The following is a 72,089-nucleotide window of genomic DNA, read 5'->3' as shown; positions in this document are numbered from 1 at the left end:
TGCCATGGCAAATCTTCACCAGTCTTTTATATAAGATTGAAAACTCAACTAGCATATTTGTTGATTGCAGGTGTGATTCGGAAGTGAAATATGCTGGTCTTTTCCACCTAACCTAAAAGGGTGAATTAATGCAAACAAATAGCTTTTACTAATAGTGGAAAAGCTAGGAAAGAATAGACCACAGGTCCTCAGCATAAGCAAAGGCTGGGAGTTTCTTTTTAAGTAAACTTTTTTTTTTTTTTTGCTGGGCTGGCTGCCAATACCAGGTCATTGCAGCACTTTTAAACTGGACCACTTTTGTTATGTAACACCAAAAAAAAATGGGAAAGAGTATGTTAATCTTCTTTAGCTCATACAAACAAATTCATTAAAAATCTGAGAAAAGTGTAGTTCTTGTATACAGCAGAAAAACAGCCAGTAAAGAGCTGCTGTAGTATCGTGGTAAAGTGGTTGCTCTGCAAATCACCATTCTTCTGGTTTGAATCCCACTACTGCCATGAGCTCTGCAGGTGGTCTTGGGTAAGCCACTCCTCTCAGCCCCAGCTCCCCAGCTGTATTCTAGGGATAGCAATAACACTCTTTCTAAAAGAGGGGTATATAACTGCAGTTATTATTATTACTATTTTAATAGATTAACATGAAATGTATTATATCACAGTAAAACTTTTTCAGACTGCGTGAGAAGTTTAATTATGATCTTAATAAAATTATAGAAGTGGACAAAAGTAACCCATTTAACATAGATGTTTTGGCATAGCCAAAAAAAGATCAGGAATCCCACTATATACAAAAAAGATAATTAAGGTTATTTATAGAATAATGAATGAGCAAAGAAAAGAAGATAGCTAGTTTACATTTAAAAACAGGTAACTTATTAAAGTCAACTGGTAGCAGATATATAAGATATTTTATATAATTGTTTCTTGGAATTCATTGCCTAATAGAATGAGTGTCATCAAAACTTACTGAATAAAAAGTCTGTCCACAGTGATGTTCCCCTTTTATTTAGCTTTCTTTTCAAGATAAATCCACACCATCTGATTTAAAATGAGCCCCATTTTAAAATACTATTATTTTTTTTTTTAAAAAAAGGTTCAAAATAGCTATTGCATTTTTATCCTACCCTCCTTCCAAGGAGTTCAGGGTGGTTTACAGTGGTTGTCGCCTCAATATTAAAATATAATAAAACAGAAATCTGGCTTTGTATAGCTATAGCTGCCTTTTCAAGGAAGTTTAACCAGGAGAAGAAAGAACTCACCACCACATAATGACTTTTCCTGTCAAATTACTGCATAAAACTTTTGCTGACTTTTCAAAAAATGGAAAGTCTATAAGCGAAACTTGTACCTAATGTTAAAATATGTAATGGTACGAGTGCAACCTACAAGGAGTAGACATTGCAAGAGAGAGAGAGAGAGAGCTGAGCCTTATATAATAAATTCTAAAAACATATATGAGGAGAGCCATTTCTAGCCTTATGAGATACTTTTCTATCTTTTCAGCTCCATTCTGGAGGGCAGAATAATAGTTCCAGAGCACTATGTTTTCAGCAGAGAGTTACCGGGAGATGCCTGCTTGTATAATTCTATTAGTCTTGGCATGATTAGCTGCTGCCCAAATATGTCTGGAGATAGCACTAAGGATCTGAGAGAAGCTGATATTGCCAGTGGGCAACTGGGGGGGGTGCATATCCTTTGCTGCACATGCTTCTGATGAGGCACTTGAACAGCAGTGTGGAGAAAGGACAAAGGGATGATAGATTAGGAAGGCAATGAAATGCTTGAAGGCAAGCAAAGGGAAGTTATTCAAAGCAACTGCGAGGTAAGGATGGGTGAAAAGCAACGGACAAGGAAGAGTACCGCTCAAGCAAGAGAACACCGTTTCTTTCAGTTGCTGAAGTCAATGATGGCGAGGAGAGCAGAGAATAAAGAAAACTATGTTAGGGCTTGTGAAGCCACAGGATTAGAATAAGTAGGCAAGCAGTCACTTGGAAGGCCTCAGCCACAAGCTTAAATGCATTTTTTATTATTTCTAGTATTAGTATTATATAGCCACAATCAATATGCAAGAACTTCACAGAATATAAGACGGCAGGAGGGAAGAGGACAAGGGTCATGTAAAAAGGTACCAAAAAAGGTGTGAAATCTGGGCAAGTTGTTTAAAAGTTTGCTTTTTAAAGCTCTTTCATCTTGAACCTTGGTTCTTTAAATAGCATCTGTCCTATTTAAAATAGAAGAGACATGGATTAATATCTATTTCTCAGAACAATATACAGTGCAATTGAAGGACCTGCAAGAACTGGGGGGCACACTGCTGGGGGGCACCCTCCCCCACCACATCCTCTTTTCCTTCCTTGCTTCCCCCATGGCTTCTCCCCCTTTTCTTGCTTCCTTCTCTCCTTCCCACCCACCTTTGACTGCCCTTCCATCTTCACCTTTCCCTCTCCTCCGAGGCAGCCTTTCCCCATATGGCCCACTTGTGTGGTGCTGGCTGAGCTGGGCCCAGTTGCATGGCAGGGAACCTGCAAGGACTTGTGGGCGATATTTTACTTTTTCCTGTATCCCCTCCCCCACATTATTTCCTCTTTTCCTCCTCCTGGCAGCCTCCATATATTTACCTTTCCCTACATCATTCGCCAAACCCATTAAACAACTTACCTTTTATCTGCCCCCCATCTTCATCGGTATTAATTTACTTCATTTCTGTATGGCATTACTTCACAATGGGGACCCAAAGCAACTTACATCATTCTCCTTGCCTCCATATTATCCTCACAGCAACCCTAGAGGTAGGTTAGACTGAGATTGTGTGACTGGCTAAAAGTCACTCAGTGAGCTTCCACATCAGAGTAGTGATTCGAACCTAGGTCTCCCAGGTCTTACTCTGAAACTTTAACCACTACATTACAGTGGCTTTAGTTGGGGAGGGGCAGTTGTTGAACAGTAGCAAGCAGCCATGCCTGGGCGAGTCATAAAGGTCATGTGGTATCAAGTCATCCAGTGGTTTCTTCTGGGTCTTCTTGACCCAATCATCCTCCCTCAAAGACCAAAACAACCCTGGAAAGTGCCCTGCCCCATCCCCCTTCCTTTTCCTAACAGAAACTGCCTGGAATGCTGGCTGAACTGTATGGTACCTAGCAACAGCCAGCGAGGGCATCTGGTTGATGCTACAGGTGCTCCTTTTAACATTTTGGGGTGTTTTTTAAACCTCCAAAGTGGTTTTTTTTTAGATTTCAGATTGTTCTGCAAACCTGGGGCATTTTTCAGGTGTGTAGGAATAGCTGTCTTGTCTTTTCATGTGGCACCAATCTCCAAAATTAAGTATCCACACATTAGGGCCACTTGACTGTCAGTAGATAAGATATACAAGTGGAAACTTTAAAAAGCTTTTAAAGACAGTATCTGTCATAGGCCTAATTCCATGAAATTAATACTTCCACCCCCTCCATACATTTATAATAACCTTCCACTTCTTAATTATAGATAATAATTCGAACAATGATTTTCTTTTCAAAGATGATAGCATATAACCAATTTTCATCAGAAGTCTTCAGGGCTCGATTATTGGGATAGCATCTGAAAGACTACAATAAGGCTTTTTGTAAATTATTTTCTTTTAGCTTTGGATCAAATCTTTTTGAGCCCCTGCCTACACTACAGACTTGCATTGATTTTATACCACTTAACTGTCTTGGCTCCCCCCAAAGGAACTGAACTGTGAAGAAGTGCTGAGTGTTCTCTGCAAAATATTCCAGGATTCCTTTCATGGCCAGAGACATAGGTCTAAAAGGGTACCGGTCTTCTTGGCCGTTGTGATCAAGTCAGCAGGCTTCAGGGGCCGAAGAGTTTCAGCTGGTGCAGCGCTGAGACTGAAGCAAAAACAGTGGAGAAAGAATTAATAAATATGACGGCATGTGCATGCTAGGGGGAGAACAGACAGGCTAAAGTGTTTGCATGAGCTCACCATTACAGAATCATTATCCATCCCATAAAGGTAAGTATCCATCCCTTATATGATAGGCAAGATATAGCAAGCATAGCATTTTTGTATTAAAATCCATAAAATTTTCCCCTTCCAGTGTATGAAGATGTTAGATTTTAGTTTCATTTACTGATAATGTCAGAGCATAATACCTAAAAAGGACAGTGGATAGATATGGGCATGAAAACTGTCACTCCATCTTGTACTGTGTAATCTTCTTTGACCTCTACTTGATAGGCCTGCAGAGCTCAATCACTTAATGCACAGATCAACTGCAGTAAACAACAGACTCACCAACTTTAGCATTATAAAACTGATTTATGGCGGCAATGACCATTATCCTTTGGTCTTTACTTTCACAAGGACTTTGCGTAAAAGACATGGATTGAATGTAATAATGAAAGGACATTCTGATATCACAGGATACACACTGCAGTCCTGAGCAGAACTGTATGCTTCTAAGCCCATTGACTTCAATATATGCAGAAGGGTGTAACTCTGCTAAAGATTGTCCTGACAGCTATCCAGTTGGATGCAGCAGGTGTGCAAGCAAGTAAATGCTCAGCTTGGTAGATTCCTATGATCAAAGACTTCTATGGTAGTTCATAGACTTCTGTGATCAAAGGAGAAGCTCCCATTCTGCAGCAAGAACATAGATAGAACAACAATAATTTCTAGATGTAGAAGAATTTCAGTCCTTTTTAATTGGTTGAAGTAGAAAACAACTGGTAATTCAGCTTGCAGAACTATAAAGTACTAAAAATGCAATAAACATTTTGTTCATCAAATTCACAGCAGTTTTGCAATTGTAGAGCTTGAATGCCTTGGAAACCTTTCTTTAGGCACTATCCATAAAACATCTGTTTCTGCTAAATTATCCCTCCTCAAAACTCAGTGTTTCTTCCATTTGAATTAAAGATTTTGGAGAACTAGATCCCTTATCTCATTATTATGGATTTACATTCTACCTAGAATGTAAACAGGAAACATCTGTTGTATTTTAACTTTCTTTTAAAAATATATATGTATTATGCAAATCTGCTGGTAAATATGCAAGTTCCTTAAAAGTAGAATTGTGTCAAAACACGTATGTAGAACACGGATGCTTTGTTAATTAGAGAAAGGCAAAAAGAGTGCTGCCCACAATTCCAGGCATTAATGATGTGTCTCTTGTTCTATGAATATAATGCCGTCTCATTCAAGATCAATTCTAATCTTGTTTCTTCCACAGCAGATGGTGAAATAAGTCTAGTTTCTACAGAACTACTGAGATTACCCTGGTGAATGTGTCTTTCTCATATTACAAGATCTGCATGGTAAAAGGGAGCGCAGATCTTGACAAAAGAGACAGGGATTCTCTTTTCTTATATATGGTGAATGAAGGTGTAATCTTCTGTCTCCCACATACCTGCTAATAAATGAACAAATCTATCCACTCTCTCCTCTTGTAGTTTTTCACTGGCAGTGGAGTGGGAAAGTTTTTTGGTTTTTTTTTTTAAACTGAGACTGGAGGTAGAGTGTTCAGAGGGATTATCTTTAATCTAGAATTGAGCACCAAGAATTCCACATCTACTAGCAAATACATTGGGGGGATGACAGTATGAAAAGTAAACCCTGAGCATCAGCACATGAATCCACTCCCCTTCTCACAGCTATTGCTATTTTTCTATTGTACAGCAGTAACAGACTGGCATTGCAGTGCTGCTGAATCAAAAGGCCTAGCAACCAAAACGGTGTATTTGCTAAGAAAACACGCATTTGCATGGCATTCTATGGGGAGCACGAGAGACAAATCCAGGCTATTAAGTTACTCTCCCTTTGCATTTGACATAGGCTGCTAGCCCACAAATCCTGCTGGGACCGGTATAGGTATAAAAATATGTAATGAAATGCTGTTATTGTATTTTAATTTTGTGAAATATTTTTATTAATGTAGGAGCTAATAATTTTTACCTTTTATCTCTTGAGAATAAGAATGGTGTTACGTTTTATGCTGGTCTAGGACCGTTTTTAATAAAGATTGACCGGAGAAGGAAAGATAAAACTGATTTTTACCTTCTGCTGTGGCTATAACATATCCATCTGCATTTCCACCATTGCCATTAAAAGGTGAAAAATATGAAACAAGTTAAAAAAATATTACCAGAACTGGCACAATTAGTGTCTCCACCCTCTGTGTTTCACAATATACCCTTTCTTTTGTATTTAAACGAACGTTTATTTACTGTAACGGTGATATATATTTGGACCAGAAATATCCAAACGCACACCCCTAATACTGTTCTTTCTGTTCCACATTTTTTACTCACCACAGGCAAGCATCAAAAGTACCATACAGAATGAAGAAGGACATTCCTGTTGTACTTCTTCTATACCTGCCCTGCTTCTTCACATACACACAGCAGCACAATGTACCCCTCACATTTCACTGTCGTATTGGTGCAAACAGGCCCCAAACGTTAAGATACTGAGGTCTTCCCCTTTCCATTTCAGCAGTCTTAATGGGCTGCAACGGGGGTTGTCAGCTCTTAGTTGGGAAATTATTGGAGATTTTGAGGGTAGAGTCTAGGGAGGGCAGGATTTGGGGATGGGGAGGGATGTCAGTAGGATATAGGGTTGCCAGGTCCCCTCAATCTCCCAGCGGGAGATTGAGGCCTGGCTCTTACCTTTGAGCAGGGGGGGAGCGCGCATGCCCTGGTAGTACAGCCCACACTCTGCAGGGGCTTGGGTTGGGGGCCACTGCGGAGCGCAGGAATGCTCCTGCCCTCCACAGCAGCCCAAAACGCACCTGCCGATCGGGCCCATTTTGAGCCGCTGTGGAGTGCGGGAGTGCTCCTGTGCTCCACAGCGGCCCAGAACGGGCCCAATCCGTGCAAAAATAGGCCTGTGGTGCTGCCCGCAGGAGCTCACAGCACCACGGGAGCACGCACAGAAGGTGCAAGCAAATCTTGCCGGGCCCCAGTCTCGCAAGGCAGAGCATTCCACCAGGCCGGGGCCAGGACCAAAAAGGCCCTGGCCCTGGTCGACGCCAGGCGGGCCTCCCTAGGGCCAGGGACATTTAGAAGATATTTTCCACTAGATCGAAGAGTCCTCTGGGGCTCATACGGTGAGAGACGGTCCTGCAGATACGTCGATCCCAGTCCGCATAGGGCTTTATAGGTTAACACCAAAACCTTGAACCTGATTCGGTACTCCACTGGCAGCCAATGCAGCTGGCATAGCACCGGCGTAATGTGCTCCCACACCAGTGCTCTAGTAATGACCCACGCCGCTGCATTCTGTACCAGCTGTAACTGCCGAATCAGGCCCATGGGAAGCCCAGTGTAGAGCGTGTTACAGTAATCCAGCCTAGAGGTGACCATTGCTTGGACCACTGTAGTCAAGTCACGGGAAGATAAATAAGGGGCAAGCTGCCTGGCCTGCTGAAGATGATAAAAGGAGGACCTGGCGACTGCCGTGATCTGGTCCTCCATCTTCAGGGAGGACTCCAGAATCACCCCCAGGCTCGTAACTCTCGGGGCCAATGTAAGTGGTGCCCTATCAAGTGTAGGGAGCCGGGGTCTCGAAGCCATCTCCCCACGACTCACATACAGGATCTCCATCTTCGTGGGATTCAATTTCAGCCAACTTTGTCTCAACCAACCAGCCACAGCCTCAAAAACACACTCTAGGACATCAGGGGTCGATCTAGGCCACCCATCCAACAACAGATAAAGCTGGGTGTCATCTGCATATTGATGACACCCAAGCCCGAAACTCCGCACCAACCAGACGAGGGGGCGCATATAGATATTAAATAATAATGGAGAGAGTATTTCTCCCTGTGGCACACCACATACCAGTGGCCTACGAGATGACACTTTCTCCCCAAGCGCCACCCTCTGTCCCCAATCATGGAGAAAGGAGACCAGCCACTGTAGAGCTGTCCCCTGGATCCCCATATCGGCAAGGCGGTGGGCCAAAAGCTCGTGATTGACCGTATCAAACGCTGCTGACAGATCCAATAAAATTTATACTTTTGCTTCAGAGGAAGAATTCTGATCTGGGCAAAGGTACCACCATTCGCTGAATAAACTGGTAGGATCCAGCCCTGTGTTTGAAGAGACCCATACCTGGACAAAATTGGAAGGGTCGAGTCAAATTAGATGTTATGATGAATCTCTGCCATCAACATCACTATAAGGCTGCTGATGGAACGATCCACTATTGTTCATCCCAAATCCCTATAAAGCAAGTATAAGGGAGGCAAAAACGGTGTGTGTGTGTGTGTGTTTGTGTGTGAATCTTCCCCAGTTTCTCCTTGTTAGTCTCCTAAAAGGGCTTGTTTTTTATGGTCCTGTAATCACAACATAATAAAAGATGTCTTTTGGAGGGAAAGCAAGGAAAAGGGATAAACACCTTCTCCAGACTACTCCAGTGAGCTTTAAGTCATCACTACAAGAGATTAACACTGTAATCCTAAACAGGGTTGTACTCTTCCAAGCCCACTGACTTCAACAGAATTAGAAGGGCACAACTCTGCTCAGGATGACACCACTATAGGGATTCAGAAGCAGACCCCATTCAGACACACGGGTCTTCTTCCATCACATCTAATTAGGTCTGAGGTCACAGTGGTTCAGTTCAGAGTGGTGAGTGGTGAGAAATAAAATATTCAAAATATGCTTTTAGTGAAAATTAAACACATCATAAACCACTAGTATGACATTTGTCGTAGGATAATTGAGATTAATTAGTCGGAAAACTTCAAAAGATTGAAGATAATTGAGATATACAGAAAGAGCTTTAGTCTTTTGGATCTCTGTAATTATAAAAATAATAAGGGCTTATTAAAGTTATACCATGCATTTACCTGAAAAAGTATATGGTTTTATGCATTTAATACATGCAACATTCACTCTTGCATTGTCTACTGTCCTTATATGCTTTTATTGTAATTAGGTACTAAAGGAACTAGATAATTTGATGTCAGCATGGCAATGTGTATGACAGCAAGCTGGAAATAGTTTTAATTAAGACATTTAGCAGTGCAATCCTAAACAGAATTACCCCCTTCTAAGTTCATTGAAGTTAATTGTCTTAGAACACTGTAACTCTGTTTAGGATTGCAGTGTAAAAGACCTAAGATATTAATTAAGTTAATTTGACTGTACCCTCCTTTCATCACATGCATTGCCAGGTGTCCTACCTGAAGAAACAAACAACAACTATAATTTTATGCAGGCTGAAAGAAGTCCATTTAAGGAAAGCGAGTATGGTATAATCCGTACTGGATTCTGGTTCTGATCCTCACTTAGTCCTGAAGCTCAACAGGAAACCTTGAGCCAGAGTAGAAGCACCAGAAAAAATGTGCTCCATAATCCTTTCTTCCATCATCATGTTCTGCTTTCCTACTCAAAATCTCACACATTCCTCAAAGTTCATTTTCCCATTCTATAGGGGAAAAGAGACAATCTCCTATAATCTCTTTTCTCCCAAGGAGAAAAGCAGCTGGGATTAAGCCATTTTGAGATAAAATATTTACCCAGCCCTTCCACCCTTTGCTGCTATTGCCATCAAGACTGAGGCTTGCTTTGGAAATGGACGAGTGACTGATAGATCTTATAGTTTTGTTGTTGTTATTGTTGTTGTTGTTGTTGTTGTTTTTAAAACAGAACCATTACCCCAGGTGGCATGAGTTGCATACCATGCTCAGTATTGCATCTTAATGTGTATTAACTCAGTTGTGTTTTCTTTGTGGTCTGCTATGTTATTAGCACCACCTGGAGGCCTGGAAGAGTACTGGATTTAGTACACTGATAAAATATGAATAATTAAACGTTGTGTATTACAGTGAAAATTATAATTTATTTATTATTTGCTTACTGCATTCACAGTCCACTTTTTTACTGAGACTCAAAGTGGATTAAACATATTATACATAGAATATTTTTAGTACAATCCTGGGGACGGGGGGGGGCATAAATGGTCCAGAGTAGGAGTCTCACTGTCATAAATAACTGCTCAGGGTCTCACAACTTGTTTAAGACAATTCACTGTGTAGCATACATTTCTTGTTGTGTCCATTCACATAAACTGTTAATTGAAAGAAACCCCAGAATTTGATTATCATACTGAACGAAGTCAAATGAAATACTGTTTTCTTTACTAGACACTTCTTGAATTAAGTTGTCACAATGGGTGCACGTGTCATGCCATCTGAATGCAGCCAATATGGTTTCCTTTAGTAATTTCCCCATCTCTAAAACCTTTCAAGCCTCTTTTCTAAAGAATGCCCGGATCCCTGACATTCAGTGATAACGCCAGGTTATAATTTATTTATTATATTTTTATACCATATTTCTCTCTAAGAAGCTTGGGAAGGTATCCATGTTTCTCTCTTCCTCATCTATCAGTTATGGGCCCTGAGCAAAAGACTTTCTCCAGCAAAAGCTTACAACTTGCAACCACCACCTCTCTGTACACAATGTCAAGTGCCCTTAGGACTGCAACCATATCTCACACGTCTGTAAGAAGCATTACTTGAGGGGAATGCCAAACCAAGACAGGTAAGGCATAAATCATGTTTTCTCTAGAGCTTTTACCTAATAAAGTGAAAGCTGGTGTGCATTGTGGGTAGAATGTTATACTAGAATCCTGAGAGACCTGGGTTTGAATCCTCACTTCTACTATAGAAGCTTGCTGGTGACCCTGGGCCCATCAGAAACTCTCAACCTGGACTACCTCACAGAGTTGTTTTTTGTGAGAAAATTGAGATGGGGAGAAAAATGTTCTAAGCCACTTTTTGAGTCCCAACTGGAGAAAGGAAAAGTGGGATATAAATAAATAGATGCAAATAAATGCATGCATTTCAAAGCGGGCACATATAGGGGACACAGATTTTAAGAATGGATAATACAATCAGAATTCACAGCCCATTCCTTTACAAGGGCTAGTCAAGGGAAAGGATTTACATACTTCCTCTTGTTTCTTCTTAATTTTTGCCAAGAGCAGCTTGGATGGTCGATGGTTTGTACCAGCGGAACATGTCAAGCATTATAATGTATTTTGTGAAGGGAGTCGTGGCTCGGTGGTATAGCATCTACTTTGCATGCAAGGAGCCCCTTGGCATCTCCAGTTAAAAGTACCCAGTAGCCGGTGATCTGAAAAACCTCCCTCTAAGACCCCGGAAACCCACTGCCAGGCAGAGCAAACAACACTGACCTTGACAGACCGATGGTCTGATTCAGTATGAAGCATCTTCATATATTTATGGTTTGTGTGTTCTTCGAAGTCTACAAGTGAGATTGTCAAGAGCTCCTGATAGAGATATGCAGAGTTCATTGATACAGAAAGTGAATTACGCCAAATTGACTTGAGCTGTAGCATAACAGCCGTCTACTCAGAGTTCTCTGTTTCTTTCAGGGGCCTTTTATTTAATTCTACTAGAAAATTATCACCCTTGCATATATATCACAGCAATCATCGTTTCCAGAGGAGCAACTGTATCAATCTTTTGCAGCAAAAATAAATAAGACACTGACAACAATCTTAAGACTGAAAACATTTATTCCAGCATAAGCTTTAGCCGGCACATTGTATGGACACATTTCCATCCACCAGCCAAAACATACTGTTCGACCCATTGTCTACAACCAAACACTTTGTTACACTGACTTTGTTCCAGTTCCATGTACAGGGTCTCACACATAAAGAATAGTTTCAAGTGGATAGTCCTGTTTGTATTAGTAGAACAAATAATGGGCTCAAAGTTTGTTTTATACCTAAAACATTTATAGCAGGCATTCTTGGAATTATAATCCCACCCAATGAAGTGATGAAACAAACCCTGATATCCAGACATAACCTACTACAAGATCACCTAGGAAAGACACTAATCCAGGAACCAAACCCTGAAACCAATCTACATGCCAACTTTGTTTTACTTATAATATAATTACCAGACTAAATAGCATAAGCCATACTATCCTGGGCTTATTCGCTTGCTCAGCCTCTCATTTAATATATACCGGCATGTGTGAACAATGGGCTTTTCCTCTTCACAGAGGGCAAACAGTCTGGCCTGTGCACAAAAGAATAAATCGACACACATCTGACATTAAAGTCTGCAGTATTCAGAAACTAGTGAGGGAACATTCAGTCCTCCAGGACCCTGTTGGTGACTTGAAAGTTGCTATTCTCCAACAAAGAACTTCAAAGAGTGACTCCAACTTGGAACTGTTGAATTCGAGTTTTTCCCCCCTTTCCACATATCCTACATTTTGTTAGCCTTTAAGTTCTCATAAGAATACTGCTTATATTAGTAGTAATCTGGAATTCTGTAGGATATATCCACACAGGGAACTTGTGTATTCCCCTTACCCAATAATCACTTTGCTGCTCTCATGGCTGGAAACGGCTGACACAATTACTGGTTGAAGAACTGAGAGAGGCAACCTTTTGCCCCAAGTGCCCCCCAAATTTAACTACTACCTGTGAAGATTTTGCTGTGATAACAAACAAAATGGGTGGGCAAGGGGGGAGGGATACAAGGGGATTGCCAGCATCTCAGGGAATTAGCTGGTGAGGGTGAAGGTCTGGGAAACAATAACAGACATAAGCCAGGCCTGCTGTTTTCTCTTATGCCACTACTGCCAGCAGAGCTGCCAGTGCCTAGGCTGCTTGGGTGGAGATCTGGCTTGTGAATGCTGAGCCAGAGAAGAGGGCTGCACCAAAGATGGAGCAAAGAACAAAGAACAACGCTGCAGTGGAAAATGGAGTTGTTTTATTCAAATGTACTGCCCCAGTACAGGACAGTATAGAGGCAGTATATTTGAACAAAACAGCTCCTTTTCCTACTGCACTATTGTTTTTTGTTCTTTGCTCTAAACGCCAAGAAAAATGGTCTGGTGTGCCAGGAATTGCCTAGCCCTGTTGTAAAGGAAACAATGGCCAGACCTGCCCATTCAGTTGATCAGCATGAACGACTGGTGTTTCTGGGATAGCTGCAATCCCAAATTAGAACTGGCTGCCCTATGATGGAAGCGGAGCCAACCTCGGGATTAAAATCTCAGCTGTTCCAGCTGGCAAGATAATAAAGAGTTCCAACCTCAAACTGGGATGCTCCCGTATGATCACTGACCCAAAGCTATAAGGAAGCCCGCCTCGCTTCAACCAGGGCCAGCGCCTTTTCAGTCCTGGCCCCAGCCTGGTGGAATGCTCCGTCAATGGAAACCCGGGCCCAGCGGGACATATTATCGTTCCGCTGGGCCTGTAAGACAGAGCTGTTCCGCCAGGCGTTTGGTGATTGAAGGGGGCGGTGCCATGTCGGCCTCCCACCTTTGGCGTGGGGAAGGTTCTTCCCACCACTGCACCTTGTTAATTTGTTTTATTATTTGTATATTGATTTTAGTTTTTGTTTTTATCGATTTTAACTGTTCACCGCCCAGAGCCCCTGTGATGGGCAGTATATAAATTGAAAAAATAAATAAATAGATAGATAAAAAAGGAAGATGCTGTAAATGCATCACTCCATTGATTGGAATAGGAGTCTTTGTGAAAATGAAGATAGAAAATATCTATGGGTGAGTTTTGGCATGATTTCATAGAAACAGGCTGCTCAGAAGATAAAAATAACACCGAGTTTGGATACTTCAGTCTATAAAGCCTGTACATTTTTTGCAAATTGGGAGGTACTGCTGGGTTAGCAGGAACACCTACTCTGGCCCTAAATACTGTAGATTTTTTATCTGCATGGGGGACATCCATGATGATTATATATGTCATATGCCATCTCTTTATTCTATATGAATTTTATATAGTAGACTTATCTAGGATGGATAGAGAAATACTTTAAGAGCATAGAAGAACATATTATGAAAATGCAAGGAGGCACCTGCACCCAGAAGGTGAGGGGAAAGGCATTGGGAAAGGGGGGAAGCAGGCTAATGGGTACGTGGGCACAGTGTCTGTGCCCACATCTCCCAAGGATTACAAGCAAAAACACTACATTTGGGGACAATTTTTACTGAATTTTACTGAAATGACATAACCACCTGAGGATGTGGTACAGTTACTAGGTCCCCTCACCCTCCTGGCAGGAGGAGGGGGCCCGGCACTTACATTGCCTTTGCTCCTCGTGCACGTGGTGTGCTCCTGTGCCTACACAATGATGTTACTTCCAAATTAGCCTGCTGCAAAGTATGGCAGCGCTCTTGGGGTGGTGCCATGAAGTCACTTCTGAAAGGTTGATGATGATGATGATGATGATGAAGTCACTCCTAGGAAATTATGTCCTTGCACCACCCTGGGAGCGTGCCCAGGAGGCCCATTTCTGCGCCTCGCCCCTGCTGGCCAAGTGAGTGGTGGCAGGGGGTGGAGGGTGGGAGCAGGGGATCCCCTGCCCCCACCAGGGGACTGGTAACCCTAGGATGTGGGAGTGCGTGTGCACTTCATGCATGTACCTGCCAGCCTGCCATATAATCTTTCCTGATGCCTCCCCCGCACCACCGACCAGATGAACAGTGGTTGGAAGGTGGCTGCAGATGGGGGATCCCCCACCATACCTACACACTGAGCCACCATTTTCCCGGCATTTTTCACATGTGGTGCTTTTGGAGTCTTTTTAAAAATTCACTCATTGCTATTACACTATTCCAATCTAACATACTGATGATCTATTGACCCTCACAACAGCCACTGAAGGTACTCATTTCTTAAAAATACAGGTACAGCTGCTATCATTTTTGGGAATATTAACGCCCCCCCCTCCAATATATTTTTTTAAGATTTCAGATTTTTTCTGCAAATCTGGCCCCTTTTCAGGATTGTAGAAAGATCTAACTTGTCTGTCCATTGCTCAATTTCTGGTTTTAAATATCCACAGATGGGGCTAATCTATATTGAGAATTAGATATATTGAAATGTGAGGGACTGCAAAGACTTGCAGGGGGCACCTCATTTTCCCCTCCCCCATTATTTATTCTTTTTTTCCCCTGAAATCCCCCAAACTTCCCTTTTCCTGCTTCCTTTTTTCCTTCTACCCACCAGCAAACTTACCATTATCTCTCCCCCCCCACCCTCATCTTCATTCCCCCCCCCCTTTCCTCCACTTGGCTGTCTCTCCCAGGGAAAAAGCTGACTGAGTTGCATGGTGCTGGCTGCCAGGCAGGGCCCAGTTGCATGCTGGGGAATTGGCAAGCATTTGCAGGGGGCATCTCATTCCTGTTTCCCTTCCTTGAAAGCCCTCATAGCCTCTCCCCTTTTCCTGCTTGTTTACTCCTTCACACCCACCAGCCAACCTACCTTTATTTGTCCCCTCATCTTTGGCTTTCTCTCCTACTGCACAGCTGGCAACCTCAGCCTGGGAAAACTGGTCTAATTGTATGGTACCAGCCACTGGGCCCAGTTGTGTGGTGCTGGCTACCAGTCCAGGCCCAGTTGCATGCTAGGGAACTCACAAGGACCTGCAGAGGACACCTCTCTTCCTCCTGTATCTTCCCTTCAAATATGGTTTCCTCTTTCCCTCCTCCTAGCCAGCCCCATATCCTCACCTTTTGTTTCTTCCTCCTCACCCACCAATCAACCTACTTTTAAACTGCCAACCATCTTCATCTATACCCCACCTTTTCCCCCAGCGGGGACCCAAAGCAGCTTACAACATTCTGTTCTCCTTTCTTGATTCTAGCAGCTTGATCCAAAAAGTAGCTGAGTTAGACAGGCTTGTTTGGTCCAGATGTGATCCATATACCTCACATAAATAGGCAAGTAGTCCTCCTGTCCTTTGAAATAAATTGTGAATCTGAACCTGATTTACATGCCACTGTCTACCAGTTTTTTTGAGCAGGGAGGTTGAGGAGGGTCTGGTATCTGATTTCCAGGAGTTTCTGGATAAAACTTCCATCGAGGAAAATACTCTCATTAATGCACGGGCGGGTCGCCCAAGCAGAAACAAAGCTAGAGGCAATTTTTTATGGGGAGGCAGCAGAGGCCGGGGTCGGAGAACTTAGTAGTAAACTTGTCATCCAGGCGCCTCTCTCCTGTTGAGTCGCAGGTGTTAAACTTGGGGTTGGGCTTTGTACCCAACGTTACAATGCCTTCCAAACTAGGATAGATCTGTTCAAATTAGTCAGATTGTTAAAACTTCGGGATTTTTTTGGTAACTTTACATCGGGGCAAGCAACCCCTTTAAACATACGCCCCCACTCTACCTTTGTTCCGCCTTCTACTAACCATTGCATTCAAACTTTTGAGACTATGGTTCACAAAGAGATAGAACTGTTAGAAAAAAAGCACCACCCCAGGATTTCCAATCTCCAATTTGCAGAGAAAGAGGCTATACGTTCTTTAACATCAGATGATTCGATAGTAATTAAAGAGGCTGACAAGGGAGGAGCTATTGTTATTCTAAATAAAAATGACTATATAGGAGAGGTAGAACGACAACTGTTTGATGTAAACAACTATAAGACCATCCCAAATGATCCTACTAAACATATTGTTATCATTATTAAGAACTGTTTGGATGAGGCTTTAGCGAGGGGACAGATTTCGGAACAAATCTACAAGGCACTAGTAAATCCTTTCCCTAGGGTCCCCTTGTTTTATATACTGCCTAAAATTCATAAGCCAGGATTTCCTCCGCCTGGTCGCCCAATAGTCTTGGGTTCAGATTCCATTCTTGAACCACTTGCTAAGTATTTGGATATGTTTTGTCAGCCTTTTGTTAAACAAATTGACTCCTATATACAGGACACACGTGACTTTATTCGAGCAGTCGAAGGTCTTGCTATTCCTCAACAAGCGGCTTTCGTCACTTTAGTTGTGGTATCTTTATACACAAATATTCCCCATGACAAAGCCCTACACAATTTTTGGATCAAGCTGCTAGAATCAAGAAAGGAGAACAGAATGTTGTAAGCTGCTTTGGGTCCCCGCTGGGGGAAAAGGTGGGGTATAGATGAAGATGGTTGGCAGTTTAAAAGTAGGTTGATTGGTGGGTGAGGAGGAAGAAACAAAAGGTGAGGATATGGGGCTGGCTAGGAGGAGGGAAAGAGGAAACCATATTTGAAGGGAAGATACAGGAGGAAGAGAGGTGTCCTCTGCAGGTCCTTGTGAGTTCCCTAGCATGCAACTGGGCCTGGACTGGTAGCCAGCACCACACAACTGGGCCCAGTGGCTGGTACCATACAATTAGACCAGTTTTCCCAGGCTGAGGTTGCCAGCTGTGCAGTAGGAGAGAAAGCCAAAGATGAGGGGACAAATAAAGGTAGGTTGGCTGGTGGGTGTGAAGGAGTAAACAAGCAGGAAAAGGGGAGAGGCTATGAGGGCTTTCAAGGAAGGGAAACAGGAATGAGATGCCCCCTGCAAATGCTTGCCAATTCCCCAGCATGCAACTGGGCCCAGCCTGGCAGCCAGCACCATGCAACTCAGTCAGCTTTTTCCCTGGGAGAGACAGCCAAGTGGAGGAAAGGGGGGGGAATGAAGATGAGGGTGGGGGGGAGAGATAATGGTAAGTTTGCTGGTGGGTAGAAGGAGAAAAGGAAGCAGGAAAAGGGAAGTTTGGGGGCTTTCAGGGGAAAAAAAGAATAAATAATGGGGGAGGGGAAAATGAGGTGCCCCCTGCAAGTCTTTGCAGTCCCTCACATTTCAATATATCTAATTCTCAATATAGATTAGCCCCATCTGTGGATATTTAAAACCAGAAATTGAGCAATGGACAGACAAGTTAGATCTTTCTACAATCCTGAAAAGGGGCCAGATTTGCAGAAAAAATCTGAAATCTTAAAAAAATATATTGGAGGGGGGGGGCGTTAATATTCCCAAAAATGATAGCAGCTGTACCTGTAGTGGGGAGATGATGTTCCCCTGGATTGGCTCACACCCTCCATTTGAACAGGGAGCTGGTTGTTTGAAAGCTAGTCAGATGTGTCTGAGCAAACTTAGATGCATCCAGTTCGTGCAGTATGAAAATGTTTTCTCACATAATTAGTTTTTTTCACAACAGCCCTCCCAACTTGCTGCTAGTAAAATGGGGGGGCAATATCAGTTCAAGATTTTTAGTTGAGAATGACTATTTAGTGCCTCTCTGTGCCTTTAGTGTCTGTCCATGAGCCCAGCTAATCTTTCAACCACTTCTTGCAATCACTTCTTGAATAGATGCTGTTGGCTGTGACACTACAAAAAGCAGGCATGCAACACAATCTATCCAGTGTCAGTCATTTAAAAGATGAACCTGACTGTGCTGGTGCAAAGAGGGGATGAACTGAAAGTGAATCTATGTCTTAGTCAAGTTGGTCAGTTTTAAGGCCTGAACAATCAAGACTCCATTGCATCTTCCCTGTTAAATAAGATGGTTTAGTTATTGAACTGGGAAAAGCAGTAGCAATCTGCAGTGACCAACAGCTACTGCACAGGTGCAAAGTTTCTCAGCATGGTGCTATGCTTGAAATGAACTTCACCAGGGGACACTGAAACCAGTCATGAGATGCCTTGCATGTTATAAGGAAACATAAGCAAATATGCTCATGTTGAAGTTCTTATCATGCATAGTAATTACTCCTCAGTTGAAACTGTTTCTTCTGCTTAACCTTGGACTGCCTCCCACAGATCTTGAATTCTGCCATGACCTGACATAGCTTCCGCCATACTGTATGGGATTACTCACCTGTTTCTGATCTTCAGTTCACCTGAGCTCCAGCCAGACTCGGAGAGAGTAGAGGTATGTCTGAACTGCCTTTCACTTCAGCGTTTGACATTAAATGGAAGGGAGTCAAAAGATATGACCCATCAATTGATATACAAGTTTTCAATATTTGAAATATAGAAATCTGGCTGTTTTCTTGATGTTTGTTTTAATATTTTTTTTAATCTTTGGTTGTTTATTTCTCTTTATACCTAACTATGTTTATGAACATAATAAAAATTGCATAAAGAAATTCTGGTATTTAAACCCATGCTTCGCTACTATCTGCTATTTATACTTAGTCATCATTATCCATTGAACTCTGTGCCCACTTCTCCTTCAAGGCACTAATAGGCACACAATTAACCAGCTACAAAATCCATTCAGTCAAGTCCCCTAATCATAAATACTGACTTCAATTAATTGCTTGTAGATTTAAGGAAATAATTACAATTTTGGATGTGTTATTAAGGATCTAAAGGACAACTGAATAAATTAAGTGTTTTTATTTTGGAAATAGAAATAGGATGGTTCCTCCACCTATAAATACATACAGAGAAGCCAATATTCCACATTTTTATTTAAACAATCATGTAAAATTGGATTTTAAAACATTCATTATGATAACTTGTACAAAACCATATACACTTTGCTCATTTCCTGTCTTTAGTGATCTACTGGTTCTTTTGTTTCAGTTTATCATGCCTGAGATGAGACTGTATTTCTGTCATTTTAGAAGTTGAATTTTTCCTTATGTACTAATGAATCTAAATGGGCATAATAAAATACTATAATGAGCTTGGCAAGCTTTCATGTACCAACCCGGCTCTCACTTTTATCTACACACACACTTTTATTGGTTGATTCACCACCATAGGCTATTATTTTTCATTAAACAGACACTAATTTTCTCTGTTGTGAATTTGTTATAATTTGTTGTGGAGAAGTCAGAAAAATGCCAATTCCTTCTTTAACAAAATACTTAATTCTGTGCTGGATTCTGTCTAATAGCACTTAAGTGTGTAAGTGGATCCATGGTTGAAGGTTTTTCATTAAACTACTGTAATTTTAAAGGTAATGAGCACCAGAAAATGATACTAGCCTTAAAGAAAACGGCCCCTTGGATACTCACCGTGAAGGGTCCTTCTCCTCTGAGGACAGGAGGACATCTTGGGTGATTCCCACTGTCCAATCGGGGAGGCAGGAAGTTGATAAACCTTCTTCCTCTTCCTCTGGTAGGTGGGATCACCCTCAGCTTCTCCAGTTCGGGTGAATCCCCTCAGCAGTAACTAACTATGCTCTCAAAAAAACCCATGTGTTAGAAAACTTCAACAGCAAGGAAACAACAAATAGACATGTGAAGAACAGCAATAACATAGAAACAACATAACTGCAAAAAACAGCGTCAGTTATGTGACTGGCTACCTGGACCCCATCTTAAGGGGGACGCCAGGCGATCACACACACAAGGAGGAGTAGGACGAAGATCAGGGAGGGCAAGATGTCCTCCTGTCCTCAGAGGAGAAGGACCCTTCACGGTGAGTATCCAAGGGTGAGTATCCATTCTCCCTCTGAGGCGGAGGACATCTTGGGTGCTCCCAAAGCTGTGCCTCATGTCCTGGGTGGGGTTGTATCTTCGTCTCCAACGACGCGTTGTAACACCCTGCACTCGAAGGCCGCATCAGCCGATGCGCTTGTGTGTAGCCGGTAATGTTTGACGAATGTTGACACCGAAGACCATGTAGCTGCTCTGCAGATATCTTCCACCGATGCATTTCCTCTCAAAGCCGCGTTGGTGGCCGCACTCCTCGTTGAATGCGCCGTAATACCTGATGGGACGTCCATCCTGAGGGCTTTGTAGGCTTCTACGATGCAGGACTTAATGCTATATGCAATAGCTGATGGAGACATACGGAGTCCCTTCTTTGGCTGTGAGATGTTGATGAACAAAGAGTCCGTTTTCCTGAACTCCTCTGTCCTGCAGAGATATGTCTTGAGAGCTCTCCTCACATCCAGGTTATGCCAATCTCTCTCCCTAGGATGCTGAGGTTCTGGGCAGAACGACGGAAGGTAGATTTCCTGGGAGCGATGGAAGTTGGAATATGCTTTCGGCAGAAAGGTTGGGTCTGTTCGTAATACCACCTTATCCTTGTGAAAAACGCAGAGTTCTGGTCGTGTCGACAGAGCGCCCAGCTCAGAGATCCTGCATGCTGAAGTGAGTGCCACCAGGAAGATGGTTTTGATCTTCAACCATCGGAGAGGAACGTACCGTAGTGGTTCAAATGGAGGTTTAGACAAGGCTGTCAGGACCACGTTTAGTCTCCACATGGGGAAACGATGAATCGTCGGTGGTTTTAGCAGTGTGGATCCTCTGAGAAACCTCTTAATTAGCACGTGAGATGTGAGCGTCGCACCGTTCCTATCCGTCCAAACCGATCCAATCGCTGCAATCTGTCTCTTAAGGGTCGCTGGACTCAGTCCCCTGTCCAGGCCTTCTTGCAGAAATCCCAGCAAGGTACGTACAGACATGTCCAAAGGGCTCACTTTCTTGCGTCTGCACCACCTATGGAAGGCTTTCCAAGTGCTGTTGTAGATCCGCACAGTGGATTTTTTGCGGGATGCTAGAAGGGTGTTGATGACATCGGGAGTAAGACCCTGGTGTTGAAGTTGGCTCCGCTCAATTTCCACCCTGTCAGTGCCCACCACTCTGGGCGTGGATGCCAAATCGGGCCCTGCTGGAGCAGGTCCGGGTAATTCGGCAGGTGAAGAGGAGGGGCAACCGACAAACATTGAAGAGTAGAGAACCACAGCCTCCTGGGCCACCAGGGGGTGACCACTATCACCGTGGCTCCGAGTTCCGCTGTTCTCCGAAGTAGCTTGGCAATCACAGGCAAAGGAGGAAAGGCGTACAGGAGGGCCTCTGGCCATGGCGTCGTAAGTGCATCTGTGTCTTCCGCCAGCGGGTGGAAATATCTGGAGTAGAAACTCGGTACCTGTCTGTTCTGGTGAGACGCGAAGAGATCCACCTCCGGACTGCCGAAGCTCTCTGTCAGTAGCTGGAAGGCTTCCTTCTTGAGCGACCACTCTCCTGGGTGAAGCGACTCCCTGGTCAGCCAGTCCGCGTGCGTGTTCTGGACACCCCTGATATGTTCCGCTTGAATGGAGGCAAGGTTGTTTTCTGCCCAAGACATGATCTTGACCGCTTCCTTCTGCAAACGGGATGATTTGGTCCCCCCTTGCTTGTTGATATATGTCTTGGCCGCTACATTGTCTGTCCGGACCAGAAGATGGTCCCCAGCCAGCATGTCCCTGAAGCAGAGTAGTGCCAGGTAGACCGCCCGCATCTCCAAGACATTGATTGGAAGTAAGCTGTCCTGTTCTGACCAGGTCCCCTGAGCCGGAACATCCCTCAGCATTGCTCCCCAGCCCCTCAGACTGGCGTCTGTGAAGATCTGAGTGAGTTGTGGTGAAAGGAAGCTCCTGCCCTGGTGCAGGTTGTGGTCGACTGTCCACCATCGGAGACTTTCCTTCACTCGTTGAGGGATCTGAACCTTGGCGGTTGACTTTTGAGCTATTTGCCACTGGTAGGGGCGTAAGAAGGCTAGGAGGGGTTTGGCGTGGAATTTGCCCCAGTAGATAGCCTCCGTGTTGGCCGTTAGGAGTCCACTGAGCTTTGACAGTTCCATCAGTGATGAGGATCGTTGTTGGATCGTTTGTAAGGTCAGTTTTCTGGTCTTGGCTCTCTTGTCTTCCGGGAGGAAGAAGGCCCCCTCTTTGGTGTCTATTAGTAACCCCAGATGTTCCAGTCTCTGGGTTGGGATTAGTGAGCACTTGTCTCGGTTTACAAGAAAACCGTGAGACTCCAGGAAGTCTATCGTGTAGGCCGTCTCCTTTTCTGATGAAACCTTGGAGGAGGATCTTATTAGGATGTCGTCTAAGTACGGGTGTACGTGTATGCCCCTCTCCCTTAGTTGGACAATGGGCACCACTAGAAGCTTGGTAAACACCCTGGGTGCGGTAGCCAACCCGAAGGGAAGTGCTCTGAATTGAAAGTGGTCTGTGTGGACGGCGAACCTGAGGAACTTCCGATGAGCTGGGGTAATCGGGACATGAAAGTAAGCCTCGGTCAGGTTGATAGACGTCAAGAACTCTCCCTTCCGTAGGGCCTCTGCAATGGGGCGGAGTGTTTCCATTCTGAAGCGTCTCAGTTTGATGTGCTTGTTTACGTATTTGAGATCGAGAATGGCACGCCAGTCCCCGTTCCTCTTGGGGACCGTGAAAAAGATGGAATACACTCCATGACCCTACTCGGCTGGTGGTACTGGTTCGATTGCCCTTATTTCTAACAGGTGGCAAACTGCTTGCAGGGTTATGGCCCTTCTGTGTTGGTTCCTTCTCAGTGGGGAGATGATGTAGCGCTCCCGTGGAATGAAGGTAAACTCTATGGAGTAGCCATTGGAGACAACCTCCAAGGACCACGCGTCCGCTTTGGAGTCCATCCAAGCCTGGTGAAATAAGAGCAGTCTTCCCCCCACCGGGGTTTGAAGATAGTCAGGGTTTGCGACCCTTGTCCTCCGGCTCTGGCCTGGTGCCTCGCATGCCCTGAGCCCTGTTGAATCTGGGGTGAGGGTTGGACCTTCTAGGTTGGTTTCTGGTTGCATTCCAGGAACGTCCTTGGTCTGGTCTGTTCCTAGGAAGAGTATGCTGGGATCGGAAGGGATGATAATTGTAGGTTCTCCTTGAGGATTGCTTCAGGGCCTTCAGTAAGGCCTTCTTCTTGTCCCTTGTTTCAATCCGAATTTTTTCCAGCTGGTCTCCAAACAGTTTTCCCCCTTGGAAAGGGTACGAAGCCAGTATCAGCTTTGCTTGCAGGTCAGCGGGCCAGGCTCTAAGCCACAGGAGCCTTCTAGCTGCTACTGAAGACGCCATGGCCCTGGAAGACAGCGATAGTGCGTCCAGTGTGGCATCAGAAACGAAGGTGCACGCCTTCAGAATTTGGTTGGCTCCCTCCATGAGTCTTCTGTTGTTGTCTGGGAGCAACTACAATAGCCTTCGTATCCACACCACCAAGGCCCTGGACACCATGGACGCGATGGCAGGGGCCTTGATGGAGGTAGCCATGGTCTCATGAGCTCTCTTCAGGACGGCTTCTCCTTTTTTATCCAGACCGTCCCTGATGTTGCCTTGACCATCCTCAGATAGGAGTCCTTGAGATAGCAATGCGGCCACTGGTGCGTCGATGGCAGGGACCTGTAAGAACTCGTCCACAAAATTAGGCAACACATATAGCTTTTTAAGATAATTGGGCACCTGCTTTGTAGCTGCCGGTGCAGACCATTCTGCCCTCAGCTGGCGCTCAAAGTACTCTGGGAATGGAAACACTTTGGCTCTGGCATCAGATTTAGGAAAAAACTCCTTATTTCCCTTGGGCCGGGATTTGTGGCCTGATGGTTTTGGATCATCCTCCTCTTCCTCCCCCTCTACTGGGTCTTTTAAGTGTAAGGCAGATAGAGTTGGCTTTTTCCCGCCGTCGGCAGAACGGCCCCGGGAAGGCAGCCCTCTGCCTTGTTCAAAAAGGAGTCTTCGGAGTCGGATGACTCCCTTGACATCATCCTGGCTCCTGGTTTGCCTCTTCTTCTGATTCCCCAATTAGAAAGGGGGACAGGAGGGAAAAGACACAGAAGGGAAAACAGGAGCACAAAAAACACAAGAAAGGCTGAATTAAAGGTAAAGCAATAGGAGGAAGGATAATAGGAAGAGGTAGGTAGAATAAGAAAGAAGTCAGAGAAAAATATAGCAAGGATTGCCTAGCTAGCCTAAAGGCTACTGCTCTCCCCTGAGGCAGGAAAAGAACTGGAGAAGCTGAGGGTGATCCCACCTACCAGAGGAAGAGGAAGAAGGTTTATCAACTTCCTGCCTCCCCGATTGGACGGTGGGAATCACCCAAGATGTCCTCCGCCTCAGAGGGAGAAAAGTGTTTTTCTATTTTAAATTAAAAATACAGCAAAACACAGTCATTAATTCTCTGGGACTCTATAGAAGTTTCCACGCCTAAGGAACTCTCAGACTAAACTTTCTGCTACTGAACCTCTGCAAAGGGCACAGGATGTAGCTTTACAGTCCGTAAAACCCAGTCTTCTTGGTCCAGAATTGCATCCACTACATCACAGTGACATATAGCTGCCAATCAATTGTGTAAAGCGTACTTACCAGATTCAGAAATACTTTCCCTCTACTTCTCTCTTGTGCTTAAGTTTCATTCACTGTGTTTTCATTCACTGAGCAATTAGCAAACAAAAGAGCAGCCACAGAACCAGGAGACTGTAGGGATGTTTTCATGACAGCCTTGATCAGCAACAGCAGTGGGAAGAGATGAAGCAGAACAGAAAGTGATAGCTGTTTTTTTTCCCTCACCTCACCTCAGCTTACCTCAAGTATGTGCTTTGCGAGAGCTCAGTCAGGACTTCAAGTGACTGGAACAAGATAATGCCACCTACAAATGTGTACTCTGCAATAGAAACTGAATGGTTATTTTCAGGGCTTTTTTTCTGGGAAAAGAGGTGGTGGAACTCAGTGGTGGAACTTAAGTTAAAACCACTCAATGTTGTCACTTTGGATCAGCAGGAAGAAGGGGGGAGTTTTTAAAAGTTTAAATTGCCCTTGGCAAAAATGGTCACATGGCCAGTGGCTCTCCCCCCTGATCTCCAGACAGAGGGGAGTTTAGATTGCCCTCCGCACTGCTGAGTGGCGCAGAGGGCAATCTAAACTCCCCTCAGTCTGGAGATCAGGGGGTGGGGCCACTGGCCATGTGACCATTTTTACGAGGTGCCAGAACTCCGTTCCATCATGTTCCCGCTGATAAAAAGCCCTGGTTATTTTAATAACGTGTTGTTGTTTCAAATAATCCAACAGATTAGATGGGAAAGATAGAAATTCTAGTCCCAATAAAGAACACACTGTGTTGTGACTTTTTCAATCTACTATTCCTTTAACAGTTCCCCAGACCCAACTTCAGTTCCCACAGCCACCCAACAGTTAAAAATAAAATGGCTGTTAAAAAATAAAGGAGAGCCCACACTCCTCCCTCCCACTCAATCTGTTTTCTAAAATAGTGAGAGAGCAGGATGTGTGTGTGCCTGTGTTTTCACTGCTCCACATGGAGTATTTTGTGCACATGGCATAGTAAAAATAGGGAAATAGCCTCTCCTCGTGCTATTTTGACATGAGGAAATTGCTTGCGGGGGGGGAGCCCTTCCTCTCCCATGGAGGCATTTTGAGGCCATTTGGGCTCTCCTTTATTTTTTATCAGCCATTCTCCAAAGCTGCTGTGTGGCTGCAGGAACCTGAGTTGGGTCTGGGGAACCTGGATCCAACTTTTTAAAAACCTGCATGTCTAGAGAGACTCTCAGCTATAGCTAATGCTATACACGATACACAGCAGTCTATCTTTCCCATAGGTAAAAAAAATAAAGGTGCAAGCACCAAGTCATTACTGACCCATGGGGGACATCGCATCATGACTTTTTATTGGCAGACTTTTTGTTACAGGGTGGTTTGCCATTGCCTTCCCCAGTCATCTACACTTTATCCCCAGGAAACTGGGTACTCATTTTACCAACCTCGGAAGGATGGAAGGCTGAGGGCCAAGCTACAAGTGACGAATGACACTTGAACAGCAAGTGTATTTCTCCCTGTTCACTTGCCCTCCACTCAATCCATTTGTCACTTGTAGCTTCGCCCTGAGTCTATTCACTTGCCAGGCAAGTGTAATTTGTCACTTGTAGCTTGACCCTTAGAAGCCCTACTTAAGGCATTGGTGTGAGCTGTCCTGTGCTTAGCATGACTGAATTACCCAAGAAGAGGCCAAGCCCTTGAGACCAAAGTTTCTAAGCCAAGGCAGCCAAGTAGAGGAGAAGGGGACTATCATTACGTTCCATGTAATAGAGCCATATTATTGAGAAAAGGTGTGCTTTCCTCAAGTTTTCCCCTTTGGGCCTCTTCTGCTTTTCTAAAGTCTCTAACTAAATTATCAAAGCTCTGTATGACTTCTGGGTTCACCACCTTGCCATTTCTCTACTTGCTTTGTAGCTGATGGGCAGCTCATTCTGTTCCATAATATTTATTGTAGATGATGACTTATGCTGTCATTGGAGTCATCTAAGTGCAATCCAAGGCAGAGTTAACTCCGGTCCAGTTAACTTCAGACTAAGTCAATTGATTTCAATGGGCTTTGAATGGAGTAACTCTCGTAAGATTGCCCAGCAGGTCATTATCCTCACCAAGACTAACTTGGAGTTCCCAACCATTTTGCAATGCCAGAAGCACACAGTTTCACTGAAGCCATGGCCTGACACCCCTAGAAAAGAATTCTGCAATGTGCTGCAACTATCCTACCAAACTTACTGAGTTCATTCACTTTAAATGTGTCCCTTGGTGATTGGACTCCATGAAATGATGAGGATTCATTTAGACAGAGTGACAGGAATATATAGCACAAGATCTAATGAAAATGATGGATAGCTTCCCCTCCAGCATGTATCAAGAGTTGTCCCATAATTTACCTTTCAGGGAAAGCCACTGTGGGTGGTCTGCTAGCAAGAACTGTGTGCAGTAGAAATAGGCAGGGCTCAATTAGAAATCAAGGACCGATACGCCGTAAAATCTGGAAGTGACACAAAAGGAGGCAATATGTAAAAGAGGGCACGGGTCCTAAACTTTTATAGTTTTGTAGAAGGAGAAAGTTCAGCAGGTGTCACTTGACGAATTAGTGTGCTGAACGAATTCTTCTACAGTGCTATATTGAAGCAGAATCCCCGCTCTTTTCTGTATCATTCTACAATTCTGATTAACCTAGATTGTTTTATAGTAATTTTGATCTGTTAATAAAGAATCATACAGCATATTTTGAAATCTGGCAGTCTCATGGACAAGAGGACAAAGGCAGTTCATTTAAGACTTTGAAGTAAACCTCCTGTGATGGAGATTTGCAAAATAAAATAAAAGCAAAATCCATTTTGCTCAAATCTCCTCAAATTAGCCAACACTTGGATGCCCGCTCTCACCTTTACAAGGACTATTAGTCATATCTGTGTCTGTCCCATGCCCAACGTTCCAGCTGTCTCTCAAATTGTCAATCAGATAAAAAATGTGAGCAGCTAGAGGGATATAATAGCAATAAGGAGAGGGTGAATGTGCCTGGGGTGGCAACGGGGATTCACTTTTCCTTCAACCAGAGGTCCCAGGTGTTCTGGAGACACAATAGAATTAACACCCCCCTCCCAGGTCCATACCTCCTGTTCATCTTCCGTTAGTCTGCAATAACAGCTCAAGTACATGTTGCCATATACCCCAGGATTACTTTAAACATCCTTTTCTTTGGTATATTTAGCTGCCCAAGACTGCTTTGTTGGGGGGAGGGGTAAATTTAACCCTCTCCTCTCCTTCATTTTTCTCACTGCAGTCACCCCTAAACTGCTTTTACAGTATCTGATGAAGGGGGAGGAAAGGAAATATATCTAACAGTACATTTTCCCCAGCAAGATTAAAAGCCGTTCAGTGGTGGCCTTTTCTGGTAAGAAAATGGCATGGGGAGAAAATATTAAACTCTGGAAAATTGTGTAGGTCTTTAAGGTGCTTCTGGACTTGAATTTTGTTCTGCCGCTACAGACTAACATGGCTACCCAGTTGTAACCAGCACCAGATATGTTCTTTGTACACTGAATTGTGGATAGCTTATATACTCATGAGGCCTGAGATCTTCTTTTAATGAGCCAAAGCTTCAATCCATGTTTAGTTCATTGCAGGTCAATTATTCTCTCATCTACTCCATTGCCTTTCCTCCATTGAATGTGCATTCAATGCCTCATTCTAAAGGTGTAAAATCCTGTGAGACAGTTAATAGGATTGTTCAATTTGCATAACTTTTCATTGTTAGACCACAGACTGCTACCAGCTGATAAAAGGTGAAATAAATGGTGGCAAGCAACCAGCCCTCAAATAAATAAACTAATGCTAAGTGTCTTTAACCAGCTCTCTCTCTCACACACATATTTAATTAACATATATTGATTTTCAATTGCCACAGGCTTCCAAAAATCACTATCCAACCTACAGCCAACATACTACTTACTATCTTTAGATTCACCAGAAAGGATGATTTAGAGATTACAGCTTTTATAGACAGAGCACAGGCGGAAATGTACCAGACCATCATAAACATCCATCCTTTACAGACTCGCATGTTGACAGGAATGAATAATGGAGCAAGCACATGATACATGCTGCATCCACACTTAGCCAAGCAGGTCTGGGGATGGTCAGAATCCGCATAGCAGGCTCCCAGGAACCTTAAGTACACAACTGTGACTTCCCTAAAAGCAAGGCAAGATATAAATGCACCCTCAAAAGCCATAGGCTAATAAAAACTGTGCTGAACATGTAGGGAGTGAGCAGCCATCTCTACAGTTGCAATCATTATAAAACTCACAACAGTTATTAAAGAAATGGCTGTAGGTGTTGTAGAGAAACAGCCCAGTTCACACTTGTCATTATTTAATTATTGCATTTTTAAAAAAATAAATTTTATTTACAAAACACAACAGTAACAATGTCAAAGCTATATACACCGAAAGAGGGGGAAGGGACAAATAAATAAATAATGTAAAAACCACTAACTTATCCAGGACACAATAGTATCTTACAAAAACACCCACTTGAGAATAAACCAATTTATACAGACTTTACTATGTCATATGACTTAAACCAACAATAACTCCTTAAATCTTTGGTGCCAAATCAGATTTTCATTTGAAGCCAAAAACTCGATTATTGGAGACCATGTTAAAATATGGTTCCATCTCCCAGTTGTTTTCTCCCCCTTGTATTCCAGCTGCTATCTTTGCCATAAGCACATACTACAGGTCTAATGAGAGGGGATCGTTCTCCTTCCATTTTGCTCCAATTGCCAATTTTGCACATGATAGCATAATTGTCACCAGGTCCCATTTTGCCTTCAGTGATGGAGGATCTTTCCAGAAGTGCAATAATACAGCTGCCGGGTGAAGGCTACCTCATATCATTATTGCATTTTTTAAAAAATCCTACCCTCCCATCAAGGAGCTCAAGGTAGCCTGCATGGCTCTCTCTTCCTCCACTTGATCATCTCTTCAATCCCGTGAGGAAGGTGAGACTGAGGGCCAAGCTACACATGACGAATGACACTTGAACGGCAAGTGGATTGAGTGGAGGGCAAGTGAACAGAGAGAAATACACTTGCCATTCAAGTGTCATTCGTCATGTGTAGCTTTGCCCTGAGAGAGACTGACTGGAGCAAGATCACCCTGTGAGTTTCTTGATGAGTGGGGATTTGAACTTGAGTCTCCCCAGGCCTACCCAATACTGTAACTATTTACACCACATCAGGCTTCTGCTCATTATTTGTGTATACACATGTACAAATTTGATATGACACACAAGTCCTTTGTGGAACTGTCTGTAAAGAAAGAGGCAGTGGCAGTTTGTCAGTTTTCTAAAGAAAGAAGTGAGGGGAGAGGTTCATGAATGCTCTTTCAAAACATGCCAAAGGCAGTAGTTTTTAACATTTTGTTTCTTTTTCACCTTCTCCACCCAGACAGCCCCCTCTGATTGTTACTGTTTTGCGTGTGTGCGTCTTATGTGCTGTCAAGTCGCTTCCGACTTATGGTGACCCTATGAATGAAAGACCTCCCAAATATCCTATTGTTAACAGAATTGCTCAGATCGTGCAGACTGGAGGACATTGCTTTCTTTATTGAGTTAAGCCGTTTCATTTTGGGTCTTCCTCTTTTTCTACTGCCTTCAACTTTTCATAGCACTTTTTACTTTTTCAGAGTCCTGTCTTCTCATGATGTGACCAAAGTAGGGCTGCCAGACCCCCGGTGGGGGCAGGGGATCCCCCACCCCCACCCTGCCACCCCCACCCCTCCCTCCCTGGCCAGCGGGGGGGGGGCGCACCTTCCATGCACGCCCCCCTGCGGTGCTGCGCACCCCCGCGCACAGCAACCGCCAGGATCAGGCCTGGTTTGGCCTGGATCGGGGCCCCTGTGGAGCATGGGAGCGTTCCTGCGCTCTGCAGGGGCTCACAACGGGCCCAATCCGCGCCAAAACGGGCCCGATCCACACCAAAATGGGCACGGATCGGGCCTGTTTTGGCACAGATTGGGCCCGTTGTGGGCCCCTGCGGAGCACAGGAACGCTCCCGTGCTCCACAGGGGCCTAAAACGGGCCCAATCCGCACCGAAATGGACCCGATCCATGCCAAAATGGGTGCGGATCAGGCCCATTTGGGCATGGATCGGGCCGGTTGTGGGCCCCTGCGGAGTGCAGGATTGCTCCTGTGCTCCACAGGGGCCCACAACGGGCCCGATTCACACCCAAACAGGATGCATGGTGACATCACTTCCCAGCAGTGACATCATCACGCTTGCAGGAGCTCGTGTGCGCGCACTCTGCACGCACGCACCCCCCCTCAAGGTAAGAGCCAGGTCTCAATCTCCCGCTGGGAGATCGAGGGGGCCTGGCAACCCTAGCCCAAAGTACAATAGTCTCAGTTTTTTCATTTTAGCTTCCAGGGAGAAGTCGGGCTTGATTTGATCTAGAACCCACTTATTTGTCTTTTTGGCCATCCACAGCATCCATAAAACTCTCCTCCACATTTCAAATGAATTTTCTTCCTATCAGCTTCCTTCACTGTCCAACTTCCACATCCATACATAGTAATGAGGAATACCATTGTTTGGATTATCTTGATCTTGGTCCCCAGAAAGATATACTTATCCTTAAGGATCTTTTCTAGCTCCCTCATGGCTGATCTTCCAAATTTTAATCTTCTTTTGATTTCTGGGTAGCAGTCTCTCTTTTGGTTGATAATCGAGCCAAGGAAGAGAAAATCTTTAACAATTTCAATTTCTTCATTGTCAGCCTTAAAAATGCATAATTCCTCCATAGACATTTTGTCTTCTTGATGTTCAGCTGTAATCCTTCTTTGGCACTTTCTTCTTTAACCTTCATCAGTAGCTGCTTCAAGTCTTCACTATTTTCTGCCAGTAATATGGTGTCATCTGCATATCTCAAATTGTTAATGTTCCTTCTACCAATTTTTACTCTTTCTTTTAATTTTTCCTTATATGTTCGGCATATAGGTTGAACAGATAGAAAGATAATATATATCCTTGTCTGACCCCTTTGCCAATTGGAAACCATTCTGTTTCCCCATATTCTGTCCTAACCGTAGTCTCTAATTTGTATTAATTTTAAATATTTAATAGCCATATATTTATATGATATAGCAATGATTTGTAGCTAGGTTTTCCAACTCCAGCTTCGGAAATTCCTAGAGAATTGGTGGTAGTGCTTGGGGATAGTGGAGTTTGGGAAGCGAGTGCAGCAAGGTTGTGATGCCACAGAGACCACCCTCAGAACTGCCATTTCCTGCAGGGGAATTGACATCTGTAGTCTGGAGGTCAGTTTTAATTCCAGAAGAACTCTAGGATCCACCTGGATGTTGGTAACCTTATTTGTAGGTCAAGTTAATGTATATATTAATGCTAGAACTAAACATAACAAGGAACAGTGCATTTCCCCATTTCTTTTGGCAGAAATTCTATGGAAATGCGGCAAACAATTGGAATATTAATGATGTGAAAACATAGGGTCAGTTGTAATAGATACTACAGAAGTCAGTACCCTAAGGCTGCTATTTTCCTGTTCCTTATATTGTTGACATATCTTGAAATATATTCTTAAGACAAATGTATTTAGGATTTTCAAATACTGACCTTTTTTTACATCCAAATAAGTTTCCATTTCAGAACAGGTATTTGCAAACCCAATAATAATATCATTAATTTATTGTTAATTATTTAGCAGTTATTGATGACTAGCTATTGTTTATCAATAAGGTCAGCAGATCTCAGGGCAGATGAGTAATTACCTGTAGGTAATTATCATTTAGACCTACATTGATCATATTATCTAGGTCAGGCAACTTTATATTATGTAGGCCAGGGATAGGCAACCTTTTTTGGCCCAAATTCCAAAAGAATATGTCTACCTGTGAAGATGCTGGCATGTCAGCAAACAAATGGGGGGCAGAGTGAGGGTTGTGATTGGTCAGTTACGATTGGAGCAAGCCAAGTCCCAGTGGCACTGCTGGCATCTCAGGGATTCACCTCGGACTCAGCCAGTGGCTGTGCTGCTGTGGGAGGCGATGATGGGCATAAGGCATGCTCGTCACTTTCTCCCGCTCTGCTGGTCCCAGCAGTGCAGCTAGTGCCTTGGTTGCTTGGGCCTGTTGTCGGCATGTGTCCCAGGAATTGCCTACCTACCCAGACCTAGGCTCTACGGAGAAATTAAGAAAGCCTCAGAGTTACAGATACACAGAAGCAGCAAAGGCTTTTTCCATTAGTTAGGGGGCTACTGACCCAAGTAATGTTCAGATCACCAACTTCACTCTGCCTTCTTGGGGAGAGGAATCTATAAATAGGCTGTACACTCAGATGCAACATTAATTGTTTTGGCATTCTGCCAACAGCACATCCCTAAAGCACATCATGGCAGCAGACCACAGGATGCATGTTGTAACTCTGAATAATACAAAGATTATGTGAAGTTGCAAGTTAATTACTGCTAAATTATTGTTAAAACAAGCCCTCTATATTACTGCTGAATGGATACAGGGAGAACAGAGCAAAAATATACAGTAGACTATACTCCTGCTTTAAATCAAAACTTGCTAGTCTTTATTTACTTCAGCACTTCCTTACCGGATAGCTTTCACATTTTTCTGTCAGAAAAGAATACTGTACATTTCAGAGATTATAGCTTACTCCTTATATCTGGGCCTGTATGTCTTAACACACAGTCATATATCAGCTTTTAGGTGTCAGCACTCACAAATCAAGTACCAAGAGAATACAAATGAGAATGAATTTAGCAACAATTGAGCCTGTTCCAACTTCATGACAAAAACTATGTACTGTAACGAGTTGGGTGGAAACCAAAATTTTGGATACATCATTATGCATTAGATGCAAAATTGCTCTAATATATCATATGTTTCAAAAGGAGGGGGGAGAGTTGTAAGGCTGAAAGAGAAGCTTGTTTTCCCAGCAACACTTTCATTTCAGCTTTAAGGCAAATAAAGAAGCAATCAACAGAAAACAGCCTGTCAGTCATTTTTTGTCTTTCTAGTCTTCTTGCCCTGAAATCTGTAGCCAGTTCCACTACATGTCATTAGCTGGTACCAACTGCATGGTCTGTTGGGTAGGAGTTGATAGTATATATGCCTACAGAGGAAAAAGAGATTTTGAAAAAAAAATAAAACAAGAGGGATAAGGACAGGAGACAGAAGTCATGCAGCAGTGGACAGGGCATACGGGAAACAAGATCGGTGTAAAAAAATTCCTTGAAGCTTTGAAGAAGGGGATTCCCAAAAGGCTTGTTATATTGTTCCTGCCAGAGTTTACTGTTCCTAACTGATGTGGCCTTTGTTGATAATGTGGCAGCTCCAGTTTCAAAGAAATCCATGTGTTCTCTAGTGCTTGATTTCAGCTGGTTCATACAGGCCTCAATATTTTCCATAATCATCTGAGCCCATGTCCAATTTATTTATTAGAATGTTTTTCAAAGCCCCACCCCCCAGCACAAAATATTTCTGCTCTCTTCCAGTGCCTTGGAGATGTTATCTGTTTGTTACTGGTTGCTTAAAATAGAACTAGGGAGTAGAACGAAAGGCCAACCAGTCCATATAGTTTCATCCCAAACAACAGTGTCCTCTGAGCAAAGACCAATTAAGTCCAAATGATTGAAACAAGTGGTCCAAGTCACATATTACAAAAGGAGGCAGGAAGCGCCTCAACAACACCTGTCCAGGGTGAACACTCGTTAATCTTCTGAACCAATTAATGGTTTGATATCCGAACAATTTCTATGTCCAGAAATCAGTTAAATTAGGTGGCTTTGGGAGAAGAATTATGTCACCTCTCTAGACTTCATGACTTACTTCAGTTAGGAACTTGATTTCAATGGGCTTAGACTGGAGTAACTTTGCTTAGGATTTCACTGTTGATGCCTTAATTTGTTAGTGGTATCTGCTTTTATTTTTCTAAAACATCTTAATTGCTTGAATGCTTAACTTTTCTTGGATATGATCATCTCAAAATGTACACTTTAAAAGTCAGATTAGAAAAATAGAGTTAGAAGAGCAAACTGTATGAAAAAAAGAATGAGAATAAATATAAGAGGTACTGTAAGGTGCTTTCGGCATAGTGAATGGGTCTGAAAGGGTACTATTACTACATTCCCTCTCTAATCATTGCCTTGTTAACATAGTAAAAATGGGATCATGCCCCATGGTAGTCCTCCCAAAGCCACACACACCCCAAACCACAATGAAATTAATATCCATTTTCAATTTTTATTCTCACACATCTGAAAAAGGAAGCTGTCTCTCTCAAAAGCTTATACCCTGGAAATCTTGTTGGTCTACTGGACCTGAATCTTGCTTTTCTACTGCAGACCAGCACAGCTACCCACCTGAAACTATTCGTGTACACTGTCAATTGATCTGTACTGTTCATATTTCCTGTTCATGGTAGTGAGGTGTCTATTTTGTTTTGCACTGAGGTGTCACAAGAATCCTTTTTGGTTTTCCCAGTAAAGGCCATTGATCTTATTAATGGCAAAAAAGAAGAGTGTTTTCAAGGCTTGTTTTAAAGTTTTTTTAAAAAAATTATTCTGTTGTATACTTTGATGAATGTGACAATCAGAGAGGCAAAAATGGGGAAGGGGGAGAAACATAGCGCCTTATAAGGTTGAGTTTACTTTGAATCATTTCCATGGTTATCTTTATAATCTATAGCTATTTCAGTTATGGAACTCAGGGAAGGTGTAAATTAACCCAACTATTGGAAGATCATGTTGCCATGAAACCAAAGGACCGCAAAATGTAACCAGTCAATTAGGGTTGCCAGCTTCCGGTTGGAAAATTCCTGGAGATTTTCGAGGTGGAACCTGGGGATGGCAGGGGTTAGGGTGGGGCAAGATCTCAGTAAGATATAATGCCATACAGTCCAACCTCCAAAGCAGCCATTTTTTCCAGGGGAACTGATCTCTGTAGCCTGGAGATCAATTGTGAGAGATCTCCAGCCACCACCTGGAAAGGGACAACCCTACAAATGGAAGGGAACCATGTAAGCTCACTGGGTGAACTTGGGCTAGTCATACTCTATGAGGAACTACTTCACAGGGTTATAGCAGAATCAACCTCTCGTCTTGTGAATTTCTGGCAGCCTGTTCTCTGTGTTGTAGGTTAATGTGGCAATCAGCAATACATGAATGATTCACAGTCCTGCAGCTGCTATGACTCGGGCCTCAATGTGATCTGATCACCCACAAAGCCAGCTTCACATGGGTGGTTTGGAAAGTACTGACAAATGCTGTCAAAAATGCTTTTACTACATTAACTTTATCAGAAACAGAAATGCACTGCCTCTTCATATATATGTACATCCTTTCTTTTGAGTCATACTCCCCCAACCCCCAATGTGGCTTTGTAGAGAGAAGGGAAGGGGAAAAAGGAACACCCTCAAGAAAAACAAAAACAACACAAGTACAAAAAAGTATATCAAAAAGGGGGTAAATTATAAACTACAAATTGAAAACACCATCTGAACCCACAATATGAAAAAGTGACAAACATGCAATTGTAAACTTATTCAATATACCAATAAGAACTGTGTTAATACACAGAAAAATAAACAGTATAAATGTAGAAATATATGATACATCAAAAATAAGTTAACATACATGAAAAACTACGGCTTGCCAGCAACTCCATTTCATGTAGATCCTTATCAAACCAGTTCTGTGTTGTCCTCTATTCAATTTTAAAACAGCCACCAATTCAAAACAAGGAGGAAAAAAGGTCTCTCGCCTATGTTGTATGAGATGCAAAATAACATCAGCAGTGCTGCAGAAACAGCATAGTAAGCATAGGGAAAAATAAACTTTTCGTGTATAATGCTGTGTGTGAGCTCACAGTTCATATATAACACAGATTACATAGCAACTGGTATACGCTCTTTATCTTTCTTTCCTTCTATCTCTCTCAGGTTAAATGAATGAGAAGATTAAATTCTCTATCAGTTATTCCACAGATTCAGTAAAAAAAACTTGGAAAATATTCACTCTACAAACCACAGACACTAGAGAGAATGACAGTTGTCAATAGCAGAGTTGTATATCAAATAGCCTTCAGACAGGAAAGATGCTTATGCTTTATTCATGCAGAATAGCTGTTATCATCATCACAAGGGTACAGAGAGATGAGGCTATCTACCTTAAAATGCATCTGTGTGCTCATCATGGACTGCACCAATTCCAAAGGGAACTTCATGAAAAGTCTTTGTTATTTATGTCCCCTATTAAACAAGATACACTCCACTTCTGAGGCAAGTGATGAAAATGGCTACATCTATTACAACCCAATACTGTGTGCCTGTTCACTTTGAAGTAACTCTCACTTCTTTCAATGAAAAACACTCCCAAACATGCTTAGGACTGCAACATTAAGCTCTCACTAGGTAAGAGCTAAGCATTACCCTATTTACCTGAAATTAAGTCTAGCTTTTTTCCTCTAGGCATGCTGTCAAGAAAAATAGGGTTGAGATGGATAGGACTGGCTCCAGCTCCACCTCTCCTGAGAGACAGCCAATGGGAGGCAGCAGGAGGATTTCTGGGCCAATCAGTGTGGTTGTCCATTGGAGGAGAAAGGAGGCTCTTGGGAGTTGCTGCTCAGAGAGGCAGTAGAAAGATCGCTGGCTGTTAATCTGTTCTTTTATATTGAAAACCTATCTTCTTTATCCCAAGTATAGTTTTTAGTTTAAAATCCATTCACGCCTATGTTTCATCTTGTAAACAAAGTTTGTCTTTGTTTTGTTTAACTCAGACTAGCTTGAGATTGTTAGCTGAGGGGAAGTATCTGACACACACACAAATGCTCAGGTCACGTTAAACGGGCCTAATCTAAATGGTTGCAGTGTATATTGAGGGAAAGTAACTTCTCTGAGTTCCCTTTTCCCCAGTAGCCCTGAGCTTTAGCTGGGAGAGGGAATGTATATACAAGGAACTGGCTGCCTGTCCGGTGAAGCCTCTGGAAGAGGAGAGAGAGGGGACCCTGTGAGGATTTGAGTCAGGGCTCTCTGCCTGCTGCAGAGAAGGCTGGCCAAGTGGTAAGAAGTGTGAAAGGCTTGTGTGTCTGTGAGGTGGGGAACCTACCCACCTATCTCCACCATAAGGGGGTTATCTTACATTCACACACAAGTTATAGTTACGTGTGATGATTAAAAAAAAATTGTGTGTAACCTTTTTCAGGGGAGGTTGTCTTCCTTTCAAGTAAATACGAGTATTATGAGGAATCTGTAACGTTACATGTGTTTAAACGAAAGCGGCCTGGGCAACTTGTGAGCCTGAACAGAGGTAGGCAGGCTTACAGGGCCGTCCTAAGCAGAGTTATACCCTTCTAAGGCCATTGACTCTAATGGACATAGAAGGGAGCAACTCTGCTTAGGATCGCCCTGCTAATCTGTGTGTGCGCCAGATCCTTCCCCTCAGCTAACAATCTCAAGCTAGTCAGGGTTAAACAAAACAAAGTCAGATTTTTTTCCAGTTCAAAACTGCCCTCCCCAATTTTCTTTTCCTGGGGTAGACAATGCACACGAATTCTCAAGTACAGAAACTGAAAATGGAAAAAGCCTCACTGAACTTCACACAACATGACATTTCTTACATTTGGGAAGAAATTGTACAAACCCCACAGGTTTTCCGAACTATTATAAGAGTGATCAGATGCACAAGAGAAAATAACTTCATACATTTCTCTTCATGTAATCTACTGGAACCCAACAAAAACGGGTTGTACAAACTCTATAGTGAGGAAATCCTCTCCTATAAAACAGCATTTCTCTTTATAGCACAATTTCAATCTCATTTTTCTTTAGAAGATATTCGGAAAAGGGCACAGAGGTTCACTTTCTCTATCAAATGTTGCTTAGTGGGAAGGAACTTGAAGCTCAGAAACCCTACTTCCCCATTCTGCTCAGAAACATGCTTGTGATTTATTTATACACTAATGTTTTTTGACTTATCCTAGCATTTGGAGGTTTGAGGTATTGGCAGCTTGGTCACAACAAAGAAATGGTTTAGAAAGAAGTAAAACCACCCAGGAGTGAAAGTAAGCTAATATGGAGCAATGATTAGAAAGCGGCAGAAGTGATATCTCCCATCTTCTGCTCTGAGCAACCACTCCCCTGAGAATGGCAGTACCAGTAAGGAATTTAAGTGGCTTTCATCCCTGAAACTATCCATCCAGAAGTGATCTCTGATAAGTGATGGTTTTTTGGCCCTTCTTTCTCCCAGTAGCCCTTGTCATCCCTCACCTCAGCCCAGCCTGGGCACTTAAAATTGGACAGAGAAATATTTAATGCACCCCCCTTCCACACACACATACTCATGCTCTGCTCAGTACAAATCTGTGAGTGATCTGGAATCCAGGTGGGCCTTGCTGTGCTTGTTTTATGTCTTGCATGTGCCCTTCATTCTTCTTTCCTTCAGGAACAAAAAAAAAATATTACTCAAGATTTTTTACCTGAAAAAGCATTTTCTTTTGGTGGACTGAACATCTGAAACTAGTATTTCTCATTAGCAACCTGCACCAACAGCTTCTTGCCTGCATCAAAGATATAAAATTTAGAAAAGATTACCACTTTCTGACTAAATTAACTCCCTCTATGGACCATAGGTAGAAACACAGACTTTTTTTCCAGATGACCTTTTGGGAAATATCTGTCAAGATCATATTCTTCCTGAAAATCTGTCTCCATCAGGCTAACAAGCAGCTCTGTGTCATTCAGAAACACTGTTAAATGGTTGCTTGATTGAGTTATTTTCCTTCTCTTGGACGAGGCTTGCAAGACCACAGATGGCCTGTTTTTGGTTATTTGGCAGGATGTCTTTTTTGACAGACATTGTTAGGATCTTCTGCATGGCTTATCAAGCTGGAATGGTGTACAGTTTTCTCCAACAACCTGATCTTGTAACATTTACTTGAAAATATGCACAAGTTCAGCGGGATTTACTTTGGAATAAGTGTGCCTCAGATTTGAGCCTGATCAAAACTGCTCTTTGGAACTACCTATTACCTTATATCTTTTTTTTCCTGAACAAGCAACAAAAACTCCAGAACTATATTCAGCATCTGGAACATATGAAGTAACTCTGATTTGCCCCTTACAAAAAACCATTTCTACAGATCTGGGATTAAAGAACAATCTTTCTAAATCAAAGAATGTGACTTTAGGATGGCTTCAGAGCCACAGCAATTCTATTCTTGTTATGGTTGCCAACAGCAGGCTGGGAAATTCCTAGAGATTCTTGGGGTGGAGCCTGGAGAGGCTGAGGTCTGAGAAGGGGAGGGACATCCGGAGGCTTTATTGCCAAAGAATCCACCCTTGAAAGCAGCAATTTTCTCCAAGGGAACTGATTTCTGTGGTCTGGAGATTAGCTGTAATTCTGGGCAATCTCCAGCCATCACCTGGAGGCTGGCAACCCTACCTTGTTAGGTATAAGGGCAGTGACTACAAAAAAAAACTAACAATGCAATCCTGTAATTGCACTTTTCTAAGCCCATTTACTTGAATGGATTTAGAAAAGTATAACTCTGTTGAGGATTGTATGGTACCTCAGAAGTTCCATTTTCTTCAGTGGAGCTTACTCGCAGGAAAGTGTATTCAAGCTTGCAGCCCAAGCATGCTCCTTCCTTGCCAGCTCTGGGTCTTTGTTGCGTCATTGCAGATGCCCACAACTCTAGTCCTACTTTTCTTTCTACAAGTACCTGTGACCTATAGTGTCAATACAGTTTTTTTAAAAGAAGAAATTAGGTGCAGGGCTGTGTTGTCATGTCCTGTTCGTACTAGACGTTCCCGTTGGCACTCGGAATCTGCAGCGTAAGGGCAAGGACTACCATGAGAGACTGAGCATGCTCCACACATGCCAGCTCCGTAGGGTTGCTGAACAGCATCGGTGCAGTTTCATACAACTAATATTATTTTTATTTTTTCCTTCCGTGGAAATATCACGTTGCAAACGCGGGGCTGCTTTATTCCTCAAGATTGTGCCTGCGTTGCCAGAAGGGTAGGGAATTCTGATCCCAAGCAAGGGCAACAAGAGGGCACGGCGCTTCTGTTTCTGCTAGTAAGCATGCTCAGTAGTATTAGTTACCAAGAGTAGCTGCTGTTGGTTGCTTCACAGGCGAGAGACGCGGACTAAAAACAAACAAACAAACCAAAACACCCTTCGCTGTCCTTCCCTGTGCCTGGAAAGGAGCACGTTGGGTGAGTTCCAGACATGCTGGGCAGCGTGGGAAGGGGTGGGGGGTCTTTTACGCTGCTGTGGAAAGAATCGCTCTCGCGCCTGCTCTAAGCGTGACAGGTCGCTTCTAAGCGTGAACGGAGGGAGCGGCAGGGCGCTTGGCCACCTTGTAAGGCGGCAGAAGAGACACCGCGAGGCGGCGGGGAGAGACGTGGATGGGGTTTTGCGGGCTGCCATTTTGTGAGGGGATGAGGGCGGGTTTGTTTTGCTAGCTGGAGTGAAACGTCCCCGCCTTCGTTCTCTTTTCGTTAAACCTCTAAGCAGGAGACTGTTTGTTATGCCACAAGGAGGTTTTTTCGGTCTCTAAAAGCATGGCCTGTGAGTCTGAAATTTAGGGCTCATCAAAGGACTTCATCACAGCAGACAGCAAAAAGCGAAAACACAAAAGTATTTTCGAAAGAAAGGACCCGACGTTTACCCGCTCCCTACCTAGACAAGGTTGCAAGCCTATGTACTCTTACCTGGGAATAAGCCTCACCCTCATTTGGGGGCACAACTGTGCAGTAACTTACTGCTTAATTGCAGTTGTAGGGAAACTAAAGAGCAATAAGTACCATATTTCCAACTTCCATATGCTAGAACTGGTTTTCTTAAGGGTCAGGCCTATGCAGGAATATCAAGCATGCACTTTTTAATCCCCAGTGGGAAGCTAATAGCTGAACTGAGTAGACCTAAGAATATTTTGTAATCACAAACTAGGATACTGCTTTTTTAAAAAAAATATCCCCAACACAGAAATAAAACTGCTGTTTCTGTTGATCTCTGCAGTTTCCAATAGCAAGAGAATAATCGTTGGGACTATCGGCTTTCCCTGCAGGAGAAAATATGGTATACTATAGCTAGTTTGATACAGGTTGATACAAACAGGGCAAAAATATAGAAGATTATATAGTAGACCAAGCCAAAACAAACACCTTGAGATGCTGGATTGCTCTAGATCCAGAGGAGTTTGGCTTTATGTTACAACATACTCAAAGACTCTAATAGCAACAGTCTTTTTGCTAGCAGTGTATGTAAATGTATAATCTGGAACTAGTAAAAAAATAACTATAACTATAACTAGTAAAACTATAACTAGTAAAAAAATAACTATAAGAATTAAATACACACTATAAAAGAGCAGCCATAAAAATCTTGTAAATGAAGTAAGGCCTATACAGATTATATGATCAACATCTGGAAAAACTTTCAGCCACTGCTGGAACTAGGCAGTCATTAAAAGATTTTAGAGAATAATGCCTAAAAAGTGCTAAATAAAACACTTTGTGGGGAGCTTTGTGGGGCGGCAGTTGTTCACATTTACCTGTACCAGGGCCTAGCCCTAATTACAAGCTGTCAAAATTTGACTTAAGGGCCTCATAACTGGCTGCTGTTTCCCTCCGCACCCTAAATTTGGGCACAATAGATGCTCTACTAATAAATTTATGTACACAGTAGACCCTTGCGACATGTACACTAGCCCTAAGCTCCGTCGATGCACAGAGAGGGAGAGCAAGGTGGGGACAATGCTTTACAATCGTTCCAGATCACAGTTAGGAAATGTATGCTTACACTACGCAAATGACTGGAGATTCTGCAGAAGCAGGGGGTGGCCAGCTTGTGCATCTGTGGGTTGACTGAATACTGGGACGGTTCCTGTGCTCAGGACTATAGGCTGCCTTCACTGTTTCCCATAGATCTGGATGGGAAAGGTTAATTATGCCTTTATAAGTGGCCATTATTAATGATTAGCTTAGAATGTGGATATAGATTAATAGCTAAAAATACAGTATTAGTCAAAAGGGTGTTTTTTGTATAAATTCTAACTTGACCATTGGTAGCCTTAAGAAAGCCAGAGTTTTCCTGTCTCATCTTCTTTCTTCCCCAAATCTGTAATACTGACATACCTTCCAGGGTGGTAGTTGTGAGGACTGAATTATTATATGTAAAATACTTAGAGCCAGGGGTCATTCCGTAGAAAAAGCTGGAGGAACTCATTAGCATAACTAATTAGCATATGGCACACCCCTTGCCAGGACCAGAAATGTTATTAGCATAACCAATTTGCATATGCCACACCCCCTGACATCACCTATCCTAGCTTTTGGACCCAATCCTGGCCATTCAGGGCCCAAATTGGGCCCAAAATGGCAAAAAGGGGATGAAAATTGCCAAAAAGAGGCCCAAAATGGTCAGGATTGGGTCACCGCTGAGCGGGAGAGTGATCCACCACCTGTCAGAGGCCCAATCCGGGCCATTTTGGCCCCAATCCAGGCCGAAATGGGCCCAAAATGGCTGAGAGTCAGGTGGGCGGGGCCATCTGTCATGTGACCTCTTTGGGGACCTGCCGGAAATGCGTTCCTGTGCGTTCCCCCTTAAAATGAGCCCTGCTTAGAGCGCTTGTTATCTGTATAATTACTGTCCTTAACTGGAATAAGAATATCTTTCCAGAATACTCAGCTGCACAGACATTTATTCTACACTAAGAAAAAAACCCATCCTAAACCATAGGCAAAGTGGTGCTGATTAATTAGTATGAAGCAATCATTCAAGCATGTGTTTTCAGTACTAGGGTTAAGCCCTGGAACAGGTGAAATGCTGCAGAGCCAGTGCAACTTCCTCCCCAGAATTGCTCACCTGGTATCAAAATACCCAGCTGGTGATTCTTACTCTCTAAAGGCTGTTTAAAACGAAGACGTTTTAGTGAAGTGAAAATCCTGTGGTTGAAGGTTTTTAGAGACTCTAACTCTACTGTCATTTATTTGTCATTTATAGTCTACCTTTCTCACTGAGACTCAAAGTGAATTACACAGTGTGAGATTAGTGCAGTCAATATTTGCTGTTTTATTTCATCCTTATCAGTTATTGCTTCTATTTTACAGTTTTATCCTAAGTCATAAACTTGAGATCCATGTTTTATAGAAGGTGGAGTATAGATGTTTTCAATTTTAAAAATGTACAGAGGGCCTTCCCTTCACTGTGGAGCAACTACAGCATTAGAGTAGGGTAGGACTCCTGGGGAGTCCCCATTTTAGTCTCTTTAATATGTACCCCTTAATGCTTCTCTCTCTCAGTTGTAGATGGTAAATATATTTTAATAGAATCTTCATTGTATATACATTTTTTGCATGTATTGGGAAAGCTGCAGCAGCCCTGCATTATTTACACAATTACACTTGTTCAAGTAGGGGTTGGGGGGTTTGGTGACCTTCTGCCTGCACCTTTAGCCAGTAGAAAGCTTTCTCTACAAATTATCTCTCCATGCTAGAAAAAAAGACCTGCTTGCTGTGGGTATAGAAACAAGGATAGTTTTTAAAAAACTAAATGACAATCCTGTTAATTGCACTACAAAGACAAGATCACATTTTTCTAGTCTAGCTAATGTTCAGTGTTAATTAATGATTATATGACCAAGAGATTGCAGTTTTATGCAACTCAGAATCCCCACATAGCACTAAGCATGTATTGGGTAGGAAAAATTCATGCATATTTCTCTTTTTAACTATTCTTTTTGATGGGGAAAGCATACTAATAACTTACTATTGAATATCCCTAGTAAATATGAAATAATTACTGCCTTTCATACTTACAAGAAATGTTCATAATTTCAGTAACTAAATTTCAGTACACATTGGAATTCCATTGAAAATTATAGATATGAACTCTCCTTCCATGGGCATATGGACATAAATGCAGTGGGGAAAGACTTCATGCCCTAAAGGGAATCCTGTGTATGCATGTCAGGTTTGCTTGGGGAAGAACCATGCTCAGAGTAGCAAGTGTATGGCTTTTTAATCCTTTTTCAAACCACATTTAGGGATAGCTATGGAAATTTCACATTTTGAATATGCACTGAATAATAGATTCACTCTGTAATCTGCCTTTAGTCTCAGTAAGAAAGGTGGATTATAAATAACATATAGAACAAATAGAACAGTTATCTCTTAGTAAAGAACAAGTTTCTTCATTGATACCTAGCATATATTAGAAGAGAAACACTAGTTAAATTAAATTGAAGAGCTATTAGTACTAGGTACATTTCCTTCATTTCCCTTCTTTCCTGCACAAATTGTGTTCCTCTTCACTGACTACCTTGAATATAACAACAGCAACAACATTTGATTTGTATACTATCCTTCAGGGCAACTTAACACCCACTCAGAGTGGTTTATAAAGTATATAAAGGTAAAGGTGCAAGCACCAAGTCATTACTGATCCATGGGGGGGGGGGTGTATCATCATGACCTATTAGGTGGTTTTGTCATTGCCTTCCAGTCATCTACACTTTACCCCCAGGAAACTGGGTACTCATTTTACCGACCTTGGAAGGATGGAAAGCTGAGTCAGCCTTGAGCCAGCTACTTGAACCTGGCTTCCGCCAGGATTGAACTCAGGTCATGAGCAAAGCTTGGGCCCACTCTATGCCACGGGGCTCATAGCATTGTTTAAACTGAAGTGGGAGGGTGGAATATTTCCTGTATTCTTCAGACTCCACTAATATTTATTCCTTTAATAGATTCTTAAATATGAGTTAGATTTCCCCAAGTGTTCTGAACTCTAAAGTGCAGAATACTGTCTCCTCCTTCCAGTGCTTGACTTAAAAATTCTATTATGCTTTCAGTGTTATGCTCTCAGTCTCTCTACCCCACTCTCAGAGGGAATTAATATACATCAGAGTATGTTAAAGTTTTGCCCAAGAACCTTTTTTCATATCAGGACTTGCCTCTAAAATGTGTTGAGAAAATAATGATCTGAATGCCTTTGAGCATGTGCAGAGTGCTTCTTCCTGATCACAGACCTACTCGCTTGACATTATTGTGGCAGAACTTTCAGGCGATAGGAGTGGCTTACAAAGATGTTTGATTCCTGCTCTCTCACTATTCAAAACTTGAATTCTTCCTTCTCAACTGTAGTACTGAACTAGAAACGTGCCAAAATAATTCTTCATGGTAGGTGCTACACACAGCTCCTACTCCTTTCTGTAGTCCTCCCAAAAAGGAACTCTGTTTAGGAGTGAGATTTCTAAATAAGTCCAAGGGACTTGTTATCTTGGCTAGGTCTCTTTTCTGCATCAGCGCATGTGCATCACTGTCTCCTGTTGCTTGGGTTTGTTTGCTTAGCGCAGACAAGAACCAGGCTCCTCGGATTCTCTAAAACCAAGAGGTGAAGAGGCAGTATTACAGTTGCTTGGAGATTGGGAGGGGGTGTGGTGGAGTATTCTGGGAGCTGTAGTTTAAAGCATTGAAATGAGAAGCCCAGCCTTCCTCCCGTTCAAGCATCCTTCACTACAACTCCCATGAACCCAGGCATTTTGCTAAGAGATGTTTTTCTCTATTCCGTGGGGAGCTCACCACCTCGATGTACTGGGGAGGGACAGGGACTGGGCGACGTGACCTGACCAGCTGTACTGGTGGCCGCTGGCTTTCCCTGAAGCTGCTCCCTGCAAGTGTGCAACTGGGTGTACGTGTGTGAGAAGAAGTCCGTCATGGTGGCGAAGCCCCTATCTCATCCGTAGCCCCTGCGTCACAGCAAGGCCTCGCCAACCTTTGGGCGAGAAATAGCCAAGTGCTCCTCCACGCACGCGTGCTGAGCTGACTGAATCTGGGGTAGCTCGCCCCTTGCCCCCCCCCCCCCGGTTAATGCTGTGCCTCATTGCCCCCCTTCCGCAATCGATTCTGCCTCATTTTGTCTTTCCCTTCCTCCGCCGGTGACGCACCGAAATCGGCAAGTGGGAGCTACCTGCAGCAGGAGCGCGGCCAGCGGGAGCAGGTGAGGGATGCTGAACAAAAAACTCGGAAACCCTTTCCCTCCGCCTAGAGTGCGGGGCGGGGCCGCATTTTGAGTTGAAGTTGAATGTTGGAGCGAGTGACTCTAGTCTTTGGGGAGAGAGAAAGGGGGTTTTGCACGTCGGGCAAATGTGGATGGTGGTGGGGCGTCTGTGTGCACGTAGAGGGGCTGGGAACGATATTCAGACCGAACTGCTAGTTGCGCCTGGATCTGGCTGCAGCCCCCCCCCCCCTTCCAGGTTCAGCCTTGCAAAGGTTGAAGGTATGAAGGGAACCAGAAATGGTGCGAGGATTGCGGAGGAGGGATGGTAAGGAGTTGCCGACTGCCATTTTGTAAAGAGCCCCGAGCAAGTTCGCTAGGCTGGGGCCTAGGATGAAAAATGTCCCCCTCACAGTATACACCGGTGCAGAGCTGCGCGTTCTCGGCTTTTAAAGTAAAGACACTGGCAGGACAGGGCCTAAAACATCTCCCTTCTTTTTTAAAAAAAACATCCGGCCTGGTTAAGAGTTCTGGAAAACTCAGGAACTTGAATACTGTTGTGTGTGGGTATTTTGGAGGGTAGCGCCAAGAAAAGGTACTGTGGCTTCTGTGTCTGGGTTTTGCTTTGAGCCAGTTACCTGCAACCGGAAAAACTGCTTAAGGTGGTGCCGGTCAGTTTATCTCCCTTACTCTCCTTTACTTTCCACCTCTGATTTCCGAGGTCTGATACTTTTTGTACTTTTTAACATGTTGCACATACTGAGGGGGGGGGGGTTGGTCTCAAAGAAGCAAGCCTTTGTACATACTGGGTGTCTGAAAAGTAGAGCTTGTTAAGGGGCAGCGTTTATATTGCTTGCCAAAATATGACTTCATCTCTACTTCTTTTCATGAGAGTCATTTTAAATAATTACTTATATGCTGCTAATAAAGCAAGGAAGCACAGCAGAGTAGCTGTTTGTCTTAATTTTCTTTGTGGGGGGAACTTGGAGGGACAGGACCCTGTCAGTGATCATGAAATATTGGTACATTTGTTTCATATAAAGAGCTGGTCAGATTGTTAGTCAGGATTTATCTTCATGAGTAGAGCTACAAAAGTCTCAAGGGAGCTAAATATTGAGTGCTTGATATAGTATCTATTTTTCCTAAGAAAAACTGGATATGGCCACTGGAAATAATTTCAGTGACAATGAAATTACTCGGAAATCTTTAGTTAAGCATTTAGCTGCTGTATATTTCTGTCCCTAATGCATTGCAGGACAATTTGTATAGTTTTTGTAGGTGAGAGTAGCCCTCTTTAAGGAATGACCACAGAAAACTTAAGAGGTACTTGTTTACTGCCTACTGCTTGCTCAGAAGTAAGTTGCACTGTATTCAGTGGGGCTTAGTTGTACGTAGGATTATGGCCTCAGTTATTTTGCTTTCACAGATTCCATTGAAACATTGTGCTAATTTGTGGTTTGCACTAACCATAATTTAGAACTGAAACCATGGTGTGTGTCTAACAGGCAAGCCATACTCATAGTTTTTGGCACTGTGTCAATATTGAGTCACCAGGCCAAATTGTTTCATTGTTTGATTTTGCTGTAGTTTGAAATATCAGTTGTAAAAATAGGGAAAAGAATCCCCTGACCCAAATCAAACAAACAGCTTTGGATAGTGAACTGCTCTGTATAGTGTTAACTAGTATTTGGTTTCACAGGAGTACCCAGAGGAAATATTTATCATTCAAGATAACTATTGAAGTCACCACAGTGCCGTATGTTTAAATGTTCCAATGTGGTGTTATGTCTAAATGTCCAATATTATTATTATTTATTTACGTCATTTTTAGTCCGCCTTTCTCACTGAGACTCAAGGTGGATTACACAATATGAGGTTAATACAATCAGTATCAAGTATATTTCAATAAGGTAACAAGGTAAACAGATACAAGTTTAAAAGACATAGCATTAGCAAGGATCCAAGACAGAGTAGAAAAAATACTGGAGCAAAACATAATCAATTCTAGGACTAACATTAGACAACATGGAGCGCTGGTTGTACATAGGAGTACATACTTAAAGCAGCAGATAATATACAAGGTAAAAATAGTGATGAATTCTATGATTCCCAACTCGTTAGTGAAGCATCTGAGACCCCATCCCTACAATGCAGCCCTCCCATTTGAGTAGTTCGGTTTTGCATCATTTACGGAAAGCCTTTTTGAATAGTTTGGTTTTGCATCATTTACAGAAAGCCAGGAGAGTGGAGGCTCTTCTGACTTCCTCAGGCAAGTCATTCCACAGGATAGGGGCCACCACAGAGAAAGCCCTTGTATGGGTTGCTGCTGACTTCACCTGTGTGCAGCCTATCACCTGCAGGAGACCCTGTTCAGATGAGCGAAGCTGCCATGGAGGAACATAGGGAGGGAGGTGGTCCCGTAGGTATGCCAGACCAAAGCCTTGAATAACTTTGTATGTAATAATTAATACCTTGAACTGAGCATGGTAAATGATGGGTAGCCAGTGGGGCAACTGTAGGATGGGAGTGATGTTCATGCTCCTGCTTGCTCCTGATAATAAGCTGCAGCATTTTGCACTAATTGGAGCCTCCTAGTTAACTTAGATGGGAGGCCAATGTATAGAGCATTACAATAGTCAAGCCTTGATGTTACCATAGCATAGCAGGTCAGCAGTGTCAAGATAAGAAGCCATCGTCCAGGCTAGAGTGAGGTTGTAGAAAGCATTTTTTGCCGCTACCTTAACTTATTTTTCTAGTAATAAGTCTGGATCCAGTATAACCCCTAGGCTCTTAACTGAGTCTTTAAGGGTCAGACGAACTCCATCGAAAGTGGAGAGTACAATGTCCTTCAAGATCTCTGCCTTCCCAACAAGCGTCACTTCAGTCTTGTCGGGGTTCAATTTCAATTTGTTGTTTCACCATGGCTGTCAGGCAACGATCTAAGATTTCCTGTTATGTGGTATTATATCTAAATGTCCAATGTGATAGTTTACTTTATGAGAAGTTTTGAAGTGTTGACCTGGTGAGCCTAACTTGGAGGGGGGCATTAAGTTAAAAAATGCGTATGTTTTCTTCTTAGGTCATGGGACTCGTATGATAATACGGTTGTCAGGAAGAATGCTCGAACACCTTCCACTTTGGTTCATATTGTGTTTGCCAGTAGCAATCAGGCAGCTAATTAACTGGCAGACCATCCAGGTGTTCACAACCTGTTTGCTTCTTTTGAAGGAATAGACTACTTGCAGCCATCAAAAGCCAACTCCCAGCTGATCACAGGGATCAGCTGGAAGTCAGATTCTTCTGATCTTTATCGTGTAATATTTGGTGCATTATGGATTTCTGAGATACAGCAAATTGGGGTGTTCTTGTTCAGGTATAAGCCTTTTAATATCAAACTGGCATCTGATTCACCTTTTCATAATCAAGCTGTGAGTTAACCTGGAGTCAGGAAGAGCAGGGCTATTGAGATGCCATTTGCTCCACTTGAGACCTCTCCTTCAGATGTTTGGAGAAATTGGTAACTTGGGATAAATGATTGTGTGTTGTTATAGCCTTTTGGTGCCATCATAAAAACCAGAGACTTGTGAGATGAAGCCTAGGCTGGTTTTAGGGGAGGAAAGTCTCCCCCGCCCCTTGGGAAAGAGAGGGTACAAAAAGTCCCTGCAGCCATGTAGCTGAGCTGCTCTGGTGAGATGTTGGATCACAGGACAGAGGGTCTGACTGACTGGGTTTGCCTCTTTCTCCAGATGCTGGTCTCAAGCAGGAGATAAATAAGGTACTCTGGTAATCTTTAAGGTGACAGTTAGACAGTAGCAAATTGTTTTCTTCTGTAGTCACAAACAGTGTGTAAGAGCTGTTTCACTAATTCGTGTGCTTTTTATATTCTGTAATCTGTTATAGTTCAATAACAGCCTTTCTTGGTTAAATTGTGTCAACCCTTACTTATGAGCCTATGCCTGGTCACATGCTGGAACTTTGTATATGCTCAGAGGCTCACCAGCTTCCCCAACATCCGGTAAATATTGAAGCCTGTTCCAGATGGGGTAGTGGCAACCCTACTAGAAGAAACTGGGGGATCAGAGAGAGGAAAAGAACACCCCTCCCCCCCCAAACCCTACTGAGGTGTGGGTATCAGAGGCTCAGTGGATTCCTCTTCTCTTTTTCCTACCCTAAGCTGTCACCTTGGGCTGTAGAGAAAAGGAAGAGTTTTGTGGAGGTGGGGAATAGTGGGGGGACAGATTTCTTCTCTTCTTCCTGAAGGAAAAAAAGCAGCTTGCTTAGGCTGCTGAGAAAAGGATATGTAGTCTCTTTTTCTTCTCCTTTTTGCAATGGGACGTTCAGAAGCATTGCTTTTAGGTCCCCACCCCCAGCTTGGAGGAATAGAAACTATCTGCCTCTCTTCTCCCTCTTGCAATGGGGAGATCAGAAGCCAATCACTTCGCTGTGTAGCAGTTGGGGAGGGAAGGGTGGCTTAGAAGACCATTCCCAGCTGATCCCTGTCAGTTCTGCCCCCCTCCCTCCCCCATGCTTTCCTGTGTTGCAGCACAACAAGGCTGTGATCCAGGGAAGCACTGGGAGATGAGAACCTGACTCTGGTCAGCTGTGAGTTGACTTCTGATCAATGTGTAGCTGCAAACTTCTTTAGCAGCTCTTCAAATTGTTCAATGCATACTGAACATATCCTTCACACAGCTGTTAAAGGCACAGCAGGGAAAAGTCGGTACCCTAAACACTAGGGTTGCTTAGAGATGCTGTGGCTTAGTATTTCCAGTCCAAAGTTCCAGTTGGCTCTTCTGGTCATTAACCCTCCCTACGCCTGATTGAGGAAAGAGGGAAGGGAAATGGATTGGATTCAACCAACTTTTCCATTGGTTAAAAAAGGAAGGAGGGATCACTGCTGACCACCCAAAACAGCTATGCTGAAAATCATAGGCCCTAAACATGCAGAAGTAATGTTGGACAGGGACTGTGGAATTGAGTAAAATTGAGTGAAAATCTGCTTGAATCCAACCCACTATGTGGCATTAATGCATACGGTATGGTCTCCACAGATTGCCTTGCACAATGCGTATGTGAGGTGACCTCACAGGCCTCTTACTTCCAATATATATCACTGCACTGAAGAAAAAGTGTGAAGTACTTGTACTACCTGGATGGCACAGGCTACTCCAATCTTGTCGGTTCTTGGAATCTAAGCAGGGTCAGTCCTGGTTAGCACATGGATGGGAAATCACTGAGGAAGTCCAGGGTTGCTACACTGATGCCCTTGCCTTGAAAACCCTATGGGGTTACTGTGAGTTGGCTGTGATGAAGGCATCTTACACACATGCATGTATTAGGAAGAAGACTCTAAAACCAAGATTTTGTATGTATAATTTTACATTGTTCCCTCGTAAGAAGGGTCATCTGGGGATTTAGAGTGAAGCGTTATCTGTACACTTACGATGCTCAGGTCCTTGACATCTGGTTTAGGTGGGTCAATGGATGTCTTGAAAACAAGCTTGGGGAGAGTAGTGAGATTATAAGAACCAATATTTGAACTTCAGTCCAGACAAGACAGGTGGTGTTGGCTAATAATGTAACTGATCAGAGGTTAAGGAGTCAGCTTGTTGTACTCCCTTTAAAAGAGCAGGATTACAGCATGGTGTTGCTATCAGATCTGTGTTTACAGATGGAGGCTCAGGCACCAGCTGTAACTTTTCCTTGCGAAGTGAGATCCTTGGATAACTCTGGCTAATCATAGTGATGCTTTGATCACATTGTTAAAATATACCTTTGAAGATTCTCCAGAAAGTCCAAATGATACAGAATACTTCTTAAAAGAAGTTTCTCAGTGGCATGGATTGCAAAGTTCACATTTTACCAGTTCAGAAATCACTTAACTGGTTGCCAGTTTCTAGGCATAATTTAAAGAGCCTGAAAGACAAAGACATTGCTTCTTGGACATCTCTGTACCTGTGTTTCGTCAATGACTACCTAAACCACGGTTTCACTTTATGTTTGGGATCCTAAGTAGGATGACAAATCATGGTTAGTGATGATGATTAAACATTGTTTAAATTAGGTGTTACTTGGAAGCATCACATTAAAATTTACTTCCCCATGGAATATTTTTAGGATTATTATTCAAGAGTTACCTGAGCCTGGGGCCAAGACAGCAAAGGGAACTTGTTCATGTTCCCAGATATGTCATTCCCTTTAAGTTCTCTCCCCTTCTCTTGTTCTCCAAGCCTTTTCTTAACAGCGTTTTTGCCAGTCTTATAGTCATAAAACATTCTGCCCATATTCCCATGGCTACATTGTTAGTAAGAAATCGTGTTCTGTTGCTTAGCTTGCTTATATTTAGCAAGTTATATTGTGGAAGTATCTTTAGCTCTAAATACTGAAAAGTAGCTGTACTTACAAGCTCCTGCAGAGATGCATTATCTTTATTGATGCCAGTCTGAATATTTACCTTGCTTTTTAAGAGAGAAGGAACAGTGGTGCATCTTTTTTCACTATTAAAATGTAACCTAAACAATCCATAGCTGTGGGAGCTGTAGAATAAATAAAAAACTAAACTCTTGAACTCTGAATTGCTATGAATTGGAAAAATGGACAGATGGAAATGATTTATCTTATGTCTGACAGCGGATTCCCAAATTGGACTCTCTGATCTTGCTATTTGCTAGTGATGTTGGTCATCTGATTGTTGATCAGAGAAAGTAGTACAGAACAAAGTTCAAGTCCAGTAGCACATACAGACTAACAAAAATTTCCAGTGTATAAGCTTTTGTGAGTCAAAGCTTCTTTTGTCAGATATACTTGTCAAAGTTCACTTGGATTTAACAAAGTGAGTTTATACCCTGGAAAATGTTGTTAGTCTCTAAGGTGCTACTGGATTTGAATTTTGTTCTGTTTCTACTACATACTAACATGGCCACCCACCAGAAAGTAGTACCCATAATGCCTGACTGAAACAAAAACAGTGCAATCTTAGAATTAATTATAAAAATAGTTTAATAGCTCACTGTAACAAGGTCCACAACAGTAAATGCCTAACATTCTAAATTGTCTCTCTCAACTTTTTTCACCATCAGACATGGGGAAATCCTTTTCATTACCTTCACATGTATCTAGAGAAGATGGAGGTGGTTCATCTGACTGTATGAAGAATGGTTTAGTGCATTCGGAATCACACAGTGAAGATGGAAGAGGTGGAGATGTGTCGCAGTTTCCTTATGTTGAATTTACAGGAAGAGATAGCGTCACGTGTCCCACATGTCAGGGAACAGGGAGAATCCCACGGGGTATGTTTTTGATACACATAAGCAACTTAACCAATTACTACAGTTTTAAAACATGTTTTTGATTTCTTCTTTAAGTACTCGTTAGACACCAAATGACAGTGTATTTTGGAAAGAATCTGGTGTGTTATTTATCTCCTTTGGATCTACAATATTAGTCAAAAACTTCTACCTTTGCTTTCTTTGATTTGTGTTTGTGTGCATGCATTATTTCTCATATACAGCAATTGTTGAGAAACACACACTACTTTGAGAGTATTTCAGTTGTAGTATTTGTTATTGCAATTGGACTTAACTTGAGTGGTCAGAAAATGTAATCAATAAAACCATTTACAGCGCTCACATTGCACTTATGCTACCTTCTTATACTCTCTTAAACACCTGTGAAGTAGGTTAGGACAAGAGAGGCAATGACTGGCCACAGGTCACTTAATAAACTTCATGGCTAAGCAGGGATTTTAACCCAGGCCTTCATAATCCAAATTCAGTATGCTGTCCACTACAATATGCTAGACTAAGCAGAGATATTCCCTTCTGAGCCCACTGATGTCAGTGAGCTTAGACGATTGTACCTCTGCTAAGATTGCACTGTAAGGCTTGTATGTCTATCTCTCCCATTGCGCAGGCATCCAGCCAGTTTTCCTGTTTCTTTAGCCAAATGCTTTGTAAGCAGAGTGCACAAATTAAAAGCTGCTAGAGGTCTGTAGCAGTTCTTTGGCTATTTGAAATCAATATTCAGTACACATTCACACAAACACCTGCTGCCTCTGCCTTTCTGTTCTGCCACTTCTGCACCTTGCCAATCCCATTACCTGTTTATCCACGAATCTATGTGGCTCATCAGATTCCTGTTGCTAAAAGGAATATACAACTTCCATAAGGTTTTATCCTAGTTGTTCTAAGTAATGCTCTCAGTGTTCTTTGGTTGACCTTTCTTCAGATCCCTGCATCTTGATCCTTTAACCTTTCTGCCACCTGAGTTTCCCACCCCATTACTGACTTTTGTTTCAACTACGCTTCCCAGTCCACTCCCCCCCCCCACCACATCCCCAAAATTTCCTCTTTTCCCCACTAACAGTCCAGTGAGCTGCCTCAAGTAGATTTTGGAAAGACAGGATACAAATAATCCAAGGCTTTTTTCTCTCACAGAACAACATTAAGGGCTTGTCCAGATTATCAGTTCAAAACATACCCTGACAGTAAGTTGGCCTTTTTGTCTCTGTTTAAAGGCAGAAATACAACATCTGTTCCTCTTGTAATGGATGGAAGGGGGAATACCTAGGTTGTTCTCTAACAGGATACTATTTTGTTCTGTCCCTGAACTTGTACTTTTTTTTTTTTTTACAAATCTCAGAAAAATACCAGTACAGTTATTCCAATAATATCAAGGCTACTTAAGCCTCCCAAATGATGTTTCTGTTTTTTGTGTCAGTTCGGTCTATTTTGCATTCTGTCATATTTAATTATGCAAATAATTGACAGTCTAGTATACCAATTTGAATTTCTGTCTTAAAATATTTATTATTTATTCATTTATACCCAGCCTTTCTCCCCAGTGGGAACGCAAAGCAGCTTACATTGTTCTCCTCTCTTCCATTTTAACCTCACAACAACCCTGGGAGGTGGTTTAGGCTGTGTGTGACTGGCCCAGGATCTCTGAGCTTCCATGGTAGAATGGGGATTTGAACCTGGGCCCCTAGATCCTAGTCTGACACTATAACTGCTGCACCTATGTGCTCTGTTTTCAGTGTATACCCCTGTAAGATTGGGTGGGTATATTTGCACTCCTTTCTTTTGAACCTTGGCAAAGATAACCCAGAGAACTATTACTTCTCTTACTTTTGCCTGAGAAAATTGCAGGCAACATACTCCTGAGTATCTGATATACTGCCCACCCCCCAAATTTCAGGAGGATTGGAATGTGGGATCCAATCCTGTGGACCCCGATCAATCTATCCCCAGCCACTCTCCATTGTTTCCTATGGAGGAAACATTTTCAAGGCTTTTAAACCCCTCCCTCTCGGGCACAACATTATTCCCATACAAGCTTATTGTCAAATCAGAGAATCCCATTAAGAATCTCTTTACTGAAGGAAGGGGAGGGGTTAGGCTTACCAAGGCATGAAGTTTAAAAGATGGTCATCAGCTTGAAGTGATGCTTGAAGGAGCTCTTTTAGTGCTTGGGCAGGGGAGAGGGGCAGAATAAGATGGGAATCCACTCTGCTTGCTGCCTCCTCTCCCACTCAGCCAGACTCACGTCACTCTCCTGCAGCGGCACGGAGCTTGCCTCCAATTGTGCTGTTCTCTTGGTGCCACAAAGGCTGACTATGGCAGCTTGCCTACAGCTGGATAATCTGGCCCGGTGAGTCCAGATGCCCAGATCCAGCCTGGGTTTCAGGCATGTGATATGGCTTAACCAGCTTATACTGGATTGGCATAAATGCAGTTTTCAAGCTGGTTACCAAACCCAGATTGTATACCCATGCTCACTTTTTCTCTCTCTCTCCAGCAGGGACTGAGGCAGCAGGTGGAGATGGGAGCAAGGAGAAAGTGCCACTACTGCCTCCTCCCAGTCACCACTGCTTGTTCACCTTCTCTGCTGCAGAGGGGAAAATTCTGAGAGAGGAAGAAGGAAAAAGCAGCAGCACCCCCTCCTCCTAGCCACCACTTCTTGTCAGACTTCTCTCCCTGGCAGGGACAGTGACTATAAAAGAGAGGAGAAAATGACCCTGCCTCCTCTTTGTTCTGGCCACTGCAACTGCCTTAATGCCCATCCAGTTTCTCCTGTGCTTGGTGGCAGTGTGACCAGTCATCTGCCTTCTTTCCCCTTCCTCCCACTTGAACATAAGAAGAGCCCTGCTGGATCAGACCAGTGGTCCATCTAGTCTAGCATCCTGTCTCACATAGTGGCCAACCAGTTACTCTGGAGGACCAACAACTGGGCATAGAGGCCCAGGCCTTCCCTGATGTTGCCTCCTGGCATTTGGAGGGTTATGCCTCTGAATGTGGAGGTTCTCTTTATCGTCATAGCTAAATAGCTACAGATAGACTTATCCTCCATGATTCTGTTTAATTCTCTTCTAAAGCCGTCTGTGCCTGGCCATCACTACATCATCTGGCAGCAAATTCCACCTTTTAACCACTTGTTATGTAAAAGTGTTTCCTTTTGTCTGTCCTGAATCTACTGCCCCTCAACTTCACTGGATGCTCTCAAGCTCTAATGTTTTGGGAGAGGGAGAAAAAGTTCTCTCTGTCTACTTTTTCTACACTGTGCATAATTTTATAAAACTCTCTCCTATCCCCCCTTAGCTGTCTCTTTTCTAAACTTGAAAAGTCCCAGACTCTTAGGTCTTTCCTGATAAGAAAGTTGCCTCAACTTCTTAGTCATCTTGGCTGCCCTCTTCTGTACTCTTCCCAGCTCTGCAGCATCCTTTTGAGATAATAGTATCCTGAACTGCACACAATATTCTATACAGATCTATACAGAGGCATTATAATACTGTTTTATTTTCAGTCCCATTCCTAATAATCCGCAGTGTAGATTTTGCCTTTTTCACTGCTGCAGCTCACTGGGTTTACATTTTTATTGAGCCTACAACCCTGAGGTCTCTCTCTCTCTCTGTCTGCTGACTCTTGTTGCCCATGTAACTTCTCCTGCTCTACCAATTTCCATTAGCATCTCAATAACTGTTTCCTTTACATTGTCTGTTGCTTGCACAGACAACATTTCTCCCATTTTTTGTAACCCCACCCATTTAAAAAAAAAATTTCCTGCAAGCCTGGGAGTTTCTCTAGGTTTACAGACCCCACCTCCATCTGTTCATAGCCATATTATGTGGCTTTTTTTGTTTTGCATTATCGGACTAGGTTTAGAATTACATATATATAGAGATATATGTTTTCAGTTTTATCAAATCTCAGAAGCTAAGCAGGGTCGGCCTTGGTTAGTAATTGGATGGGAGACCTCCAACGAAGATCAGGTTTGCAGAGGCAGGCAATGGCAAACTACCTCTTATAGTCTCTTGCCATGAAAACCCCACCAGGGGTCGCCATAAGTCAGCTATAACTTGTGAGGGGGGGTTGGAACTATGCCACACACAGCCTATGTATTTTTATTGCTGCAGTTAATGGAGAAATCTCAAATTTCTGAATGGCTGCTTTTTATTTCTAGGACAAGAGAACCAGCTGGTTGCCCTGATTCCATACAGTGATCAAAGACTGAGGCCAAGAAGAACGTAAGTCACTTTAACAATGTGAATGTGTGGTATTGGTAGCTTCTTGACCATTGTATTCTGGTATCAAAAGTAGCATAGCAAAAAACTTTATACAGCATTTGATTATTCAGAATGATCAATTAAGCAGCATGTCTCAGAGGGCAGCTCTTCCTTTCAGCCACCACACCCATGTCTTTGAGTATGCTTGAGGCTTACTCCCACCTCTCCAGTCAGCCAGTTTGTTGTCCCTAGCCATTGTTGGGCTTCTAACAACCCAGCATTGCCAGCTGATACTTCTCAATTGGCCTTCCTCAAGCTATCAGGAACCAGTTGTTCCAGAGGGCTCCAGATCAGCTGGAAGACTTGACTGCCTGCTGCATGAGATGGCTTGGGGAGAGAAAGGGTCCCACAAGGCACGGGTGCTGTTGCTGTGACATCCCAAACGAAGTGGGAATTGGTTGCTGCAGTTGCCTCAGTATAGATGGGGCAAAGCAATAACCTTGAGTATAGGCATGCTTGATTAACCAGCAGCCCCCGTTCCAGATACCAGCATTTGCTGTACTTTGAAGAATAGTTCTGAAGTACTAAAGTACTAATTTTCTATATTGCTGTTGAGTTGACTCTTGTGGATTCATTAACCTAATACACGTGGAATGTTTTTGTTGAAATAGCATCTGATGTGGGTTGGGCTGCATTGCTGGGAGCCCTGCTGTTGACCCAAAATCCAGCAAGTGCAGATGATCTGTCCTAATGGAGAAAGAACCATGCCGTGCTGTAGAGGTTGTGCTTCCTGTCTTGCTTGTGGCCTTCAGGGGCTTCCTTTTGAAGGACTTTTTTGCTGTTTAATGCCTTTGCTGGAGTTAAGGAAGAGAGGAGCATCTCCTGTGTGTGCGCACACCACACTCTTTAAAATGTCAGCTTTTTCTAAAATGGGAGACTGGTGAAAGGGTAGCTGGTTGAATAAGACTTCTCCAAGAAAATCAGTGAATTAAACTGCAATCCTGCGTACAGATACCTGGGAGTAATCCTCAGTGAACACAGTAGGATTTACTTTTGAGTAAATATGCTTAGGACTGTGCTGTTAAAAAGCTTTAGAATGCAAGGAAAACATGAGGGACTGCCACCAATTTAAACAGGAGCTTTTGTTGATACCTAACTTTCTTTCTCTCCATCCTGGTTTTCTGCAGAAAGCTCTATGTGACTGCTTCTGTAATTGTATGCTTACTGCTTTCTGGACTGGCAGTATTTTTCTTATTTCCTCGCTCTATTGATGTGGAATATATTGGAGTCAAGTCGGTATATGTCAGCTATGAAGCACCGAAGCACATAATATATTTAAATATTACGGTAAGATCATTATTATATTAACATTTGTTTCCTTCCATGTTTGGTAATTAGTGTGTCTTCTAAAAATCCTGCCAGCTTTATTCATCTAGAATTGTAAATTATTTCTTTGCAGAACACATTGAACATAACGAACAACAATTATTATGCTGTTGAAGTTGCAAACATTACAGCCCAGGTGCAACTTTCAAAGACTGTTATTGGGAAAGCACGGCTGAACAATATTACTCACATTGGCCCACTAGATATGAAACAGGTAAACATGACTATGTTTGTAACAGAAGCTGTGGCTGAGTTTTGGTACAGCAGTCTTTTGTTTCAGGTTCTTAGTCAGATTTTTTTCCCCTCTAGATTGACTACATGGTACCTGCAATTATACAAGATGAAATGAGCTACATATTGTAAGTGATTCTCTCTCATTTTTAATTCAGAGGGATATAAACAGTAGGGTAACAGTAATGGGTAATAGGGTTGCTAAACCCCAGGTGGGACCTGGCGTTCTCCTGGAATTACAACTGATCTTCAGACTACAGGGATTGTTTCCCCTGGAAAAAATGAAAATTTTGGAGGGCAGACTCTACGGCATCACATCCTTGCTGATGCCAAACATTCTGCCTTTCCTCAAATCTCCAGGAATTTCTCAGCCCTGAGCTGGCAACTATAGGGGTATGTGTAATTTGGCTATCAAGAAAAATAAAAATTGTTCATTTTATATGCATTGATCTGTTCTTTTTTTCCTTACAGTGAATTTTGTACCCTACCCTCTATCAAAGTCCATAACATAGTAGTAATGATGCAGTAAGTATGGATTATATATTTTGAGTTAACCTAAAAGCAACATGCGGATCTATCTTGCTTGTTGATGTTGGTTAATTGGTAATGGTGTACTTTGAAATGTGGGGGAAGAATTAAACGGCTTCCCATATAAGTAACTATTTGAATATTGTGTGGGAATCAGTAACCTACAAAATACAAGAACCTTGAGCCCATAACATTCTATAAAAAATATTTATCAAACTTAATAGATAATGCCAAGCATTGGAAGACAGTGCTAATTGTAATAAAAAAGCATACTCTTAAATTTATCAAATATATTGATTGATATAGAATTCCAAAGACACAGGGTCTTCTCCCTAAAAAAACAGCCTATAAGTCCAACTCCTTATGGCTAAGAAAAGTGTAGTTATATTGGCAGAAAGTTATTGTTGATTTGTTAACTCTCATGCAATGTGCGTGTATAATCATGAACTTTTGCCACAGGGACACTCTGAAAGGCATCAGTGTAACCCGCCCCCTTATGATCTGAGCAGGGAAGGAGTGGTAATCCCTTTTCAGCTCTCAGACTTGAAACATGTTTTAGAAAAGATGGGGGAGTGTGATTGGTACAAAGGGAGACTGCCTCTCTAGCATCTAGTTTGTGACAGAAGAGGATGAAGAGGATTGGAAAGATTTACGCACTAATTATCTTAATTCTGCTAGATTTTTTTTAGAAAAGAAGAAACAAAACTTTTCTATCATAATATGCTGTTAAATTAATCTTGCTCTGTTTTACTCATACTTTTTCTTCTGTAATCTCATTTCTAAAGCTCCGATTTCACATGCACCTGATAGTAAGATGATCTCTTTCTATTTTTATGAACTGAAGGTTTAAAATTAGCTTACTGTGAGTTTATATATACTTAAAAACTACATCTCTCTCTCTCTCTTTTCTTAAGAGTGACTGTGACAACTTCTTACTTTGGCCATTCTGAACAAATTTCTCAGGAGAGATACCAGTATGTAGACTGTGGTGGAAACACAACGTACCAGCAGGGGCAGACAGAGTATCTAAATGTCCTTCAGCCGCCTCTGTAAAAAGAGCAGAGATGGGGAAAGAAGATGGTTCATCAGTGCTGAACTTCCTGTCATATTTGGTAGAACAACTTAAAAAGGTATATGTATATAGCTTAGCTGTCCTGAAGGATTTGAAACATGAGCAGAAAAAGAGCAAAGTGTATATTATCAGAAATGAGAACTTCTTCCTCCGCTTTTACTATGTAAGTATCTGTCAGGGTGTCAGGAAGAAAGTTAAATCAGTGAATTTTCATACATGGATTCACAACATCAGCGTGCAAACACATAATTGTATAAATGACACTGAGTCACTAACAAGTATTATCTTAGAAAACAAGTTGATTACAAAATAGTTATTTCGGTTACGATTATTTCAGATGACAGCCTGTACATCTGATGTATCGAAACATTTTTTGCTGTGTTAAAGCATTATTTTGTTTGTTTGTTTAAAACCTTATAAGGTTCTTGAGGCAGTGTACAAGAATAAAACAACTAATAACAATCAGTTTAAACCCAATAACATCAACAATAACAGAAAAAATAACAGCAACTTAAAATTTAAAATCACTTTTACAGCAAATAAAAATAATAAGATAAACTTGGCTAATTTAAAATTCAGTAGCAACAAAACCTAACCAATCAGATAAAGAAATAAAACCAGCCACGCCCAGCTGAAAAAACAGATCATGAATAGCCTGGAGAAAGAAAACATTCTTACCTGGTACCTAAAATCGAACAAAGAAGGTGCCAGATGTAATGGGAGGAAGTTGTACAAACATAGTGCCACCACTGAGAAAAGCATTTCCCTTGTTGGCCATGCAACTCATCTTGTAAACAGGATTACTCACCAGGGCTCAGGTGCTGATCTTAGAAGCTAATATTTGCTTTAATAACCATACACCCATTCAGATATCATTGTACTAGGATTTTTTTACAAATTCCATTACAGACAGAGAACATGATACAGCCTTAATTCCACAAATCTGAGTGATCCACTTGAAATCTTTGCATAGATTGAATATGTAAACACGTACACACAAGTAGCAGAATGATAGGTGCAAGATGAAGAGTAAACTGTAGGTAATGCATAAAATTTTGTGTTGGAAAAACAATACATACATACAAAACTTTAAGGAAAACCAAAACATGCTTTTATGTATTTCATGTCTTCCAAATTTGTTGATTGGCATAATGTAATTATGTGCTTCTTTCAGATCTCCAAATTTTGTGTTTTAGTTTTAAAATCATTTAGTTGCCACTGGGGTATTAACTAACTGTAGACTCTTGACAGCTTTGTGGGAATTCAAAATACATGAATCTGAACTCAGACTTTTTTGCTAAAAGCATTCGTTTTCTCACTTTTCAGATATGGGAGTTGATGATCTAGAACAAATGTTTTTTAAAAGCTCACGTGCCTAGGGTCAGTTAGGGCTGAAGTATAATTACACTTGACATTGTTTCAGTACTGAATTAAATAGGAAGATCGCTGGTGTGGTGATGCTCCCATGCCATTCCAGTAACTTGAAGGGGAGTAGTTGTGTAGGCAGGCCAACTAGGGTGGTTACTTCCAGGACTATCCATGATTATATGGTAATAATACTGTCTATGTGACCTGTTTTATTATCACTTCACTTCTACTGTTAATAGAATGGTATACAATGGACTCGTTCTGCAACAGCTCCTATGCTATTCATATTATTTGAGTAGGGGTGAATCTTAGCTGCATCCACCTGGTAAAAATGAATTTTGTTGTTGCATAGTTGCAGTATTTTTCAATTTGCTGCATTTTCATCTGTATGAGTGTCTACTTTTCTAATTAAAATATCTGTTCAGGCTCAATAGTAGCCATAACTCTGGGCCATGTTAAGCGTAATGGTCTCATTAGTCTTGATGGGACAAATGTAACTATGTAGTTACTTTTTTCTCATGGAGATAAACACTTAAACACTTTCAAACTTGAAAAGAAAATGAAGTTCATGAATGAATTACAAAGGGTTTATCACTACCAACGCTTGAGAAGAGAGTCTGACTGCAAATAGTAATAATATTAAACGGATGCATTCTACTGCCAACCTTATTCCAGTGGTTGCTCTTAAAAGGCAAGAGTACTTAAAGAACCGTGCGAGTCCCGCAGCACATTTGGTTTACCAGAACTGAACTATACACAAACTTCTTTTTTGCCTCTCGGGTTCATATGTGATGCTGTACAATTGTCTGAAAATTGTGTATCACGGTTCAACATTTGCATCCCACTTTTAGCATTATGGAAAATGTTCAGGAATTTGATTAGTAAATATATGTACACCTCTTTCACAGTAGGTATTTTTATTTTGGCCAGCTGATGCTATGCGGTTGAAAAGACAAAAACCCATTACCCAGCTTGTTACTTGAAATCTTAAGTTTTCAGTCTGTAGCAGAGGCATTTTGCACTTTCAGCGGGAGTTGGTTGGATAAAATTTTGCAGTCTCAGGACTGCATTGTAGTACCACTAAATGTACTTTTTGATGGAAAATAAATAATTTATAGAGTATTACTTAGGTAGTATGTTAACTTAATTTTGGGATAGTGGGGTATACTCAAAATACAATCATGATTATTTTACACCTCTTAAAAGACTAGTATTCACACTTTTATTCCATAAAATTTGACATTCCAAGGCTGCTTTTGTTTCTGTTAGAGTATATTTTGAGAGGTTTTCCTGCATTTCTACTATATATGTTTGTGTGCTGTTAACATTGCTGTACTTTAATTTGTAACTGTTTATTGCTGCTGATACAAACATGCTTTGATACAGTTTATATAAGCTGCCTATGAAATGAAACCCTTGCAATCATCTGAGACTCAGTGCGTTATGTAAAGCATGGGCCAGTCTCGTGTTGTATTGCCATGGGTTTTTTGTTAAATTGAGAGTGTCTTTAAGATAAAAACAGATGGACAGAGCTATCTAGCATATTGCATGCTTTTGTGTAGGCAGAATCAAAGTGCTATTCATTGCCCTCCTATCTATGTGTCTTGAATATACTTTTCTCGCTGGGATTTGTAACCTGTAGTAGGTTTAAAGCAGGGGTCCCCAACCTTTTTGATCCTGTGGACTCATTTCAAATTCTGATACAATGTTGTGGATGCAGCTACAAAATGGCTGCTGCAGGAAGCTGAGCTAGCCTTGGCTTTCTCCCGCCTGGGTGGGGGATGCCCTGCTTTCACCTTCACCCCCGTCCCCACTTACCTGGCCAGTGGGGGGGCATCCCCCCAGCGGCGCAGCGTGTTTCCACCCCACCCCCCACGGGGCACCCCCCAGTGGCGCAGTGCGCTTCCACCCCACCCCCCTCAGCGGCGTGCTCCCATGCCTCGCAGCAGGTCTGTTTGGGGCCAAATCGAGCCCACGGGGGGTGGGAATTCAGCCCTTTGGTGAGCGCAGGAGCCCTCCCATGCCACCCTTTGACCCACATGATGTCATCACACCACATGGGAGTGCGCGCGCTCAGGCACCCCCCCTCCCCGGCACGGCACACTCCCACGCCCTGCAGTGTCACACTCCCATGCCCCACAGTGGGCCTGTTTGGGGCCAAATCAGGCCCACAGGTGGGAGATTCAGCTCTTTGTTGAGCGCCAGAGCACTCCCGGGCCACCCTTTGACACATGTGATGATGTCACTTCCCAGAAGTAACGTCATCACACCAGCCAGGAGCGTGTACGCGCACATGTATGCTAAGAAGAAAAGGGGAAGGAAGGGAGGTAGGAGCCAGTGTCCCAATCTCCTGCCGGGAGAGTGAAGGGACCTGGTAACCCTAGGCTGAGCCAGCTACAAAATGACTGTCACACCTTACCTTCAGTCATACAGTGAAGATCCTCGTGCTGTGGTAGCAGCTTTTGTTAAAGCAATGTTTTTAAAAATCTGCACAGCCACTAAAATCTCCACTGGCCTATCAGAAACACTGGTGGGACAAAGCCCCACCTGACCACGCCCACTTTCTAAAAACACTTGGTGGGCACCAGGAAAGGTGTTGGTGGAAACAATGGTACCTATGGGCACCATGTTAGGAATCTGATTTAAAGTTTTGCTGCCACAAATGGGGGGAAACCTTGCATTATTTCTCAAGTCTGGAATATTTCTAAAATATTTCAACCCTGTACTCTCATTGCAGCAGTTATTGGGCTTTTAATTTCTAGTTAAAAATATAAAACAAAAACCAATGATAAGTCTACTGTAAAAGAAAACAAATTTTTAAAAGTAGCTGGAAAACTTCAACAGACCAATAACAATAACATCAGCAATATTTTTATTTATTTATTTAATGTCATTTATAGTCTGCCTTTCTCACTGAGACTCAAGGTGGATTACATAGTGTGAGATTAGTACAGTTTATAAAAGCTTAACATTGCAAGTTTACAAAAGCATAACATCAGCAAAAATCCAACACCGGGTTGAAGAAATGCTGAAACAGAGCATAAGCAATTCTAGGACTGAGATTAGACAACATAGAACTACCCAGAAGGATCAGCAACAGGTAGTACATAGGTGCACTTACTTAAAGCAACAGGTAGTACATAAGGCAACATAGTGGTGAAGTCTATTGTCCCTGACTTGTTAGTGAAGCATCTCTTTTCGACCAGCTCCCTATAATACAGCCCTTCTATTTGAGTAGAAAAGCCTTTTTGAATAATTCAGTTTTGCACCATTTGCAGACAGCCGGGAGACCATCCTGACCACCTCAGGCAGGCCATTCCATAGGGTGGAGGTCACCACAGAGAATGTATGTATATGGGCAGCTGCTGATTTCACCCACGTGCAGGGTGGCACCTGCAGGAGACCTGGCTCAGAGGAGAGAAGCTGCTGTGGAGGCACATAGGGAGGGAGGTGGTCCCATAGGTATGCTGGACCAAGGCCATGAAAAGCTTTGTATATGATAGCCAATACCTTGAACTGGGCATGGTAACGGATAGGTAGTCAATGGAGTTAAATTTTAAAGCATTAAAACCTGTGAAGGGATGTGAAAGGAGAACAGACTAAAATTACGTTGGCGAGAGGAGCAACAGGATTATTAACGGAACAATGATTTAGGTGGTGTTGAAACCTTAACAGAGTTGGTATAAAGCAGAGGGCTGAGAGGTGTCACCCACATTGTTTCATTCTGAGGGCGCGCACACACAACAAAGCCACTGTAGATGTTCTCAACTGATCGGCAGGCTTATATTGGAGTGGGAAGCCCTTGAAATCTCCTGTTCTCAGATAATAATTAACGCTTCAGGTTGTGCCCAGAAGTATAGCTCTTGTAAAAATGTGAGATTTGTTCCTTATAGTTTATGCCAATAGCAACGTTGCTGTTGTGTTCTGTGCCAAGTGAAGATTCCAAACCATTTTCCACGACAGTCCAAAATAGAGCATGTGGCTGTAATCTAATATGGACGTTACCTGGGCCAGTGAATAACTGGCTACACAGCCAGGGAAGGAACTCGGCTGGCATACAGGCTGAAATTTATTTAAAGGTTCTAGTAGTTGCAGACAAGGCCTGGTAGACCCTCCATTTGTATGCCCCGTGGAACTTCTGTGTTCTGAAGAATACAGCTCCATTTAACACAGGTTGACTTCTCAGACTAATAGGATGTATTAACAACCTACAGTACCTCAATCTTTTCTAGGTTAAGTTTCAGTTTACTGGCCTTCCTCCAGCCTGTTACTGCCATCAGATACTTTTTCAGGAAATACACTGCCTCACTCAGTCACCTGGAAGAAGGAAAAAATACAGTTATGTATCTTAATGTGATGGCTTTTTGTGCCAAATCTCCTGATAGCCTCTCCCTGTGATCTCAAGTAGATGTTAAATAGTATGAGCAGCAAGGCTGAACCCTGCAGAAATAGTTTGAGGAGCAAGACTGAACCCTATTACAAATAATTATAACACCTTTTCCCAGAACCACCTTTTAATATCAGTTGGCTGGATAGCAACACCAACCATCAGAACATGGCACTTCCAACACCTCCTTTGTCTTGAAGGACGCTGTCGTTGATGGTACCAGAAGCTGTTGAGAAGTCCAGGACAACCAATAGGGTCATTTTTCCTGTGTCTCATGGCATAAGCAGCAAAGGTAGTATCAGTTCCAAAACTGTTGAAAAGTGGGATGACATGGTCTACATAATCCATCTTACCACACACACACACACAAGCCAGAAATTCCACAGCTGCCAAAAGTTTAAGCACCTTGTTAAAAGGGGGTGGTGGTGGTATATTTGATATTGGCTGTTATTCAAATTGCTTGGGTCCAGGGATGGTTTGATGGCTTTTTCAGAAGGTTTCATAATTGTCGCCTTCAAGGCAGTTGGCACTATCTCCTCCTTCAATGATGTATTCACTACTCTCTGGATTTAACTGAGCCACTAGATGTAATGAACCATGAGGAAAAGAGCTGAACATGGATATGGATATCGACCAGACTGCTCCAAGCACCATGTCCATATCCTCAGTTTGCAACAAGTGAAATTCATCAAACAACTTGTGATTTTGAATGAGCTTCAAATAACAGTTGTACTTGCAGAGGGCAAGCGCTGACATATGGGTAATCAATTTTAATTTAAGATGAAATGTGCAGTGGGCAAGATTTGAGTACTAGCTATATTCCTAAATTTGTTCTTGGCTTTTCAGCCCATTGCAATGTAGACTGTGGCACATCGTAAGCTGTATCGCCATGTTCTTAGCTGGCAAAGGTAGGGCAGGCCCTACAATTTTATTGGATCTTAAAAATTTCTACATAAAACAGAAATTTAATGACCTACTTACTGTTCGTTGTTTTTTTAAAGTGACTTCTGTTCATTAACCACTACTAGTGTTCAAAATTGCATATAATTTATGTATAGAAATACTAAAAGGTGATAACTATTTTTGTAATTTCAGAAATGTAATTGTTCCTGTAATCATGTGGCAAATGATCTGTATGCAGTATTTGAAAGCATGAAAAATAAAACTGCTCTATTTGGTGTGCTTTTATGGATTCATTGATGACTAACGATCTGTATCAATCTATGGAAATACGTATCTTTTCCAGCTAACTGTTCCATAAGAGGTTGACAATATTGAGAATTCACTTGCGTTCCTCAAAAGGGGATTGCAGAGTCACATGAGGAGCAGCCGGAGGGGAGCTGATTTTGATTGGGGCCCACAATGCTGAGAAAGGGCAGATAACTCCCTACCATGAGGCAAACTGATCTTCTCCCACACCCAGATGTTGTTTGGCCTCTTGGGAGAAAAAGTATGTACAAGGCGTGTTTTGGTAGTGGAGAGAGCCATAAAGGGTTTAAACACCTGTCTTGGAGCCACATCCCTCATCAAAGAGTGTATGCTGCTTTCTGGGTTTTAATACTACAGATTCTGATGATACAGCCCCAGTGGTTTTCTTAGTTTGGCCCTTAGCTGGGATCTTCCCAGGATGAAAGAATGTGTGTGGTGGTTATGTCTCGTGGCAAAAATACCATCTGGTTCCATCTGGAAGACTAGTACTTTTGTTATGCTGTAAGCTCTTGGGAGCTAGCACTCGCTTCATTGGAGGCCTGAAGTAGTCTAAGCTGGAGTCTATATACATATATGTGCCAAGCAGAAAGAAGGAAAATATCTAGTGCATCCAAAAGCCTTAAGAACAGAGCAAGCAATAGTAGTGGGCAAGTCTCTTCTAGCTGGAGCACAGGTGTGAGTACATACAACCCTTTGAGCTCTGTATGGGAACATGCTACACCTTGTCCAGTAGGGTGAGCTGGTATTTGAACTTGAAACACAGAGTTATGTCCTAGCTACAGGTACCAGAGGTTCAAAGAAGATACTAAATAAAAGAAAAAAAATTGCTCCTTTCCATACCCATTCTTAAAATTGGTATGGAAGTGGTCTTACTGGGTCCTGAGCCTGCATTAAGTAGTGAGAAAATGGGAAATAAAAAGGATTCCATGTTCTGCTTCCCTAATGAGATTGGACTCAGGATAGTTGGAATTCTTTGGGGCTACAGTTCCAATCTCTCACACACACGGCAAGAATATTCTTACAGTGACATGCTTTGCTGACTTCTCTCAATAGATGGTACTTTACCTTCATATCAGTGTTACAAATTTATAACATTATAAAGCAGGGACTGTTCTTTATTGTTAAGCACAAATCTTGCAGCAATAAGGAAAACTTGGTGGTGGTGTGAAAACAAGAACCTCTTTATTAAAAATTGTGTGACTAAGAAGGAAGCATTTCCTTAAAAGCCTGAATGCATAACTTGTAATAGAAGCTAAAAGTACTCCACTAGAGTGTGGAATTGTAAAATACATGTATTACACAATTACATAAGCCACATTTTGAATGAGGTATTCGTTTCCTTCTAATGCTGAAAATACAGTATCTTTCACATCCCACAAATTATAGTAAAACATCCAGCAACACCATTCAGATTAACCTTTATTGTAGCACAAGCTTTCGAGAACCACAGTTCTTGGCCAAATTAATGCACTTAATGTGTAGATTGCATTTCAAAAATGGTATGTGGCAATCAAGGTTTTAATTATTTCATTGACTTAAACTGAGTTAGAGGGAACCTAACACTTCCTTATCCTTTTTTCTGCTCTGAACATAACTTAAAAAAAACTCCCCCCACACCATGGCTTCAAAATTTAAAGAAATTTCACATTTCTAGTAAAGAGCTGGCATTCAAGTCATATTTGTAGTGCCGCTTTAGCTCTTTCTGATGCTCAACAGGGCTGCCAAGCCTCTGGTGGGGGCAGGGGGTTTCCTGCCCTCAGCTCCTGTTGCCCGCTGCTGCTCCAAGTGGTGGCAGGAAGGAAAAGGCAACATTGCAGAAGTGACAGCTGGTAGCTCTAGGAATCACTGGGACCTTAGTTTCCAGCAATTCCTAGAGCTACTTACTTCCAAGTTTCGCAAAAGTGATGTTGCCCCCCCATCCTCAGCCCCCAAACCTCCCACTGGTTGCCAGGCTCTTTTAAGTAAGAAGAAAGAGAAGGCTACACCTTTGCTAAACAATACATGACCAAAACAATTAGCTCTGTGAAGCATTTGTAATACCTAGACATGACTATTCCTGTCTGCTGGGGCACGTAGGTGGGTGAGGCAGATCCATTCACCTCAGAAAGCAATATTATTGGCTTAGGTGGTTTCCAAAGATTTGGTGTAAAACTGACATCTCAGCCTCATTATGGGCATTTACTTCATGGCTATCATGTTTAGGGCTACATAGGGCTAAAGATGGCTTACATACTCGAAGTGGAAAATTCTATTTTTCTACTCAATGTGGGATCTCCCCCCCCCCCCCCCCCGCCCTTCTGTCACATCATAATAATGCACTACAGGGAGTCTAGACTAGATACAGCAGCATATCCTGCACTTCCGTGGCATGTGCAAGATGAAAAAGTTACACAATTTTTGCATATTTTGTGATAAGCAACCAGATCCTACATTTCTACCATGTATCTCTTTATTTGATAATGTGAAGTGACCCCTGAGGCGGCAACATTTCTGAGTATAAAGCTCAGGGTCAACACCAGCAGGTTAAGGGTATAAATGTGCTTTATTTGAACTGCAACCACAAAGCCTCAGCCAGGAATCCATCTTAGAGTCAAGCCAAAACTAACCATATCTTCCTTGGGAGCATGCCTACTCTGACTGCTCAACAAAATATCTGCCACTTGGCCACTAAGTGGCAACTAATAGGAACACTACTACACACACAGTGAAATCCTAAACAGAGTTACCCCAGTCTAAGCCCATTTACTTAGGATCTCATTGTGAGTTTCTGATTTTGTTACCTGTAAGAAGAAATGGCGTCTTCCTGTTTTCTTCAGCTTTCTCAGGTCTACCTACTGAAGCACAATCATATGCCTTAGCTTTAATGAAACCTGAGCACACCATGGTATTCAGGGTCTAGTATACCATTAAGGACTTGGCTGAAGCAGAGAGGCTGAGATGATACAGCCCAGACACAGGAAAGCTGCAGTTTTAAAGAAGTGGCAAGACAGCAGAAAACTATGATTTCAGCAAGCATGGCTTATGCCGTCATCATCACTTAACAGACCTGCATACCTACCAGCTGAATCCAAGGTGAATCCCTGAAATGCTGGCAGAGTGGCTGGAGCTTGGCTTGCTCTTAATGTACCTGGTGAAGTACAACCTTTATCTCTTCCCCCTCCCATTTTGTTTCCTAGCATGCCAACATTTCACTGCGGTTTGAGGATACCTGGGCAAAAAAAAAGGGGGGGGGGTTGCTTACCACAGTTCTAGATCCACACATTTCAAACACATTTAACTTTTAAAAAGTGACTTATATGTCTGATAATTTGAAGAGGCGCTGGAATATAACCCAAAATGTCCATCAGCAGACGCAGGATAGGGAGTCTCTTAAGTCACTGCTGTGGATTTAAACACAATTTGTTTCCAAATAATTATGCTCAGGATCACAGACCAGCATCTTAAGTATTTGTGGCTACCTGTGATGTCAGCATAACATCACTTTTTTTATGATGGCACACTATTGGTTTTCCTTGTCCTAAGTGCTTAAGAGCTGGCTTAAAATCATGTGACTAGG

General features: G+C 42.5%; 1 protein-coding gene across 3 annotated transcripts; it reads left to right on the top strand.

Annotated features, from left to right (window-relative positions):
- Window positions 1–40,785: 40,785 nt before the first annotated feature.
- Window positions 40,786–68,520, top strand: TMEM106B (transmembrane protein 106B). Of its 3 annotated transcripts, none has more exons than XM_054991081.1 (8): window positions 40,786–41,070; window positions 53,932–54,141; window positions 58,310–58,373; window positions 59,540–59,699; window positions 59,812–59,952; window positions 60,048–60,097; window positions 60,441–60,494; window positions 61,412–68,520. In XM_054991081.1, the coding sequence occupies exons 2-8, from the start codon at window positions 53,934–53,936 to the stop codon at window positions 61,548–61,550; spliced, it is 816 nt and encodes a 271-aa protein (XP_054847056.1). In that variant the 5' UTR covers window positions 40,786–41,070; window positions 53,932–53,933; the 3' UTR covers window positions 61,551–68,520. The 3 variants fall into 3 exon arrangements, with proteins under 3 accessions (XP_054847056.1, XP_054847055.1, XP_054847054.1); XM_054991080.1 differs by lacking the exon at window positions 40,786–41,070 and adding an exon at window positions 46,403–46,855; XM_054991079.1 differs by lacking the exon at window positions 40,786–41,070 and adding an exon at window positions 47,113–47,180.
- Window positions 68,521–72,089: the final 3,569 nt, after the last annotated feature.

Source organism: Eublepharis macularius, chromosome 11 (assembly GCF_028583425.1).
Source record: "Eublepharis macularius isolate TG4126 chromosome 11, MPM_Emac_v1.0, whole genome shotgun sequence".
NCBI lineage: Eukaryota > Metazoa > Chordata > Lepidosauria > Squamata > Eublepharidae > Eublepharis > Eublepharis macularius.
Note: the sequence above shows the minus strand (reverse complement) of the source record. Positions and strands in the feature narration are given on the sequence as shown.

What these genes read in the sequence shown, in the direction of transcription:
- TMEM106B (XM_054991079.1), top strand. Translation starts at nt 47,153, where the DNA reads ATGGTGCGAGGATTGCGGAGGAGGGATG. An exon ending in TAATATATTTAAATATTACG is followed by an intron (nt 59,700 to 59,811) that starts GTAAGATCATTA and finishes ATTTCTTTGCAG; the next exon opens with AACACATTGAACATAACGAA. An exon ending in GATGAAATGAGCTACATATT is followed by an intron (nt 60,098 to 60,440) that starts GTAAGTGATTCT and finishes TTTTCCTTACAG; the next exon opens with TGAATTTTGTACCCTACCCT.